Raw genomic sequence first — 71,387 nt, 5'->3', positions numbered from 1 at the left:
GTGGCAGACCTCATGCTGGGCTTCCCCTGTGGACTGGGGCTCTTCCTCCTCTTACTCCCCTGCGTCGGGGGTGACCCATCCTCACCAGCCCGTGGGCAGAAAGGAAGTATCATAAGGTAAGGACCCTCAGCCCAGACCCAACAGAGAATGAGTCTCTCTTTCCTTTTTAATATTTCTACTTTTACAAATTGACTAGAGACTCCTGAGATGGGAAATGCCCTCATCCTCCCAGGCCCAGGTGGGGCAGGGAGGGGACAGTGCTGTGGGATCTCTATCCCAAGCTCTCAGACCACATGTGCAGGTGTGTAGGTGGCATCAGGGCAAATCAAACGGGAGGACTCAGGGGCCAGAATGAGGCAATGACAGAGCTGAGGTCTCCGTGGGAGGAAGGCCCTGGGCCCTGGTGCATCAGTCATCAGTCCCCTTCCCGTGGCTGGGGCCTCAGCCCGGCCTTTCCTCTGTGTCAGGTGACCTGAGGGCTGTGCTGAGCCCCCCAGAGCCTCCCATCCGAGGCTGCGGTGGCCTCTGGCCTCCTAGGGAAGCAGGCTCCTGCCTGACAGCTCAGCCCCTAGGCCCGAGTCACTGAGTTTCTCCAGCAGAGGAATGGGGACAGAAGACGCCCATGGTGGATCTCACATAGAAAATCCCTCCGTGCCTGTTTCCAAGAAGGATAAGAAAGAATACTTTTATCCACTATGAAACTGAGTAGAAGGAAAGAAGAGCAGACAGAGCCCCATCAGGTGGATGCAGAAGGTCACGTCCTCCAGACACTGACCGTCTGCAGCTCCTCTGGGGGCAGGTGGGGGAGGACCGGTCTCAGCCCCTCCATGTTTCTTGTGCCTCAGCGTCCAGTGTTGATGACGGGGAGGCCCCGGAGCGGGAAGCAGAGCTGTGGTCTGCAAGGTAAGGCTGTGGCCCGGAGTCCCCGGGGGACTGAGCCTCGCTGTTCCTGAGGGACGAGTCTCCCAGCAAGTCAGCTGCAGAGACCTGGGGGGCTCCTGGGAAGGAAACCAGACCCGGATTCTTCTCAGATCCCGTGCCGGGCATGACACCGGGCATGACACCGGGTGGGCCGGGCATGGCTGCGGCCACAGCGGGAGGGTGGGGGTGACCCATGACCACCTGCGTGTGCAGGTGGGGCCTCCAGGCCAACTGTGGACAGCGGCTCCGCCTGCCTGAGGCTGGTTTCTCTTGGAGGTGACCCCTGTCTTCTCCCACACAGGGGCGTGTGAGGACCCTGGGGGATGGATGTGGAGCACTGAGTACATGACACAGCGCTGCCTACTGCACTTCTTTCTGTCACTGCCAGGGTCATGTGGCCTGGACACTGACGCTTGGGCTGCAGGGTCTAACCCCCCATGGTCTGTCCTAGGGGGACACTCACCCTCCTGCAAGGTACCCAGTTCCCTATGTTTCCCCCTAAACTGGCTCTGATTTCCAGCTTGTAGAGATGCCCAGACGGACTTGGAGGGGTCTACGGACCTGACTTCACTTCTGCAGAGGTGAGGGACTGTCCCTTGTCTCCCTGGCCCCCTTTCTATAAGGGCCTGCGTTGGGACCCCGGGCCTGGGGCTGACCTGGGAGGGGGAGATCTCAGAGGGAAAAGGGATGTGACTGGAGCCCTGGGGCCTGGGAGGGGCAGAGCTCTGTGAAGTCAGCGTGGGGACAGTGGAGGGCGGTGCACCCTGCCTGCACCCCTGCCCCACCGTCCCCTGCTGCAGCCTGTGCCTCCTGTCCCCTGCAGCTGCCTGGGGACACTCCCTGACAAGCCCATCTTTCATCAGCTCTCATGTCCAGATGCCCCAGGGAGACGGGTGCAAGGCAGCACCTGCCAGAGCCCACCGGCTGTGTGGGGAGCGGGTGGAAGAGGCTTCTGCCACCACCTCATCCCCATGGGCTTCCCCGGCTTCCCTGGCCGGGCACCTTCCACCTCTGGGCTCCACCCTACAGCAGAACCTCACGGAGACCAGTCTGACTTGAAGAGAGTCCCCTGGGCACTGTGCGGTACGGCTCACTTCTAGGTCACTCATATTTGGGGCCTCCCTTCTCGACCCTCTCAGGCCTTGAACGCATCATTTTGTTCCTCTCCGGGTGGTGGGCGGTGGCCAAGGCCCTGTTATTCCCCACCTGGCACCACAGCCAGTCCCAGCCAGAGCCTCTTCGCCACCATCCCCCAGAGGCTTCATTCTGGGGAGACCCCACGCACAGACAGATAAAGGCTGGTGACCCCATTTTCATCAACCCTGATGTCCAGAAGCTCCTGGAGATGCTCCTGACCAAGAGAGCAGAACCGAAGCTGTGGAAGCAGGAAGAAGAGGAGGGGTCATTTCTGCAACACATGGGCCCAGACTGCCGCCGGGGTTCTCTGGGGAGTATGTTCAAGTCAGCGGGCTGGGAGCCGGACACCGCGACCCCACACCCCTTCTGGAACGTGAGAGACAAACCAGAGCAGCTCCCGGGTCCTCAGCCGCTCCGCCATCCCCCATGGCTCGGCTTCATTCAGTGAAGTCCCTGAGGCTTTTCCACTATAAACTGGGCTGAAGCATCTCCACAGCCTCCCCAGGCCCAGCCCTGGCCCCAGCACATGGCCCAGCCCCAGCCTTTGACTCAAACCTTGTTCCAGCCCAAGCAGGCTGAATTCCCACGAAGGGATCAGATTTTGGCAGAAGACAAGCAGGGGGCCTCCCCGCCCTCCCAGCCTCCTGGGTGTGCAGCTGAAAGCAGCAGGGACAGAACCACAGGTGGGGCCCAGGAGCTCAGAGCCCACGGTTGTGCCCAGACTGGGGCCCCCTCACATCCCTCTGGACGTCCTCTCCCGCAGGTGAGGGGGCAGAGAGAAAACCAGTCAGGGTGAGGACTGACTTCTCTGTTGTCACCTTCTCTCCTGGACCTCTCCAAGGACATTCTCCCAGGAAATTGTCAACGTCACCTATAGATTCATCTCCAAACTCAGTGATGGCCCAGGAGGGAAAAGCAGAGTGTGGAAGGGGCTGGGGCTGAGCCTTGAGGTCTACGGGCTCCAAGACTGGAGGTTCTGGCTCCACCAGTGGCACACCCAAAACTTACAGTGTGAGTTTTGAGCATCTGCTGAGTGCATGGATCAAGGAACAAAAGCTCCTGGGAGGTGTTCACACAGCATTTGCGACACCTCTAGATGGTAGATTTGTGGATTTTGTGCGGGTGTCAGACTTGGGAACAGCAGGGCTGGAGGAAGCCAGGACCCGCAGACAGGCACAGGGACCACGGCCTTGGCAATGGTGCTCTGTGCAAAGGAGGTTTCAGGGTTCTTTTCACATGCTGCTTCTCTGGGCCCCTGGGTAAGCAATTTCCTCATTTATAACTCTGGGACCTAATCCACTCACTGTCTGCCTCCTCCTCCTCATCCTCTAGAACCTTCAGTGAGGTATTTCTTGATCCTGTGCATGGATGTTATAGGCCCCTCTCCAGATCTTGCCTTAGGGCCCTGTTTCGGTCCTTATTTCCTTTCCCCCTGATGGAGATCTTCCCAGAGATTGTTCCCCACACAAAACCCACAAATCTGCCACCCTGGAGGGGTTGGAAATGCTGCGCGAACACCTCCCAGGAGCTTTTCTTCCTTGATCCCTGCACTCAGCAGATGCTCCAAGCTCACACTGTAAGTTTCTGGGTGAGGCACTGGTGGGGTTCAAACCTCTAGTCCATGGAGCCCACAGATCTCAAGCCTCAGCCCTGGCCCATTCCAGACTCTGCTTTTACCTCCTGGGCCATCAGTAAGTTTGGAGATCACTCTATAGGTGACGTTGACAATTTCCTGGGAGAACGTCCTTGGAGAGGTCCAGGAGAGAAGGTGACAATAGAGAAGTCAGTCCTTATCCTGACTGGTTTTCTGTCTGTCCCCTCACCTGCGGAAGATGACATTCAGAGAGGGACACAGTGTGGGGACAACTGTGGGCACTCAGAGGGCCCTCCCACTGGACAGGAGGGCAGGTGACCTTCTCAGCCCCTCACATGCAGCCTCAGGCACAGAACCTGGCAGAGTAGGACTGTCCTGGGGACCAGGAGAGGCAGTGCAGAGCCAAGTCCAACTCCAGCAATGGGCAGGAATGTGCTAGGGGAGGAGAAGGAGACTGTGGCCTCAGGAGACCCCTTCAGTAGCGGAGCAGTGCTGGAGCTCAGCGGTGGGGCTGAATCCAAAGGGCCCAGGAGACAATAGAGGCTCAGGAAGAGAAGATTCCTGCTTGGGAAGTCACCTTGGGAGCAAGTATGAGCACAAAGTACCAAGCCGTCAATGTGAATCTGAGCTCAGGCTCTCTGGGGACCAGTCAGAGCTCCCCACTCTCTAGAATTTCTCCCAGCCAGGATCCAGCAGAGCTACGCCTCAAAGCAAAGGTTGTGAGTAAGTTTGAGTTCAAAGTGGAGGCAGAGTCAGAGAACCAGCTGCAAGGTCCTGCCACTTGTGTCCTCCAAGACGGTGCCACTGGCCTGCACTCTCGAAGCCGTCACGCTGACGCGCTCCCCCGCAGACATGTTGCCTTCTCAGGCCTCTCCGTCCTACTCTGTGAGTGCGTCCACTAGGGAAATGTCATCTTCCCAGGGGCTCCGTGACCCCGCATGGAAGGGAGGGAGCAGCCGGGGGCAGCAGCAGCCCAGCAGCCCAAAATCCAAGGTGCCCTGGAAGAGTCAGAGCGAGAAGTTTGGCCCTACCGAGAGGACAGAGCCCTGGGGGAGGCCCAGACTAGCAGAGCAGGAACAAAGGTCTGCAGGACCAAGGACCTCCCAAGACAGGGGATGTGCCATGCTCTCCGCATCAGGGAATACTATCATTTTCTGGCAGAAAACTTACAGAAGAGAGCCGCTTCAGTAAAGGGAACACTTTCTGCAGTGCCTGAAGCCCAATAAAAAAGGCAAAAGGCAGGAAGATCCCCTGCAGAAGGGCACGCCTGGGTCAGCCCCAGCCCAGAGCCCAGGGCCAGCCCCAAGAAGAGTGTCTGTGCACAGCAGGGCTGCTCAGGTCCAGGCACTCGTTCCACCAGTTGGACAGATCCTAGTGGAGAAACTGGGGTTTGGCAAGGACTTAGTCCCTTGGAGTTCAATATTCACAAGGAGGAACACCAGGCCTCAGTGTATGGGTGTTTCTGCTACCCCAGGGATCCCTCCCACCAAGAGCAAAGGAGAGTGATAAAGGATGTGACCCGCAGTCACTACACCAGCCCCGTGGGCCACAGCCGTCCTAGGAAACACAGGCAGGTCCAAAGCAGGAACAGCAGTTGGGGCCTCCCCACTCAGGGATCCTGGTTCCCCAGCCAGTCCCTGCCAGCATGAGCTGAGGGTGCCAAGAGCCTCGGGCCACCTTCACTATCACCCAACATGGTTGTCTGGTCAACCAGACCATGCTGCTTGTGCCTTTTCTGGTGGGAAGGTTTCTCCAAGAGAAGGGACGTTGGGTTCATTCAGAGAAAACCTGTTTTGTCTCATGGTATCGCATCCCCCCATATGCTAATGGCTTCCTCCTACCAAGACGTGTATTGCTTCCTAATATTCCTAATACATGTGTTTTTCTCATTAGTGCTGGTGGCTTTTGTCTATGGGGTGCCAGGGTGCAGGTAAGGGGCCAGTGTCGCTCTCCCCAAGTGTGACTCCTAGCAGGGACAGGCATGCAGGAGCCTGACAGGGGCTTGCAGACCCACTCTCACCCCAGGGTCCCTCCCTGCACCTTGTTTGTATAACCCGGTCATTACAGAGAGTCTTCAGGACTGTCTGACCTGGTGGAGAGGACTGGCTCCCCTCTCTGTCCTGGGCTTTCCCTCTGCCATGAATTTGTGCAGTGTGGGGGATGGGTTTACAGAGGCTTCTTAGGGCTGAGATTGCCCTGGGGCTCCAGGAATGTGGGAGCCAAACAGCCTTACACACTCACTTGGGTCCGGAAGTTCTGGGGGTGGGGCACTGGCCCTCGGTTCAGAGAGGAGAGATCTGCCCTCCTGGATCACGTGGTGGGGAACAGACAACCCTGCCCACTGAAGGCTGGGGTAGAGCCCGGCCCTGCTGACCCCTCTGGGCTCAGCCTCGATGCGGGGAGCGCCCTCCCTCCCCCATCGATGTCCACCTGCCTTCCCCTCTGCCGTGACCTCGTGCCCAGGAGCCCTGGTATAAACACTCACATGGGATTCTCTCCTGGAGTTGCCACAGTTACATGCACACGTTCCACTAGAAGTAGGAGAAATGTGACAGTGATAGTTTAGAGAGAGTCGTACTTGAAGCATAACCTACTTAAAATAAGACAAAGTCCTCACATGTCTGTGCAGCTGTCACCGAGAATAACATCCTCCCTCCAGAGTCAAGACACTGAGAGTGGGAACTGCTCTTTCAGGGTTATATTCTGCCGCTTGGCCTCTAGAGATCTAATTGTCAAAAATTGTGGATTTTTAAATAATTTGTGTTTTTGTTTCATTTTGGTTTACCCAACAAAGTTTAAGAGTAAGTCACATGTGTCACAATCTAGCCCTGGAAATTCTATTATGACAATCTGAGCCTAAAGTCTGGTCACTGCCCCCACCAAGGGAGGAAGGCACAGGAAGGGTCTAAGTTGCGATACAACACGCAGGAGGACTCTCCCTCTCCATTTCATGTTTCCAAAAGCAGCAAGAAGGCCAGTCTGTGGCTTCCTTCCTGTAATGTCACAGGGTCCTCAGCAGCCGGCGATGCCCAGGGAGGAGGCCGCAGGTGCACACAGTCTGATAAAGACTCCCTGACGTCCTCAGTGTGGCAAATCCTCTGCATCCTTCCCCATCAAAAGACTTTTATCAAATCAATTTAAAACTTTTTTATTTTAAAAAGGCTTTGAAGTCTATAAACATTAGTTGCAAAATTCCAGATGTTGAACTACAAGCACATCACGTTTCTAAAGTGCAGGGGACGTCCCAAGGAAATCTGCGGGCAGGAGCACCCCTAAAGCACGTCCCTGCACCGCTGCCCTGTCCTTGGGACGGGACTGTATTTGTAACCCTTAGAGGGGAAGTGACATTGCACAGATGCCCCGTTGCTCTGCTGTTGCCATCTCTGGCAGCCCCTGTCGATGGAGGAACTTAGTGATCATGCAACGAAGTGACATGAAGCCCCGGGGAGAACAAGTCACAGACGTGCCCTTTTTTCAGTATCGCACATTTTCTACACAGGGGACCTGGGGGGATTGGCTGCTGCCCAAGGAGCCCAATTATGTTTTTAGCCACGATCTTTCCTTCCTTCTCAAGAAGCACCATCATTCTCCCTTGTTATCAGAGCTGGAGCTCAACCATCCTCAGCGCCCTCACCTGTCTCACCTCAGGGCCAACCCCCTCCCCAGCATAGCTGTCCCTTCCAGAATGAGGAGGGGTCTGCAGATGGCAGAGCTGGGGCACAAACCCAGCCGGGCTCCAGCACCCAGGACTAAGGTGATGGGGCAGACCCCCACCATCTGCCCCATATCCTCCCTGAGAGCCCAGGACTTAATGTAGACGCCGTGCGAGTCCTGGCCGGTGGGAGGAGGTAGGCAGGGTGGGTGGCACAGACCCACAGAGTGACCCACTGTGCACTGACCGTGACCACCCAGCCCAGGACCACCAGTGGGTCCCAGCTGGGCAGGGCTCCTTAGCCTCTTCTGACCCGCAGGGAGGCCTCCACGAGGACTAGTGCAGCCCCCAGCCTGAGCCCCCTACTCCAGGCACGACAGTCCTGCAGCCAGGCCAGGTGCACAGAGAGCAGCCCAGGCCTGCCGGCATCTGCCCTCCTCAGAAGGGAGGCGCACGCAGAGCCTGGGCCCGGCCAGCAGCAGCCCCCTCAATTCCACACCTTTCCTGAGTCCCTGCCGTGCACCAGGCCCACACGTCAGAGGCGTGGAAAGAACCTGGACCTTACTGCCCACGCCCCTTCCCACGGTCCAGGTCATCTCTGGTGCCAACAATCCCCAGGAAGAAAACTCTGCAGCCAGACAAAGCTGGCTGGCCCCATAACATGTCTGCCTGGCACTACTGCCCAGCCCGGGGCCTGCTGTCCACCCCCTGCCTGCAGTGAGGCCCTCGCCTGGGTCCCTCCAGCTGGTGTCTCTCAGCTTCTGCACAAGGAGGCCCAGGGGCCATCGGCCTGTACTAGTGGTCCGGAGGGACAACTTCCCTGCACCATGACAGGGCCACACCCCAGCCCCCGCCTCCACTCAGATGAGGGCTGAACCGCTCACACTCCCACAGCTGGTTCCTACTAGGGCGCTAGACAGAAGGTCACAGGGACGGTGTATCCCAGGCCTGTGGGAGCTGGAGGGCCACGTGCAGGTGCAGCTGCCAGGGGGACAACCTCTCCTCCACGCCCCTCAGCCACCGTGCCTCGCCCCAAGGCACACACACCTTTTCAGATGGCCTTCGCCCCTCTGGTCTCTCTTCCCTCCTGCCATCAAAATCTGCTATGAAGGAATCATGGTTATGTTAATTTAAAGAAAATGAGGCTTATACTTGGGAAAAAGGAGAGCTCTATTTCTCATAAAGGGTAGCGGCCTGTTGGGTGGGCATTCCAACAGCCCCCTGGCCAGAAGCCAGCGACAAGTACCTCAAAGTACAGAAAAAAGGAGTGAGATTTGATACTGAGCGGGGTGGCCAAACACACACATGAACAAGCTACAGGAGTCATGAATATCGATGAAAAGAGAACTCATGTGCATTTGTAACTGTGCTTTCCCTCTTCCATCACATCATGGTTAGGAACTTCGTTTTAAGGTATTTCTGGGGTCCCCTTGCCCGAGAAATGTCGTGCAGTTAGCAGATGAGGTAGGTGGGAAGAGGTGGGCGGGAGGAGGCTTAGGATTTTATTTTGAGTTCACAGTTACAGCATTCCTTATAGGGTGGGCATTTTGTGCTCAAACACTTTTGGTCTACAGAAAAGTCAATGCTACCACCAGTGCATGTATCGTGGCGGATCCTTCCTTGGAGAGGACTGATCTGTCTTCTCTCTCCTGCCCTGTCTGTCCAAGGGGAGGGTGGAGGGACCTGCCCTGCTCCCTCCCTGGCAGAGCAGCCAGCCTGTCCAAGGCCTTCAGACCCTTTTCTGGCCTCTAGAACCTTGACCTTGGTGGCATCTCATCCTTTTCTTCACCCTGGGCAATTTCCAAAAGGCCCCCGTGGCTTCCCAGGTGGAGGACTGCCAGCTATACTGCCCCGGGGCCTGCTGTGGCAGAGCCAGCCCGGCTGAGCGTCGGGGGCTCCACTGCCCAGGCATGACTGTGGGCCTGGCTCCAACATGCTGTCCCTGGTCCCTGGTGAGCACAGGCCCCGCCAGGCCTCCCAGAGGCCCAAGGTCAGGGACGCACTATAGTGAATGCCCTGTACCTGCCCTCTGGGGCCCACTGAATACTCTGTGAGAGACAGAGTAGCCCGGGGAGGATGGGATGAAACTACTGCAGAGACAGAGCAGGTAGAACTTTAGCCATTAAATACAGCCCATGAAAACGTACTGTAACAAGTAAAGGGTGGGCCCAGTGCCCAGTATCCAGCATCCACCAGAAGAGGGACTAAATACAAATATGTCATCAGCTAGGAAAAGGCACCAGGGCTGACTTTGAGGGCACGTGAAGCAACGCCATTTATGCACCAGATGCGTCTACTCACCATCGAAAGTGAACGCCAGGGCTGGAGCCCTCGGAAGGCTTCGATGGGGGTCGAGTCCACCCTCTCTGCTGCAGCCTGCGCCCAGGTGCTGGACAGGGGTCTCTCGAGATGCAGCAGAGCCTCAGGCAGCTCATACCCTTCGATCCAGGAATTCAGTGTGGAAAAGATCCTGAAAGGGGAAAAAAAGTCATTTATGAAAAAAATACCCAAAACAGCACAAATTTTAATATCAAAAACAAAACAACAAAACACCACAAAGGCCCAGAAATAAGAAAATATCCAGGCAGATAAATGGTTTATCAACCCAGTAGGATACCAGGTAAGTATTAATAACGACACTGTCGTTAGACAACTGACAGATGATAGGTAATAGACTGATTGATTAAAGGCTAGGTGACTCGTAGATGACAGATACATTGATTAATGGACAGACGGATGACACACAGGTGTGCCTCACCACAATTAAAGCTGGTGCTATTAGTAAATAGAGACTTGGGGCTGTTTAGATTATTTAACAATTTAAACTGGCTTCATTTTTCTGCAAAGTTCAATTCCCTGTGGGGTTCCCAGAGACGTGCTAGGGGAGCAGGAGAGCAGGTGTGGCTGGGCTGGGCCAGCAGGGCCGGGCAGGGAGGAAGAGGAGGGAAGCCAGTGGAAAGAAGCCCCTTGCCCTCAGCTCTTCTGCCTTGACGGGCCCCCCTTCCTCTAGGAGGGACTCTAGAGGACCTCCTGGTGACCTCTGCCCTCAGGGCCTTTTCTACACTGCTGGCACCAAGGACCCCAGGTAGTAGCCCTGCCGGGCTGGTACCTGGAATGCACAGAGAAGGGCACGGGATGTGAGCTGGGGCCTGCCCTGCCCACCTGGGCTTTGCTGTGCCCTCCAGGCCAGGCTGCCCCAGGGGCCCATGTGCACCAGGTAGGGGTGCCCACATGCCCTGGGCACCGAGCACAGTGGGGCTGGGCCTGCCACCTGCGCACTGGCCCTGGGAGCCTCGGTGCCTAAGGGAGAGGCCCGCTGGAAAGAGCCCAGGGCGGTGTGCCCGGTCGGTGTGGACAGGCTTGGGTGACTGAGGGAGGGGGGCTGGAGGGTGACTGGAGTGGGGCTCCTAACCGTGGTGGGGATGGGGTCTCAGACAGCAGCCCAGGCCCTGAGGCCTGGGTGGAGGGGGAGGAGAAGGGGAGGTGGGGGCAGGAGTGTCCTGGAGGATGAAGAAGAAGGTCCTGCCTGCTCCAAACAGCACTGCCCATCTGTGACTGGGACAACACATGGGCCAGCCTTTGGGGAAGAGCCTGAGGGTCCCCCAAGAGCCTCCAAGAGGGGGGTTCCATGCACAGCAGGCTGTCCATGGCCTCGGTGGGGGTGAAGTTTGGGGCCACACAGATGAGAAATGGGCACTGTCCTCCACCGTCCTGTCACCCACACCCATACTTCCCCTAGACCACACAGGGGACACAGATTGGAAGATGTAGATTTAAAGGGCCCTAAATTATGAGCTCATCGGAGACACCTCCAGAGCCTGATCCTACCACAGCCATCATTGGCCCCGCAGGAACCTGGTGTCTTGGGTCCATGCCCCTCCTGGGCAGTGAAATCCTGGAGTCAGAGGAAGCAGCCAGGCTGGCTGGACGTTTGAGGGGCCAGAGCCCGTCTCCCGCCTTGCCATGCACAAGGGTCCTGGGGCCTGAGGAATAGCAGCTCCCTAGAACCCTCTTCTGCCAACCCAGGGCCTGGAGGCCTGTGCACCTTGGTGGAGGACGAGGCCTTTGGACAGCGGCCTGGTTGCCCCTGGAGTCTCATCAGCCCTCAGCGGTCTGAGCCCCGGTGATGCTTCCCCAGCGCCAGGTGAAGGGCCTGTGGAGGGGCCAGGGAGCCAGGCCGGCACAGGGACTGGGCAGCCGCGAGTCCTCCAGGTCTGTGGCCCAGCCCAGCCGCACCCGCTCTCCTGCTCCCCCAGCACATCTCTGGGAACCGCACAGGGAATTGAACTTTTCAGAAAAATGAAGTTTAAATTGTTAAATTGTTAAATTAATCTAAACAACCCCAGCTCTCTATTTACTAATAGCGCTGACACCCAGCTTTAATTGTGGTAACGTACACCTGTCTATCATCTATCTATTGATCAATCAATCGATACACCTCTCATCTACCAATCACCTATCCTGTAATCAATCAGTTTACCATCACAGGCCATCCAACTCTGGGAGTCTGGGTCTGCTCCTGCTGCCCACAAGCACACAGGCCCACCCTGGCCCACCAGCACCTTCTCCAGCCTCCGGGAGCAGGCAGTGCCCTCCAAGTGCCAGCCCTGCCTGCCCGGCTTCTACTGTCAGGGGGCTGGTCTGCCAGCCACAGTGGGCACTGGCCAGCAGGTGAGAGGGAGGGAGGACCCGGGCTGTGGGAAGGCGGGCAAGGCTGGGATGAGAGCCGGGCGGCAGGGGCACTTCTCTGGGCACTGGGCTCCCGCTGCAAAGACCAAGCTTCTCAGGAGGGGGAAGCCCGTGTTCCTCAGCATCCCTCACTCCTGGCCCAGCTAGCACTGTGACTCCAGTGCGGGGCCGGCCAGGACTTCAGCCTGCACCCTGTCCTTGAGGGCACCACTGCACTGCCAAGGCCACACGCTGCAGCTGTCTAGTGGGTACGTACGGCCCTCGGAAGGGGCTGACGGGCATCACTGAATGCCAGCTGTGCCCTGCTGGGAAATTCTGTGCACTGGCCGGACTCACAGCACCAAGTACAGACACACCTGGGTGTCCTCCGGGGCAGAAAGGCCTCAGGCAGTGGTGAGCCCGAGGGCAAGGAGACCAGGCGTGGAGGAGACGCTTCAGGGAGAAGCTCCGCAGCCCTGGATCCCTGACCAGCATGGGTCAGAGCAGCACGGACCTGCGGGCTAGGAGGAGGTGTACATTTTCACTGCACTCCAAAGACCCCTTCCATCATTCACTCAGAGTGACCGCTGAAAGCCCAATGTCCCCAGCTCCCAGCCCAGGAGGTCAGGAGGTGTGGGGTCAGCCTTGGTGCCTGGTTCTAGAAAGCTCTCCAGGTGCTTCTGACATCACCCAGCTCTGGGTGCCCCACCACCGCACCCCAGCCTAGAAGCAAAACTACACCCAGCCACCCACTTTGACAGATGCCCTTTAGGACCCCACTCTTCCCAGGGTCCTATGCCAGCTGGCTTTGGGTTAGGGACTCCTGCAGCCTGTGGCTGTGGTGCGGGGAAGGCACGAGCTCCCCCATAACTGCTGCTGCAGCCTCCAGCGAGGAGTGCAGGGGACACTGACCAGATGTCCCTCCCCCAGGAGACTGCGCTGCAGGCCACTGGTGCGAGGGGGGAGCTTCCAGCAAGGACCTGGCTGACGGGACTCGGGGCTATCTCTGCCCACCGTGACACTCCTGCCTCGAGGGTACCCACTGGCCTGTGGGCCGCTTGTCTCCCTCCCCGCCCTCTGCTGGCCCCAGGGTTCTGACCCCTTCCTCGGCACAGGCCACAGTGGCCCTGCCTGGGAACCGGGCCAGGGATGTGCTGCACAGCCAAGCAGGAACCCTTGTCCCCAGGGCCTCCCCACTCTGCCCCATCCTGCCCATCCCCGAAAACCCTCCCCACATCTGCCCTTGGGAAACCTTTACTTGAATGACTGGCCTCCCAGTGCCGCCTGTCCCTCCTTTGCTGCTCTCGCCTCGTCCACTTCCCACCCAGGAGGCCTTTGCAGGCCCGTCACTCCTCCCCCTCCTGGCTTCTCCTTGCTTAGGACAAGTGACACTTGGCCTTGTATTTCCCTGGCAACCCACCCCAATGCAATCAGGACCCCGTTTTCTGCCCATTCGCCCATCCAGTGAGCAACGTTGACCCAGGGGCTCCAGAGCTGGACGAGTCCCTCCCTCTGGATGCTGAGAGGGCTTCCCACCCTGGTCTGCTGGGAGGGAGGGACCTGGAGGGAGGAGGCTGGGCTGCTTGGCCCACCCCCAACGCCTCTGCCACCTGGTTTGTGGAAGGTCGCAGAGCCCCAGAGGGTGGAAGATGGCTCTGGGGGACTGCTCTGCTCTGTGGCCGCCCGTCAATCTGGCCAGCACCCCGCCTCCCCAGGTGGGCAGTGTGTCCCCTCCATGTTCCCTCAGCAGGATGGCGATGGCATCCAGTTAGCTCCATTCCAGGACCAAGTCCAGCCAGACAGCAAGGGGAGGAAATCCCTGCTGGTCAGGAGGAGCGACCCCCACTGCCCCTGCGGGGGCCCCACAGGCAGATGCAGACGTGCAGAGGTCAGGCCACACCAGGGACCCGACTGCTTTGCAGCCGAGATCACTGAAAAGACACCTTTGTCCAGTCTCTGCCACCTCCCTTCCCACCCATCTGACAGAGCAGACCACGAGTGAGACGTTCACGGGAGAGCAGGCGAGAAAGGGTCCTGGCCCTTGGGCGTGATCTGGGGGTCCCCGGGGCCAGCTCTAGGCCGTCTGTTGTCCACGACTCCCTGTTCCTCAAGGATTCTCCTTTGTTAAGGCCCTTCTACTTGTCCCATGTTTTTCCAGCATTTCCTGTGCTGGGGGAACTATCCCTGCCACCGCCATGGAGGGACCCTCTGGGAGATTCTGCCCCTACTCGGCACTTCTATCCTTTGGCAATGGTGGACCCCATTCCATGTCCTCCTGGCTCCTACCTCTCCAGCACTCACACAACAAAGTGTTGCATCTGTCCTGGTGGTCACTACTATGTCCAGGGCTCAGGCCAGAATACAATGAAATGACATCTTTTTTTTTTTTTTTTTTTGAGACAGAGTCTCGCTCTGTTGCCCAGGCTAGAGTGCCATGGCATCAGCCTAGCTCACAGCAACCTCAAACTCCAGGGTCAAGCGATCCTTCTGTCTCAGCCTCCCAAGTAGCTGGGCCTACAGGCATGTGCCACCATGTCTGGCTAATTTTTCTATATATTTTTTTTTAGCTGTCCATATAATTCTTTCTATTTTCAGTAGAGACGGGGTCTCGCTCTTGCTCAGGCTGGTCTTGAACTCCCGACCTTGAGCAATCCTCCCGCCTCGGCCTCCCAGAGTGCTAGGATGAAATGACATCTTTTAAAGTGCTTAAAAAGACTATCAATTTAGAATTCTATATTGACTGAAAATAGTCTTCAAAAATAAAGTTGAAATAAAAACTTTTCCAGGCAAACAAAAGTGGAGAGAATTCATTGCCAAGAGTCCTGTACTAAGAGAAATAAAGTTCTTCAGGTGAAAATACAAGGATATCAGAAAGAAACTTGAACATATTTAAAGGAACGAAGGATGTAAGAAATGGTAAATATATAGGCAATTATAGAAGAAAGAAAATAATAAAGAGAAGAAATCAGTGAAATACAAAAAAAAGTGAAAATCATTGAAACCAAAGCTAATTCTTCAAAGAAAAGAATCTACTATATTGATAAACCTCTAGGTAGATTGATTAAAAAGGAATAAAACACTTATTATCTACATGAGGAACAACCTCACAACACATCTCAAAGACATGAAAATGATAATAGAATACTGTGACAATTTACATCAATAAATATGATATCTTACACAATACAACTGACCCAAACTGACTCAAGAAAAAATAGAGAATCCAAATATAAATATTAAAGAAACTCAAGGGCGTGTGCTATGGTTCATGCCTGTAACCCCAGCACTTTGGGAGGCCAAGGTGAGAGGATTGCTTGAGGCCAGGAGTTTTAGAACAGCGTGGACAACATGGTGAGACCCCATCTCTACAAAAAATAAAAAAATTAGTAGCCACTTATGGTGGCATGTGCCTATAGTCCCAGCTACTCAGGAGGCTGAGGATCACTTGAGCCCAGGAGTTCAAGGTTACAGAGAGCTATGATGATGCCGCTGCACTCCATCCGGGGTGACAAAGAAAGATATTATATCAAAAAAAAATTGAGTTGATATTTTAAATTCTTTCCACAAAAAAGAATTCTAGGCCCAAAGGCATCACTGCTAAATTCTATCAAGGATCTCAGGAAGAAAAAATACCAATCTTACACAAACTCTTAAAGAAAATATAGGAGGAAGAAATATTTCCCAAACATCATTCTTAATGGCAAAAGACTGAACCTCAACCCTTAGCTCACACCACATACAAAATTTAATTCAAATGGATCATAGACCTAAATATAAAACCTAAAATTATAAAACTCAGAGAAGAAAATGTAGCTGAAAATCTTAGTGACCTTGAATTTAGCAAAAACTTCTTAGTAATCACACAAAAAGTATAAAATATAAAATACAAAAATAATAAATTGAACTTGATAAAAAGTAAACACACATGCTCTCCAAAGGACACTGTTACAAAAATAAGGCAATACATCTTTCAATAATCTATATGTAACAAACATATAAACATATGTCCTTGGAATAATTTTATTTGTAATAACCAAAACTGGAATAGATGACTGCATAAACAAATTGTGGTATATCCATACCCTGCAATAAAAAGGAATGAACTACTGAGACATGCTAGGCATAGGTACATCTCAGAAATATGGGAAGCAAAAGAGGCCACAGATGAAAGAGTTCATATGAAACTCAATCAAATACAATCTATTATGACAAAGTACATCAGTAGTTTCCTGGGAGCTGAGGTTAGTGGGAAGTGGGGGAAGAAGACTGACCTGGATGGGGTACCATGAACTTCCTGGGGTGACATTAACTGTTCTTTATCTTCATTTTTGTGATGGTTTTATGGGTGCATAACTTCGTCAAAATTCATTACAGCATACACATACAATGAATGCATTTTATTATATATATAAACTAAACTACAAAATTGATTTTTGAAAAAAGAATCAGCAACAATGGTCTAGAAAATTCGTAATCAGATGAATAGTATTGGTGTAGGGAGGACCCATAAGCAAAATTCAACACTCAATCATAATAAAAATTCTCAAAGTAGGAACAAAAAGCAACTTATTCAACCAAAAAAGGGAATCAACAAAAATGTGGGGCTAACATTACACTTACTGGTGAAAGAGAAAATGTTGCCCTACATAAGAACAAGGTAAGGCTGTCCATTCTTACTCTGTAACCACTACCACACTTCAAGGGAGTCATCAGTGGCATCCAGTAGTACTCAACTGTATTTTGCTGAGAAATCTGTTTGCTTATTTTCTGAAATGACCATTTTTCATTCCTTCCTTTCCTATTTTCTTATTTTTTTTTCCTTTCTTTCTTTCTTTTCTTTTCTTTTTTTTTTTTGAGACAGAGCCTCACTCTGTTGCCCGGGCTAGAGTGCCGTGGCATCAGCCTAGTTCAGAGCAACCTCAAACTCCTGGGCTCAAGCAATCCTTCTGCCTCAGCCTCCCAAGTAGCTGGGACTACAGGCATGTGCCACCATGCCCGGCTAATTTTTTCTATATATATTTTTAGTTGCCCATATAATTTCTATTGTTTTTAGTAAAGATGGGGTCTCACTCTTGCTCAGCCTGGTCTTGAACTCCTGAGCTTCAGCAATCCTCCCGCCTCGGCCTTCCAGAGTGCTAGGATTACAGGTGTGAGCCACCACGCCCGGCCTTTCCTATTTTCTTAAAACCTCTTATACACCTACGCCTGATCCACTCTGAGCTGACCATTTCACCTCATATTTTATTTTTCACAAGGTAAATCAATCATACAACTCTTCCTGCCATGCAAATCTTCCTACCTGCAAATCTCAAGATGGTAGAAGCTTTTATTCTGGCCACCACTCAAGAGAAACCAAGTTATCTGGCCAGCTTAAAACTCAACCAGAAGTTGGAGTATAAACATAGGTCTTAACCTAGAAATTCTAGGCAACTGAACTCTTCCATTTATAAACAACTCCTACAATCAAAAGCAAAGACACATTCAATCACCTAGCATAAAGCCATAGTAAGAAAACAGGGATAATTAATTCCCAACCTTTGTTTAGTTCCCTATCTTTGCAAATGGTTCTTGTCATTTAAAAAAATTGTATTTGGTTTCTCATCAAATGTATTAAATAGGAAAAGTAAAGAAAAACACAAAATACATGCATAATTGCATAGCATTTGTTCCTTACCTGCTGGTGCTGGGTGTTGGGAAAGCTATACTGGACAGAGTGGGAAGGATAACGACTTTGTTCTGTGCTGAAGGGAGGATAACCCGAACTTGACAATATCAGTGAAGAAATCCCCGCCAGGCTGTGAGATCAAGTCCAATAGACAATCATGTTTTCTAGAAAACCACCTAAACGGACAAGAAAACATAGAACTCATAAGAACTAAACCACCAAGTACACTTCTAATAAATTAGAACTGTAGCTATATAAATAAAGCCACAACTACCAATAACAGCTTTTTCTCATGTATTTACTTAATATTAATATAATGGAAGTTACTGAGGTTTGAAAACCATGAAGGAGTCATTTCCTTTATGCTTAAAAAAGGTTCTTCAATATACGATAAATAATATAGTTAGCTACATAACATAAAAACATGTATATAAAATCCCAGCATAGGACCTGGCACATAGCAACTATTCAGTAAATGTTCTTCTGTAAATATCTAACAAACAAATATGGTTTTAAATTTTAGGGTTGTGAAAAAGTCAATTGTAGGCCAGGTGCAGTGGCTCACGCCTATAATCCCAGCACTTCGGGAGACCTAGGCAGGAGGATCACTTGAGCCCAGGAGATCAAGACCAGCCTGGGCAACAAGGGTAGCAGGGAGCGAGACCCCCCTCCCTGCTACCCACGCAAGACCCTGTCACTACAAAAAAAAAATCAATTGTAAAAAGAATTCAGGAGTATTTATAAGGTAAGCATTTGTGCAGAGGAAATATTATGTTCATCCCTTAACAACTCTAAGATCAATATGCATACTAAAATCAATGGCATTTATGGTTTAATTAGCAGTGCTTTATCTTAGAGGTAAATAACGTATTTTGTTGAAATACAGTATCAGAGAGTTACTGCATCAGTAGGTCTTTTGTTTCTGTCCTAAATCTCCCCCTGGAAAGCTCTCCGGAACTGCAGAAATTACCATTTGCTTTTATTTGCTTTTTTCCCCTTTAATTTGCTCCTTGATTCTTATGATAAAGCAAGGAAATTAAGGACACTGATATTCTCAAAGTGATTTAAAGTCCTTTAAAAGATCAGGTAACATTTGCAAGTACTTTAAAAAAACCTGACATACATATGCAAATTCAGAATAAAGACATCATAAACACAACCTCAAAAACACAAATAAGATTCATATCTTTAATTTATAAAATATACTTTTTATTTTTCTTTATAGCAAAGACACCTTAAAAAGGTAAACCAATGTCCATCAACAGATGAACAGATAAAGAAATTGTGGTACGTGTACACAATGGAATATTTTATAGCCATAAAAAAGAATGAAATCCTGCCATTTGCAACAACAGGGATGGAACCGGAGAACATTGAATGAAATAAGCCAAGTACAGAAAGACAAATCTCACATGTTCTCAGACATGTGTGGGAGATAAATACTAAAACAATTGATCTCATGGAGACAGTAAAATGATGGTTACTACAGGTTGGAAAGGGTTGCAGGGAGGAGTGATAAAGTGGGGAGGGTTGACGGGTGCCAAAATACAGTTGGATAGCTAGATAGAATGAACAGTATTTGATAGCACAACAAAGTGACTACATAGAAATGATAAATGCTTGCAGTGATGGATACTCCAATATTATCCTGATTTGATTAATACACATTTTATGCCTGTATCAAAACATCACATGTACCCTATATACTATTATGTACCCTTAATAATTTAAAATTTAAAATTAAAAAAAGGCAAGCCACAAACTAGAAAAAAATGCAATGGCAAAATTTTGATATATCCTATATCTATTTCTTACAAATTTTGATATACTCAATATAAATATATATCTTACTAACCAATAAGAAAAAAATGATTCCAACAGAAAAGGTGAGACAAGAACGTGGGATTAACAAAGGAAATAAAAGAAATGAAGTAAGCCAATTTTATCAATAATTAGAAAAAAGCAAAACAAAATTTTTTTGTAAACAGCAAAGTATTGAAAAATAATAATGCCTAATGTTGATGAGGGTTTGGAGAGACAGACATTCTACACACTACCAGTTTGTACATAAACTGGTACAAATTGTTTTCTGAGGAATGGCAATATACACCTAAGCCTTAAAACCATGCACACCCTCTACCACTGCAATTCCACCACTAAGAATTGATCTCTTTACTCAATACACATATACCTAGAGATAAAAGATGGAGAAGGTTTCTCAAGGAATTGTCCTAAATATCCAATACATGAGCTTAAGAAAATTGTTTTTTAAAAATAGCTTAGCTAATGGAAAAGTCCATATAAATGAGAAAATTTTGTTTTAAAAAAGTATAATTTGTGTACACCATTCCTATTTAATTTTTCATGTGTGTCTGTCATATATTCGCAGTAGGGTTTTAAGACCAAAGGTAGAAATGTTACACAGTCAACAAATACTTGCTGAGCAGTACACTACGTACCAACACTGTTCTAAACACGGGCACACAAGGGAGACCAAGATATGCTTACCGTAAACGGATGTAGACAGCAAAAATTGTGAAATAATAGGATAAAGTGCTATAAATTAAATAAGGTAATAGGTCAACAGGACTGGCGAAGAGGGGACAGGAATGAGGGGGTCAGGTGATTAGTGACATCACAGCTAGGATGACCATAAGTTGTGATTTCCTGAAGAGTCCCAATTTATACCTCTTGTCCCAGTGTAATTATTAATTATGCTCCACTTCATTCTAAAAATTGTCCCAGTTTGGGTAATAAATTATATTCTAAGGTGACTTTTGTGCTGTAGCTTGAGAGATGAGAAGGAAGAAATACATGTTTCAAAACAGATACACCTCTTCTCTCCTAGAAGAGACAAGACAAGAGCATTCCAGGAGGAGGGACTACAGAAGCTGGAGGCAAAAGCAAACTGGCAAAGTCAAGGAGGCTGAAGGAGGGAGGGAGAGAGGGGCAGAGGAGGTGAGGCCTAGGAACAGGTAGGGGAGAGCACATGGGGCTTTGCAAGCTGCCTTTCTGGAAATTGAGATATCGCTCTCATCTCTCTCTCTCTCTCTCTGTATATTCTGAATATTAATCCCTGTCCTGCCTTTGTTATTAATAGTTGTCTCAGAATCCATAACTTCTTTCATCTTTTCAAAAACCTTCTCCTCTCCCAAATTATAAAAATATCCTTCTACATATTCCTTTTATACTTTTTAAAGTTTTAATTTTTTTAATATTTAGCTCCTTAATCACCTAATTTTTTTTAAAAAAGGCATCTAGATATATTTTCTTTCCCAATTGGTAGTTAATTATCCCAACAAAACACTTATGGAGCATGTCTGTCATTCTGCACAGATCTGAAATGCCATCCTATTACAATTCAGCAATTTCACTCATAGGTATATAGCCTAAAGAAACTCACAGGCTTACTTACAAAGGGTATTTACTGCAGCATTGCAATAGGAAAATTTGAGGAAAACCTAAGTTCCTGTCAATAAAATGGATAAGTTGTGATATATTCATATGATAAAATACTATACAATGAATTAACTAGAGCTACATGTTTCAAAACAGATAACCCTCAAAAAAGTAGACAATTTAGACAATGATACCCACATGTTAGCAATACAGAAAACACTACTACTGATTTATAATCCACATATCATAAAAGCATTAACACATGTAAGATACACATCTGCTTTGGGATAATAGTTACATCTAAGGAAGGAAGGAAGGAATGATGGAGGAAGAGGTACAATCTGCAACACTTTATTTCTTAAAATAAAAACTGCTGTAACCCTAGCACTCTGGGAGGCTGAGGCAGGAGGATGGCTTGAGGTCAGGAGCTGGAGACTAGCCTGACCAACATACCGAGACCCCATCTCCGCAAAAAAATTAAAAATTAGCAGTGCATGGTGGCTGTAATTTGCACCAAAACCTCACTGAAATGCAATGTCGCTCCTTAACCTAAAGTAACTCGCAAGAGGAGCCTGTGGCCCTTGCTACTATGAAGTGCACCCTCTGCCTTACTCTTTTATTGAAATGACTGGACGGTTCCTTGTAACCGCGTACTTTTAGAAAAAGTCACACTGCACATCCCAAAATTGAGAAGGAAAAAAAAGCACGGTACCTATTGTACTGTAAGGTAGGACTAGGAAAACTGGACATGGGGCTTGGATCAACTCTGAAACGAAGCCGGCACAACACTTCATAAATGTTTCAAATAGCGGCAAGAGCTCGGTAAAGAAGTGATGAGAGGGCCCGGGCGCAGCGGCTCATGCCTGTAATCCTGGCACTCTGGGAGAGCAAGAGCTCAGGAGTTCGAGACCAGCCTGGGCAAGAACGAGACCCCCGTCTCCACTAAAAATAGAAAGAAATTATATGGACAGCTAAAAATATATAGAAAGGGAAAATTAGCCGGGCATGGTGGCGCACCCCTGTAGGCCCAGCTACTCGGGAGGCTGAGGCAGGAGGATCACTTGAGCCCAGGAGTTTGAGGTTGCTGTGCGCTAGGCTGACGCCACGGCACTCTAGCCCTGGCAACAGAGCGAGACTCTGTCTCAAAAACAAACAAACAAAAAAAGTCATGAGAGGCTTCTGGGTTAAGCCACAAGAGAAACTAACTACTTTTAAAGCGTCAAGCCTCCTGAGCAGGTCGGCGGGACGGACTTAAGGGCGGAACCCAAAGTTAGCCGGTGCAGTTTTCTCGCCGGAATTAGGGTCAGAGGCGGCCTTCCCTAGTGCGCAGGCGCAATGCCACTTACCCAGCATGGAAGTGGTCGGTCTCGTGTGTGTGGTGGGGGCGCTCCTCGCTTGGGGCTTCTGGGTTTGGGACTCTTCAGAACGAACGAAGAGTCAGAAGCAGGCAGGCTTGCTGGGAGCTGGAAGGCGGACCCTCCTGGTGATCGCGCACCCCGATGATGAAGCCATGTTCTTTGCTCCCACCGTGCTAGGCTTGGCCCGCCTAAAGCACCAGGTGTCCCTGCTTTGCTTCTCTGCAGGTAGGAGGCCGGAGGCGGGGCGCTGGGAGCCGGGCCTGTGAAGGGGATTTAGGTGCTGAGCAATCTCAGTCAACTTCTGGAAGGGTTTTGTCTTGTAGAAAGCTAAACCGAATACGCCGAAAGCCTTTTTTCTGGACCCCTGACAGACCGGGGACCGAAGCGGCCGGCTTCTCTGGGGGGTTGCGGGACGTCTGCAGCTCGCGTGCAGCACTCTCCGCTAGCAGGATTGAGGAGCAGAAAAGCAGTTGCTCACAGCTGGTTCCCTTCAGTACCTGCATTTCCGTTGGGAACTGTACCTGTACTAGTTATTCTGTGGAACGTTTATTTGCAGAAGGATCGAGAATAATGATCTTACTATATAGCACACCAAACAGAAATCTGTGCTGTATCGTACCTGCTCTAGCCTTAAAGTTTCACTTCTAATGATAGCAGAGGGCCTCCCTGCTGCTTTTAAAATCCAGTTTGTGCTGGAGAGATGCAAGTATCAAATTGAAGAAGTAAACTCAGAAGATTAGAAAGTAATTTTGTAGGTATTTTAGAGTTCAACTGCAGTCAACTTTCAGTGTAACTTTCAAAGAATAGGTCTTTCTTTACAATACAGGAAAGTACAAATCAGAAAACGAATATTGACCATGACACTGGATTATTGGATAATTGCACAGTTGTATAAATAAATTGAATTGTATACATATAATGGGTGAGTTACGGTATGTCAGATTACACCTCAATAAAGCTTTTTTTAAAAATTGCCCATGACATCTTTTCCCATTTGGTTGTGTGTGGTTCCAATTCTTTTTCTATATAGATTTTTTCACAGAAATCACATTTTATAAAATTTTATAAGCTTTTCACTTAACATTATTTTTTCATATATTTAGCAAATATTTATTAAACATTTATGTACTAGGCCTTATTCTGTGCTCTAGGGATACAATGGTAAAAACAAGCTAGATAAGGTCTGTGTCTTCATGAAACTTGAAATTAAAACATTTACTCATGTTAATAAGAGCTAAATATACAGCCTTTTAAATGGTTTCATCAAGATAAGCCTTAATTTAGTCTTCTTTTATTGTATGTATACTGAGGGGTTTTTTTTTTAAGTACTTGATTTCTCTATTACAAATAACATCTTTATTTCATATTACTTCATTAGGATTAATTTTTAAGATTGGCTGTTTTAAGGCTTTGCATACAAATCACATTCCCAAAAACAAACCAGTTTATATTCTTACTGGCAGTAATGTGAGTATCTGTCTTAATATGTTACCCTCTCTAAAGTTTTGACTGGTTTTTTTTGGGGGGGGGTTTGTTGTTGTTGTTGTTGTTGAGACAAGGTCTCACTGTGTCAACCCACCTAGAGTGCAGTGACATCGTCATCGCTCACTCACTACAACCTCAAACTCCTGGACTGAGTTGATTCTTCTTCCTCAGCCTCCCGAGTAGCTATGACTACAGGCGCAGGCCAACACACCTGGCTAATTTTTTCTATTTTAGTAGAGATGGCGTCTTGCTTTTGCTTAGGCTGGTCTATAAATTTCTTGATTAATTTTCTTTTCCCAGGAAAATCTTTTGTCACCAATAGGAGTATACCATCTTTCATATTTAGTGAGAATTTGGGTCTAAGCACTTTTCATTTTGTGCTGTGTTAAGGATATAATTGCAAATAGTTGCAAGTAATAGCCCCATTTTTTCTTTGTTTTTAATGTTATTTATATTTTATACTACAACTATGGGAATCAAATTATAATCAAGTTTGTTTCAAGATCTGCAAGAGAAACCTGGATTTTATTTGTAAAATATTATAGGTGCATTCTGTTCTTTAATAAGTTTCTCATTTTCAGTAGGTTCATAAAAATTTGGGACCTGAAATCACAATTTTTAAAAAATATGTACTTGGCACTTAAGTTTTTCTTTTCTTTTTTTTTTTCCCTTTTCTTTTTTCTTTTCTTTTCTTTTTTTTTTTTTCTTTGAGATAGGGTCTCGCTCTATTGCATGGGCTAGAGTGCAGTGGCGGCATCATAGCTCACAGCAACCTCAAACTCCTGGGCTCAAGCTATCCTCTTGTCTCCTGAGTAGCTGGGACTACAGGTGTGTGCCACCACACCCAGCTAATTTTTCTATTTTTTGTAGAGACAAAGACTTGAATTGGCTTAAGTGATCCTCCCTTCTTGGCTTCCTAAAGTTCCACAACTACAGGTGTAAACCACAGTGCCCAGCAGGCACTTAATATTTTTATTGTTGTCTTTCGTTATTTCCTCTAAATCCAACTTGCCACTTTAAATTGTTCTCTCTTGTACCTTTTAAAATTACTTTTAAAATTCCCAACTCATTCAAAAATGTATGGATTAAACATTCCCCACACTTGTGACTTAACGTTCTAACATAAAAAACAGGAAGCTATTAATTTGTAGTACAATATAATGAAAGCTATAATGGTGCAATGGAGAAAATACCATGGACACAAAATGGAGGAAAACATTAATTCCCTTTTCAGGGCTTTAGATTAAGGAAAGCTCCAAATAGGTTTTCTTTTGATCTGGGCTTTAAAAATAGGAGTAGATACAGAGGAAGTAGGGCAAGTCATTCTAGGCAGTAGTAAAGGAGTAAAGGCATCAGTAAGTCTTGGATTTGTGTGAATAATTCATTCTAACTAGATCACCAGTTTAAGGGGAAGACAGAAGCAAAAAATTTTTGTCCAGCATTTTTCCAATTTATATAACCACTGAAATACCTATTAATAATATATGCATATTGTAGATGGTAGGTTGTCATTGAATACATTTGGTGGAAAGGTAATCAGTTCTGTGTTTTAGAAAGCTCATTCTGGTGGCAATATGGAGAATGTTGTGGAAGGAAAAATTGAAGTCGAGAAAACCAATTCAGCCCATCCTATCCCCTCTGTATTTCTGGTCTATATACTTGTTCCTTTAGTTAGTTTGACATCTCTGTATGAATTACTATTGCTTTTATGCCACTATTATCTGATATGAACAGCCGTCTGATCTTCAGGGTATGTTTGCTGTTTTTGACCTTTTTCTTCCAAATATATTTTAGAACTAGTTTGGTCATGTTCAAGGAAAAAGCTTGCTGGCATTTTTATTGGAATTTCACTGACTCTATTGATTAATATAAGGAGAATTGACATATTTACAATATAAAGTCTTTCCATCTATGATTTTATGGTATGCCTCATTTATATTGTCCTTCTTTAATGTGTGTTAATAGTTTTATAATTAAGGTCTTACATATATATTGAGATAATGATTATGTAATATTGTCCTTTAATATGTTTCTCATGTGTAGAGGTTCCTTTTGCAAATATAGTCTCTGTTACTTTCTCATACTTTGATATCCTTTTATTTCTTTAAATATATTAAACGTATCTCCTTCTAGTAATTCCAATTTCTGCAGTCTGTATATCTGATTCTGCTCTTTGCTTTCATAACTCATTCTGGGTGACTTGTTTCCATGTGTATTTTGTGATTTTTTTGATCATATCTGTGGTAGCATTTTGATGATTTGCTTTAGCCAGGTAGCTCAGGGCGCTGCCTACCTCAGATCACTCTAAAATTTTAGATTGAGATTTTTCAGGCCACAGAGGTAGTGTAAATTCAGGTTTCACACCCAAGTGTATTAGTTATCTAATGCTATGTAATATATTATCTCAAATTTTAGTGGCTTAAAACATAATACTTCTCTCTCATGATTTCAGAGTATGGTTGTCTCTGCCCCAGAATGTTTAGTACCTTAATTAGAGGACCCAAAGACTGGGGACTGAATCACCTGAAGACTCTTTCACTTACATGTCTGGCTGTCACCTGGGGATTTAGCTAGAGATGTCAGTCAGAACATCGGCACGAGGTGTATCCATGTGGCTTGAACTTCCTCACAGCCTGGTGGCTGGGTTCCTGTGTGTTAGGTTGTGAAGTCCATATGTAGATGAGAAAGAATTCTCAGACAGTGATTAGGGTATATACAGAAGTAAGAGTTTATTTATTTTCCCAGGAAAGAAAGAGATGGAGAGAGAAAGAGAGAGGGCACAACACCAGAAATAAGAGAAGTGCTGACACTGAGACGAAAGGACTCTGACTCTTTATTAGGGCAGGCCAAGGAGGGGTGGGAGGGTTATGACTGCAGGCCACTTAGCAGAAGACAGCCGAGAAACTACTGTGTTGGCTTTTTCTCTTTCTCACGTAGCAGATTGATAACAGAAATAAGTTTCTTCTTTCTTCTTGATATCGGGAGGCATCTGGTACCCTCTCTTTTTGAGGAAGCAGGGGAAGTTCACACTTCTACTGTCCATGCAGGAAGTTTTCAAGGCTGTTTAAACAATACTCAAAAAAACCTTTTTACAGACAGTAAATTTCTGATGACAGACCGTTCTTTTATTTCCCCTCTTTCTTTGGTAAGAAAAATTTCTGTTTACTGAACTCAAAATCTGGGGAATATGGGCGGAGGTCTCATCTTCTGTAGTTGCTTCCTGCTGGACATGGAGGTCTAGATTCCCCTGCCCGAGCTGAGAGTTCGTCTGGGTTATGAAGGGAAAGGAGGTTGAAAACAGCTGGTTTTAGAAGCAGGACCAGGAAGGGTCCACAGTTTCGAGAAGTTTTAGGGCCTCCTGGACTGTAGGCAAATAGGGATTTTGTGTAACGCCTGTGGTGGGGGGTGTGAAAAACACGATTATTAAGGTTCCCAGCATGAGCAGAAATAGGATTGGCCTGGTATGTGAGCTGTGTTGTGGTGACATTTGTAGAGCCATACTAAAAGTACAAAGAAGAGGAGAAGGGCAATAAAAAGCCATATATATATGCATATATAGGTATACTATACCATATTATTAAAGCTCACGGTTCTCAAGTTTTATGTCAGGTGAGTCGAAGTCTGGTATCTGATGGGCTGGCAGGTGTAGGTCGGCAGACTCTCAGGGAGTTTGCAGCAGGTGGAAGAAGGCTCCTCTGGAGGATCTGTAGACTTGAGCCTGGAGAGATGAATCCAGGATGGAATTTTCAGACATTTAGCTGCATTGGGAGTGATAAGAATTACTTGAAAAGGGCCATTCTACAAGGGTTGTAAGGGGCCCGTGTGTCCTAGGAGATCTTTGAGTAAGACCCAGTCTCCAGGCTGTAAGTGTTGCCGTCTCTTTAAATCCAAAGGTTGAGGTTCAGAAAGGTGTGTGTCTGTATCTTCCCTAAGAAGCTACCAGGTCAGTTCAACTGCTGGCAAGGAAGTGTGGAGAGGAGGTGAGGAAGCTGAGATGACAAAAGGACAAAAGGACTGATTGCCCATAGACGGAGGATGTTTGTAGTTTCGGTAGCAGTGAATGTGGGCCAGGCAGGATTTAACAGTTTTAAATCCTAGAGACATCAGATAAACTTTGTTATTTTATTTAATACTTGTCATGACTCTGGAGAACAAAGCAAGAGAATCAGCAGTACTTTAAACAAGAAGTTATATATATATATATAATTTTAGTTCTTTCTATAATATTTTTTTTAAACAAACCTTAGACTGCAGCTGACCACAAACTGTTGTTTAAGAAGAATCAAAGCAAAATAATAATTGTCTGTGGATGATAAAAGTCCTACAATAGCCATGGTCAAAGATGCAAAGGAGGTCTGGCCATCTCTGTGCTACACAACAATCTAGCATAGATAATTACCATTAATATTAATAATATATATATTAAGGCATACTAGAACTTTAGAAATCTCACACAGCCTTGGAACAGATATTTATAATGTATTTATACAAATACAACCCAAACAAAGTTAAACACCATTTCATATTTGACAATGCATTCCTGTACAGTTTAACATACCAATAAGCCTAATAAATTTCTCTTGGACTTTTAGTGGCTCTATTATTAAAAGCTAGTTTGAGGTTAAAAGGATTGAATTTAGAATTTTGTTCTTGGAAGGCCTGTCAAACATTATGGGTCTAAAACATGTGTTTAAACAGAATCACAAGTCATTGTAAAACAATTGAGAGAGAGAGAGAGAGAGAGAGAGAGAGAGAGAGAGGCCTGGACACACAGAGGGAGGAAGGAAATGTAACGCCCACGAGGAAAGTTGCTTGGTGCTTTTAAAGGGTGAAAATGGATTTTTTCTTTTTCTTCGGTGCTTCAGCAGACTGATAACAAAAGCAGCTGCAAGATGTTGGGGAGTTCTTTATTTGTTTTTCTGTGAGGCTGGCTTATCTAAGTCCTTGAAATCTATTTTTTTGGCAGGAACTGAGGCAGATAGCAGAAGCAGGCAGCTCACGCCCCTGCTGTCAGCCCAGGGCTCTTCAAGACTGAGAAGGAACTCGGAGATAACAAGTTAGGCCACATATGTCTTAATTAAACAAAGGGTAGTTGTACTGTGAGTTTATTTCTCTTACTTTTGGTTTAATAGTTTATATTCCTCTGTTAGATATGGTATTAGTAAGCCCACCTTTCACTTTCACTGGGCAAGTGTCGTGAGAGGGAGCCTGTGCTAGGAGTAGCCATGTTTCCTTGTAGGACCTAGCCTTGGGGATCATACAGGATCACTTCCATGGTATTTTCCTTGTCAGGGCAGTCACAAGTCACATCCAGTTTCAAGGAGAGAAATAGACTCTGTCTCCTGATGGGGAGTGTCAAAGTTCTAGAAGTCATGTGGGACTAGAAATATTGCTGTAGCTACTTTTGGAAAACACAGTCTATCACACCAAGTAAAGAGAGTCTGTGGTTAACAGTTCTTAGGAAAGTGACATTTTTCTCATTTTCCCTTCTGTTAGAACCAAGTCTGAGAGAGGGATGTATCCCCACCGTCTCTGTCTAGGACAGGTTTTTTCCTAATTTATCCACTGAGAGTATTGCCTTTTGACAGTCCTGTCTCTTTATGGAAGTCTCCTTATTTGTGCCCAAGCTTTATCTCCTGTTCTTCTAAAGTCCCTAAAGTTAGGACTGTAAGCCACCAAGGATATGCAGATGTTTTCGAGGTACCCTGTGGTCAGCCCCATGATACTTCTCAGGATTTGTGCTTATCTGCTGGATTCATTACTTACCTATCCTTCAAAGATAGCCCCTACTTTCCTGCTAGTTCAGCCATACATTCTAAAACATATTTGCCTTTTATCTCACATATTCAGGTATTCTGTGCTAAGAGGGTTTCTCTAGCTATCTGATTCACCATATTTCCTAAAACAGAACTTACCATGTTATTTTTAATACTGGCTTTTTAATCATTAATAATTCTTCAAAGCTTTCCTTGTTGAGATATATTTAGATCCAGCCTCAAAAGTGTTAGTATCATCTAAATCTATTCTTTCCAACCCAACACATTTGGGATTTCTGAAAAAAAATTCTTAAGTATTGACTGTATCCTATTAAGAATGGAATAAATTAATAATATTTAAAAATATGAGCTGGGTGCAGTGGCTAACACCTATAATCTCAGTATTTTGGGAGGCTGAGAGGGGAGGATCTCTTGAGGCCAAGAGTTTGAGACTAGCCTGGGCAATATAGCGAGATCCCATCCCTACAAAAAACTAAAAATTAGTTGGGCATGGTGGCATGTACCTATAGTCCTAGCTACGCAGGAGACTATGAGGGAGGATTGCTTGAGCCCAGGAGTTCAGGGTTACAGTGAGCTATCATCAGGCCACTGTACTCAAGCTTGGGTGACAGAGTGAGACCCTGTCTCAAAAAATAAAATAAAATAAAATATGAATTATATTTCTTTAAGGGAGTTAGAGAAACTTTAGAATATGACTTAAAGGTTATATCTCTCTGGTTCTATTCAGTAACATGTCTAAATAGGTGGGTACTTTTCTCTAATGTTCAGGTTGATGTGGTTACCATATGATCACACCAACCAAAGAATTCATAGGCATCCAGTGACTGACTAAAAATAATGCCTATTCATAAACACTGATGCTGATGGGTTAACTGGTAGGTTAATTGTCTATTAGAATTTATGCATTTCTAAATGTATGTTTACTTATCCTTTTTATAATTAAGGTTAGAATTTGTATGCCAGATAACCTTATACCCACTCCCTATTTTGAACCTAACATAGTATATAAGTGCTTATAAAAATATTTATGTCTTGCTGATTATTTAATTGGAGAACGTTACACTTTACAGAGCTTTTATTTACTTAATGAGTTAGGATTTTAAGTATAAAAATAGAGGACTTGATTATACTATGAGAAACCATAAAAGAAATACAATAAAACATTAAGAGATAATGTCAGAGACCAAAGAGAAATTACAGTGACAAAGACTGCCTGTGAACAGTGAAAAAAAAAAAAAAGATATAGGTGTGAAAAAGAAAGTTTAGTAGTACTAATCTGATAGAAGTATAGAATGGGAATAATCAACAAAATGTAATGCATTTTGAAGACCTTAGTATTGGAAATACTTGTTATAATTTCACTGTAATGGGCTGGACACTGTTCTCATTCATACATAGTTCTCATTCCAGATGATACAGATGTGCCTGCCATATTCAGAAAAAGATTCCTGTTACGTTTGCCCTTGTTAATGACTACCTGTAAGTCACAGATCAGTGAAACTAATGAAAAGTAGCAATTCCATTAGTAAAAGTCAATATGAATACAGTCATTTTGAGAATAACGAAAAACTACAGTACTCACAAGTATAGCCATGTTGGTTGACACTAGCATATGACAGTGTTTCTTGATCTTGGCTGCGTAGATATGTGCTCAGTATTTTTTAAAATTTTTTAATTTTAATCTTTAAAAAATTGTGTAACGGCCGGGTGCCTTGGCTCACGCCTGTAATCCTAGCACTCTGGGAGGCCAAGGCGGGTGGATCGTTTGAGCTCGGGAGTTCAAGACCATCCTGAGCAAGAGCGAGACCCGATCTCTGCTAAAAATAGAAAGAAATTATATGGACAACTAAAAATATATACAGAAAAAATTAGCCGGGCATGGTGTCACATGCCTGTAGTCCCAGCTACTCGAGAGGCTGAGGCAGGAGGATTGCTTAAGCCCAGGAGTTTGAAGTTGCTGTGAGTTAGGCTGACACCATGGCACTCTAGCCGGGGCAACAGAGTGAGACTCTGTCTCAAAAAAAAAAAAAAAAAAAAATTGTGTAACAATTTTAAAGACAATTTCTGTTTTATAGTGAACTCATAATTGAAAGATTTTTATTCAGCCAAACTCTAGTTTTTTTATGTTTTTGTAAAATGTGGTAAAATAAACATAACATAAAATTTACCATTTTAAACATTTTTAAGTGTTCAATTCAGTGGCAGTAAGTACATTCCCAACATCGTGTAACCATCAGCACTATTTCATCATCCCAAAGAGAAACTCGATACCCATTAAACAATAACTCCCTATTCCCTCCTCTCCCCAGCCTCTGGCAACCACCATTCTACTTTCTGGCTCTATGAATTTGACTGTTCTAGATAACTCAGACAAGTGGAATCATAGAATAATTGCCATTTTATGTGTGGCTTATGTTAATCAACAGTGTTTTCAGAGTTCATGGTGTAACATGTATCAGAACCTAATTTTTTATGAGTAATTAATATTCCATAGAATATATATAGCACATTTTTTTTTCATTCATCTATTCATAGACACTTGGGTTGTTTCCAGTTTCCATTTTAGAACTATTGTGTATAATGCTTCTATCTACACTGGTGAATGAACAAGTATGTGTTTAAGTACCAGTTTTCAATTATTTTTAATATATACCCATAATTTCTGAGTTACATGGTAACTCTTTGTTTAAATTTTTGAAGAATTGCCAGACTTTTCCACAGCAGCTGTTCCATTTTACATTCCCACTGGCAATGCACTGAATGAACCAGGGGTTCCTATTGCTCCACATCCTCATCAACACTTTTGTTTTTTTTTGGTTTGTTTGTTTGTTTGTTTGTTTGTTTTTGAGACAGGTTTTCACTCTGTCACCCAGGCTAGAGTGCAGTGGCTACAATGGCATCATCATAGCTCACTGCAGCCTTGAACTCCTGGGCTCAAGCAATCTTCCTGCCTCAGCCTCCTGAATAGCTAGGACTACAAGCATGCACCACCACACCAAACTCATTTTTTTATTTTTTGTAGACAAAAGGTTTCTCTATGTTGTACAGGCAAGCACTTGTAATTTTCCGGGTTTTTTTTTTTTTTTAACTATAGCCATCCTAGTGGATGTGAAGTGGTATCTCATTGTGGTTTTGATAGGCATTTCCCTGATGACTAATGACGGGCATCCTTTCAAGTACTTATTGGCCATCTATCCATCTGTGTATCTTCTTTAGAGAATGTCTATTCAAATCCTTTGTTCATTTTTAACTCTAGTTTCATTTTTAAATCATGATTGTTTTTTTTGTAAGACACCTGGCCTCACTCTGTTGCCCAGGCTGGAGTGCAGTGTCATGATCACAACTGACTGCAATCTTGAACTCCTAGACTCAAGGGATCCTCCTGCCTCAGCCTCCCGAGTAGCTGGGACTATAGGAGCATGTCACCACGCCCAGCTAAATTTTTTTTTTATTTTTTGTAGCAACTAGGTCTTGCTGTGTTGCCCAGGCTGGTCTCAAACTCCTGGCAGCCTCAAGTGATCCTCCCGCTTCAGCCTCCCAAAGTGCTAGGATTATAGGCATGAGCTGCTGCACCTGCCCTCTAAATCATGATTTCTTAAACTGGGTTCTGTGGACACATTCTAATAAAAGGGGTCCAGTTCTCTTGGTTTCAGCTTCCTTTGGGGACCCAGGCCTCTGGGCTCCAGTAACACTGCCTCCTTCCTTTATCTCTCCATGCGAGGGTTGGTTGTCACTTCTTGCTGTCTCTAAACTCTGCATCACTTCACTATTCCCTGTGAAGATCTTCCATCTGTTATGTATCAAAATATTTGCATTAAATTCTTGCTGTTGTAAATATTTGATATGACTTCTATTATCCTGGTTAGACCATGACATAGAACCTAAACTCACCCAATTTTTAGTGTAGGAAACTTAGACCTTTTTTTCTACCAAATACATTTCAGAATTACTTGGCCATATTCAAGGAAAAACCTTGCTGGCACTCCTGAAACCTAGGAACTTAAGGAATTTCTCCAAATTCATGAAGTTAGTAAAAGGCCAGGTAGTGTTGGGACCGAGATGCCTTGATTCCTCAATCCACTTCTCATTCTACCAAATTAAAACTTGCCAGGTACAGGCAGGGTACAGGAGGGGGAGAAGAGCCTTTGTCACTTTATGTAATTTTGTTTCTCTTGATTTCTTTACCTATGTGAATCTATTATGTATTTAGAAAAAATAAAGGAGTTTTAAAATTTTTAAGTAAAATAAAATTTTACCTTCATACATTGTGATGTATAAATAAATTTGAGTCTTTATAGAGTGACTTTAATTTCTATTAAATGTGATTATGATTGCTAGCAATGGCTGAGAAGTATGTTATGGGAAGACTTTACTAAGGATACAATTATGCATGAGCTTATACACATGTAATGATGTTCTTTTTATTTTTTTTATTTATTTATTGTTTTTTGAGACAGAGTCTCACTCTGTTGCCCACGCTAGAGTGCCATGGCGTCAGCCTAGCTCACAGCAACGTCAAACTCCTGGGCTCAAGCAATCCTTCTGCCTCAGCCTCCCGAGTAGCTGCGACTACAGGCACGCGCCACCATGCCTGGCTAATTTTTCTATATATATATTTTTTAGCTGTCCATATAATTTCTTTCTATTTTTAGTAGAGATGGGGTCTCGCTCTTGCTCAGGCTGGTCTTGAACTCCTGAGCTCAAACAATCCACCTGCCTCGGCCTCCCAGAGTGCTAGGATTACCAGCATGAGCCACTGTGCCTGGCCCATAATGTTGTTCTATGTAAAGAAATACACATTAACCCCATTATTTTCTGTTTTCTGGAATAATGATCTCCACATTTTTTTGGTCACATTTTCCTATTAGCAAAGAATTTTGAGTATATACTCCCATTATATGTATATTTATTCATAATTTATAAGTACTTAGACCACTGAACTAATGTATATGTTATAAAACATTAAAAAAACTTACATTTATAAAAGATAAGGTAAACAAATTAAGAGAAGACATTCTAATGCTTTTCTTGTACCCCAAAAAGTTATCTTGTGCATCCCAGGGTGTACCTAACAGGTAATTTATCTTGTGGACATTGTTCTGGAATATGTCAGTTAAAAGCTGCTGGATCTCACATGTATTCTGTTGAAGGGCCTACATGTTCACCAAACTTAGTGAAAATAGTTAAAATGGTCCCTGACTTCAACTCCCTAACATATAAGTTCCTTAATTCAAACATGAAGCAATAAAACTAGCCCCATAAACACATTAGTCTCAATTCCAAGCAGTTTCTCATAACCCTAATCACAGACCGATGTGACAGCCTCTGAACTTGGCAATTTCATCACCAGTGTACATTAGATTCTGCATTTATCAACAAAGATCAAGTAATATACGGGAAAAATGGGGGAGAGTATGTGGATTTGCATGTCTTTCACAAAATTGATTATAGCTTCTGATTTTTTTTTTAAAGAAAGAAAACTCAAAAGGTGTGATGAAGACAATATAAAATTAAAGCTGATATCTGTAGTCTTTTTAACGTTATTCTCTTGGTTGGATACAACATAATGACTGTCTCCTATCTGGGTTCAGACAGTTCAAAACTGGCACTAGAGAGTTTTTCTGAGTTACCTGCAACAGTCAGCACAACCTTCTTTTGTTCAGTCTTTCATGAGTGCCTGCAGTGTGCTGGAAATCGGGGATGATACAAAGCTGAATGAGACCATGACTTTCAGGGTGAAAGACGCTTAAAAATTAATCTGATCATGGAGAAAAGTCCATGCTTATGAGCAGAATACAGGAAATTATTATTCACTGGGGAAAATAGTAATAGGAGAGGTCTCCTAAAGGAAATGACATTTGATCTGGATGATGAAGATAAATTGTAATTCAAGCAGAAAGGAAGAAGAGGAGGGAGAAGGTAGACATAAAGAGGTAAAAGAAAGAGAAAACTAACACAGTACCTAACTGGGTGCTTTGATATGTATTATATAATCCTGAAAGCCTGATGAAATAACTGTTATCCCCACTTTACAGGTGAAGAAACTGTGGCTCAGAAAAGTTAAGTAACTTGTACAAATCACACATGCAATTATTTGCTGGAGAGTTGAATTAAGGAGTGCGTTAGCTAGACGGTTGCTCACAATGAGTGCAATGTAAGTGATAGCAAAATGCCACTGTATTATTTGTAAGGATCCAGAGGAGTTCTATTTGCCAGAACTATTCTTAGGGAGTATAGTATATGTGCTGGGAAAATAAAGAATACGTAAGCTTTTTGTTGTGCCAATGGGGTCAAGATCCCCTAGGGGCATGCTGGGAGAGCTGGTTGCTAAACTCTTCAAAAGAGGATGTTTTCTTGAATGGTATCTGCATATTTTCCTATAATACTCAGGAGTAGCAGCTCTTCTTTAAATCAGTATTAAACAGATATTTGAGGACTGTCAATTTAAAGGGGTCTAACTAATACTGTGACCAAGTACCCCAGTGGTTATACAAGGGTCAATCCTAAAGCTGCTTAACCGCAAAGCCAGTATTCCTGGCTGTGTACCATGTTGCTTCTAGCATGTGATTGAAACTCAGACAGACAGGTAGATGTATGCAGAGATGGGAAAGAGTTGTGACGGGTGACTCTAAAGACTGTGCTGCTGGTGGTCTTACAGGATCTTATAGTTAACTGTAGTGTTGTATTTTCTTCAACTTTTTATTGTAATCACACATTTTCAGGCAGCTTAAATCCTTTAGGGAGCAAAATGGGATAAGAATGAATGATTAGATAGGTCTCCACTATTGAAATCTACCGCTATATATTTGTTATCCTCAGGAAATTACTACAATCAAGGAGAGATTCGTAAGAAAGAACTTTTGCAGAGCTGTGATGTTTTGGGGATTCCACCCTCCAGTGTAATGATTATTGACAACAGGTAATTTATCTTTAACAATATAGAAATTCGCTGGCAATAAATATGCAGCGGTATACTCAAAAGACACAAAAAACTAATGTGAGTGGATTAGAACATCTAATTTGAAAAGTCTACTTAAAATAGCTTCACATTTGTTTTTAAATGACAGCATAATGAAAATAAATTTTTCAACTTTTGTTCAGGTTTTTTGTCTAGACATAGCTACTTCTCTTACATGTATATCTTTTAAAAATTTTTATTATAAATTTCAAAAATACACAGAAGTATTTAGAACAGTATCACAAACCCCCACATGCCTATTTCCTAAACCCAACTATTGTCAAGACTTTGCTACACGGCACTTGCTTCATCTTTCCCCACCTAACATCTTTCGTGTGTGTGAAATATTTTACAGAAAACCCCAGCCATTAGGTTATTTCCTGCCTACATACCTAGGTATACAGCTCTAAAGAAGATGGACATTTTTCATACAGCTACAATGCCTTTATCATCCCATCTAACAAAATTAACAATAACAGTAATACTTTGGTGTCGTCCAACACCCAGTCCATATTGAAATTTCTTTAAGTAACTCAATGTCTTTTTATAGTTGATTTATTCAAATCAGGACCTAAACAAAGTCCATGCATTATAATTGGTTGATATTCTGCATTTAATTTCCCTTTCTTCCATTCATGAATGGATTTGTTGAAGAAATGGAGTGAGTTGTCATATAGAATGTCCCACATTCTGGATTTCTCTGCTTCCTCAGGGTATTGTCTAAGTTGTTCTTCTATCCTCCACATTTCTTGCACACTGGAAATGTAGATTTAGGTCTAACTTTTGGAGGCAAGAATGCTTCATGGGCTATGCTATGTACCTTGCATCAAATCAGGAGACACGTGCTGTCTGATTGTCTGACCTGTGGTGATTCTACCATTGATGGGTACATTCAGATGGCAATGGCTGCTCCCTTAATTAAAAAAACCCCATCAACCTGTCATGTAATGTTTTTGTAATTATTGCCTGAATCATTAGTTAACTAGAAATTGCAAAATGGTGAGTTTCTGATTGTCTCGTGCATTCTATGTGTACCAGCTGTGTAATTCTTTCATAAAGCAGAACTTTCCCGACTAATTGGAGCTAGTTAGTTACCCTGTTATATAATTTGAACAGAAAGACAGGAGAGATGCTTAATTCTTCCCCTTTAATTGACATCTTCAGAATAAAGAGTTGGTGACCTACATAACTCTAGTTGTGATCCATTGTTTATTTGTTTCTTGGATGGCAGAAGGCACTTTTTACTTTCATTAAGAACTTATGTATTTTTATATATTAGGTGTTTCAGGTTCAGTCATTATGTTTTTTGATACTCAAATTGTCTCATCTTTGGCCAGTGAGGCTCTTCTTGTTGGCTTATATGTGCTTTTGATATGACCACTGTAGTCATGGTGATTGCCTCGCTTTCAAGGACAAGGAGACTTTCCAGTACCATCTTGTAAACTTTGCTGCACCAGTTCTAGAATCAGCCATTTCTCCAATGAGCCTCGGCTTGTCTTAGTAAGAAATGGTATTTAGAGACTGTAATCAGTGTACTAGTACTGTTCACCCTACAGTGTTATTTCTAATTGCCACTTGACCTTTATAGTGGACAGAGCTAAGATGAATCTGGTTGGTTTGTTTGTTTTTGAAATAGCGTCTCGCTCTGTCACCCAGGATAGAGCACAGTGATGTCATGATAGCTTACTGCAATCTCAACCTCCTGGGCTTGAGTGAGGTTTATTCTCGGTCTTACTCAGTTCAGGGTAAACTACTGGAATGAGAATTTCTCCCGTGTCTATGCCAGTGGAGTGTGTAATGCTCTAGGGAGCACAGGTCTAGACAGAGCCAGACTGAAACCCCAGCTTTATCAGGTTCTTAACTGGGTAACCTAGGCAAGTTCCTTAATTTCTCTTCCTAAATGTCCTCCTCCTCTGTAAACCTTGAAAGATACATGGGTTTCAGTCAATTTGTGAAAGAAATCATTGTTAAGTTGTGATTTGTTTTCTCACTGTTACTAATATTAACAGGGTTTTGCTCAGGCACCCTATTTGCACACAGACTCCTGCCTGTGTGTGTCTGCTTTGGCCCAGCAACGCAGGTGGTTTTTTTCAGGGCCAGGTCTGATTTGTGAGAACCAGTGGTCAAGCCCAAAGACCTCGGTTATCAAGTCTTCACTCTGATCAAAAGTGACAAGCATTCAGTACACTCCTCAACTTACAATGGGTCTATTGGGACGTGACCCCATAGGAAGTCAAGGAGCATCTGTATCACATTTTTTATATATCCTGTGAAAATCATGCAGCTGCAGCATCCGTCCCCTACTTGTGCAATGCTGCAGTGGACAGGTAGTAAATTTGTTAAAAATAAGTACTTCTAGAAGCCAGTTTGAAGATTCAAGGAAAATGCATCTTAGTCTGTCGGGCTACTGTAACAAAACACTGTGGACTGGGTGGCTTAAACAACAGGAATTCAATTTCTCACAGTTCTGCACGCTAGAAGTCCCAGATCAAGAAGATCTGGCAGGGTCAATTTCTGATGAGCACTCTCTTCCTGGCTTGCAGATGGCCCCCTTCTCCCTGTGTTCTCACACGGCAGAGCGAAAGATCTCTTTGTCCCTCTGCCTTTTCTTGTAAGGCCACCAGTTCTATTGGGTTAGAGCCCAGCCTAATGGCCTCGTATCACCTTAATTATAGTAGCATCCCCGCCATCCACGGTTTTACTTTCTGTGGTTTCAGTTACCCGTGGTCAACTGCGGACTCAAAATATTACATGGAAAATTCCAGAAACAAAGAATTTATAAGTTTTAAGTTGCATGCCATTCTGAGTAGCATGGTAAAATCTCACGCTGTCCAACCCTGGCCCACCCAGGACATGCATCATCCCTCTGTCCAGCATGTCCATGTTGTATATACAACCCACCTATTAGTCACTTAGTCGCCATCTGGGTTAGCAGATCGACTGTCACAGTATTGCAGTGCTTGTGTTCAAGTAACCCTTATTTTGCTTAATAAGGGCCCCAAAGAGCAAGAGTAGTGATGCTAGCAATTCAGATGTGCCAAAGAGACCCTTCCTGGAATACTTGGGAATTGTATGTGATTGGAAAATACAGCCTACAGATTTAGGATTTATTTGTTGCTTTTGTGCTTCTTAACATATTAGGAAGAATCTATAGAATTTTTATATTTCAAAACAATACAAAAACACACATATCTGTATGCATAGATAATTTCTAAAAGGACACGTACCAGACTCTTCAACTGTAGCTGCTGCCTAATTGGGACCAGGAAAGAGGGACAATCACTGTAATTCCACAGAATTGTGTACAAATTTGTTTAGCAAGCCTATGTCACTTTTTAAATTATACATATATATTTTGTTTTGTTTTAAAAGACTATCCCACTTAGTTAATAAAACTTTCCCCTGTCTATTTGCCTTCTATCCATTCAAGTGAATGCTAGATTAGAAATAATTCTGTGTACATTTGATAATATTTGATTTGATAAGTTCAAAACGTACAACAGAGTTCCTGGAGAAGATACCAAAGCCCTTAAGCCTTTTTATAAACACTGTGGTCTTCTCAGGGGCCTCATTCTGGAGGATGAGTGGGAAGTGGGCCAGGGACACGGCTCCTATGTGCTTAGTCTCAAAGGTGGAGGGTTCAGGAGAGGACTGATCATGATGAAATAGAACAAAGGAGATCTGCCAGTCATAGCCCATGCCCGTGCTTTGGGCCCCAATGACTGATTGTTTGGCAAAACTTGCAGGGTCTCAAAGCTGTTTGTGGTCAAAGAAACAATAAATATTTGAGGTGATAAATATGTCAGTTAGCCTGATTTGATCATTCTACAATGAATAGTCTCTCAAGAACTAAAATGATGCCTATGCTGTCCAACCCCCTTTCCTTTTCTTCATTTACTGAGAAATGGAGATTAGCAAACCAATTTCTGAGACTTAAGTGAAATCATTTCACTTTCTTTAATTGAAGTCTGAACTTGCATAGTTTTAACCTTCTGGAAAGTTCTAAATGAGGACTTTGGTTTGAAAGCATTTTGCTACATTTATTTATTTTACCATTCTATAGATTTTGGCTCCATTGTCTTAAGGTTTCAGCACAACAGAAGTCTCATTTCTCCCAGTGCTTATCTTGCCATCAGTGTGGCATTAAAAGGCTCAAGACTTTTACAGACTAATTTTAGCTGAACAAGGAAATAGAATCCAATAGCTACTAGGAAACACAAATGAGCCTGGAGCCCGGAACTGCTGGCCTCTTTCTGCTGTCATTCCAGTGAAAGTGATGTCTCTGCCTGAGCTAACAGTGGCCTTTAGGCCTCTCTAATTATTTCCTTAGGATAAGTTTCTAGAAATATAGGGTCAAAGGGCATGAATAGTTGCATATAGCCACGCTGCCTTCTTATTGAGATGTAGCAGTTCAAACCCACACCCGCAGTAGGCGACGTGCCCTTTCCCCATGCCTTTCTCCAAACACACGTCTTGCTTTAATCTTGCATTTCTTTGATTCTTTCTGAGAAGTGGAAAGAATATACATTGGCAGTTCATATTTGTGCCTTTGTAAATGGCCTGTTTTCTTTAAACAATCTTCAAAATGCCTTTTTAATGTTCTATTAATAAATAGTCCTCAGACTTCCTTTATGAACAACCTTGGAAGTTCTGCCTTTTATTCTCAGTTCTCCTTTGCTGGTTTCTTATCAGGACACACCACCTGATTGCTTTGAGATGTAAAGTCATGGAGTACAAAGACCACAGGTCTCTGAATTTGAAGTCTAGGTGCAAGATGCAACCTTGCCAGGTATTTCAGAGCTTGCCTGCCATCCTTTCTGAGCTGAGAGGGCCAAGCAAGATGAAGCTGTGGACTGGAGTTCTGAAAGGACAGCGGCATGTCTAGTAAGGAGGACTTACCAGTCGCCTGGTGCAGTCCTCATTATCCTCGTATCCTTGTCCTGCCCCGGCAGCATCTGACGCTCCCTTGTCCAGCTCCATTCTTCAGATTTGTCGTCTCTGCTTCACTTGGGCAAAACCTGGCCAGAACTTGGCTTGCTCCTGCATATACCCCTGTTTCAGTTAGAGTTACTCGGCTTTACATCTCTGCACACTTACCCGGGCACATCAGTGCCTGAGAAATTTCCATACTCTTTCATTAAAATTGCAGTAAAAGCCATGAAGGACCTTGCTAATAATTAATGGAAGTCTCTAGGAACGCTAAGCTCAGTAACTTTATTACCATTCCCTGTAGGCCTGCAGAGGTCTAGATTTGGACAGCAGCAAGCGGCCAGGGAATGCTGTAGAATACCTGTCTGCTGCTGGAGCAAGTCCATCGTGGGTTCATGCCTGTGTCACACAGGGAGGGCAATGCCACGCGTTCTGTCAGTGCAAAGCTTGACTGCTCTTTGGGGCGTGGCCTCCACTTCTGTATTGGCTTTGAATTACACAATGTGATTTCCAAGGAGGAGTATCAGTTAACAAGATCAAACTGTGTTCTTTACCCATGTATATTCTGTTATGTTCCCGGGCAGCCCCCTCAGTGCCTGTATAACTCCTAACTCCGTGTGTACTGAGCAATTCTCTTTTTTTCTTCTTATTTTTTCCTCATTGCCTGGACTTTTGAACTGAGTAATTCTCTTCTAACTAGGTCTTTCCAACTGTGAAAGGAAGTAAATGAGTTGAACTTTTCTAGGAGCTTATAAGGATAAGAAAGTACATAGATTTTTAGAAGGAACAGAGCACTTAATATGTTATGCTTATTAGTTTTTCCTTTCAGCCTATTCAGTGCACAAATATCTCTCTCTCCTCTTCTCTCTCTGTCTCTCTCTCTCTCCTTTTTAAAAATACTACCTTGTCCCAGCAGTTTTGGAGGCTGGGGCAGGAGGATCACTTGAGGCCAGGAGTTCAAGACCAGCCTGGGCAATATAGCAAGACCCCATCTCTAAAAAGAATAAGAAAAATTAGCAGGCATGATGGTGCACACCTGTAGTCCCAGCTACTCAGAAGGCTGAAGTGGGAGGATCACTTGAGCTTAGGAGCTGGAGGCTGCAGTGAGCTATGAGCATACCACTGCACTCCAGCCTGGGCAACAGAGTGAGACCCTGTCTCAAAAAAAAAAGCTGCTCCCTTGCAGCTTCACTCCTTGTGAGTTAACACAGTTCCATCTGTGCTTCCTAACGGTTCTTCCAAGAGAGATCCACACCTGTGCTCTTCACTTCGCTGTGGACTCACCAGTTACATTTCTATGATTTTATCACAAAGAAATGTTGAGAGATACATACAAAGAGTTACGTAGAAGGATGCTTGTTACAACCTTGTGACAAAAGTGAAAATGAGAAACAACCTGAGTAATCACAGGGAGGCTTTGAGAACTTGCGGCATCTGTAAATCAGGATTTGGTTCTGCTGCAAATAGTGGAAAACCCACACTGGCCGTGGCAGGAGGAGGAGCACTGTCTGGACCTCCAGAGCCTCGGGGCCTGGCTTCCTCCTCCTTGGTTACTCTGTTGTGTGTGGCTTTCATGCCTAAGATTACTTCATGGACCCAGGTGGTCACTCCAGTTCTGGACACCATGTGCGGTTCCCACCAGCGAGAGGAGGGACCGGGCAAAGGTCACTCATCAACGGTCTCTTAAGGAAGGGTCCAAAGGCTGACTCGCAACACTTCTGTCTACGTGCTGCCGAGGGTTTGTCTAGGGCAGATTGTAACTTTACCGGAGAAGACACAAACCACATAAATGTTATTACTTGCATCCGGGCCTTGAACTGACCAGGGCTGAACTTCAGGCAAAGGACAGCTCAGGTTGTTTATTGGTCTTAAAGGAGTTTTTTCTACATTTGTCTGTTTGACATTTCCCAGTATCAAATTTTATGTTTTCCTACATTGAGGAGAAGGGGTCACATTGGGATACCTTGCTCCCCACCCAATCCATACCCTTTCCCCCCGATCTGTTTTATAAAGTTGCTGTCCTCCAAACCTCTTGCTTGCATGCATTGACCCCCAGAGGCTGGTACAACTGCCTTTGGCTCAGCCAAGTAGAGGCTACTTCTGTCAACCAGCTAGTGCTTATGAAACTACCCAACATACTGCCTTGCCCATGGGAGAAGCACAATTGCTTATTGTTTATTTAAATAAATTGTTCTGTGACTTGAATTATACTAAGAACTGCATGAGAAATAGAAGAGTGAGACACAGACCTATTCTCATATTTTGACTTTAGATAAGGAGACATACAAAACAAAACAAAAAAATAATAGAATACTATATCTAATTGGGTGTTGAGTAGGGTGGTCAGGGTCACGGTTGATAGTGGAGTTCAGCGAAGGTTCCTAAATACAAGGAAGGTATGTGGTAAAGAATCTGGCCTTGCCCAAAGAGAAGTCTGGCCTTTGTCCTTGGCTTCTGGGAGGTGATCTCTGTTGTATCTGACACCAGTGTCTTTGTTTAGGGTGGGGGCTTGGGCTCTGCAGCATCAGTCCGCCTGGGGGCTGAGATCAACCACGGGCAGTCAGTCAGTCAGTCGGTCCTGCCTACATGATGGGCCCCATCAGACACTCTGACACCAAAGCCCAGGCAAACTTCCCTGGTCGGCAGTAGTCCTCGTGACTGTCACACACTGATGCACGAGTACTGCGCCCTGACTCCACAGGGAGGACGATGGATCCTCTGCATGCGGAGCCCTCCTGGACTCTGCACTGTGTGTCTCTTCCTTTGGCTGATTGTATTCTTTATCCTTTCACTGATATAAACTGCAACCATGCTTATAACAAACAGCTTTCAGTGTGAAGGTGGTTTGGGGAACCTCTGAACTTGTGGTTGATGCCAGAAGCGAAGCAAGTGTAGGGGATTGTGCCTTCTGACTCCCACAGTTGGCCCCAAACTCCTTGCAGAAGGCTTCATGGAGGAGGCAGCCCTGAAGCTAGGCCCTAGAAGATGTGTTAGATTTGGCCGTGTAGAAAGAAGAGCAGGAGGATCCCCAAGTTGTCGGAGGACAGAGACAGGCATGCCACAAGAAGGGAGGAGCCCAGGGGCATTGGAGCAGAAGGCTCTGTTTTCTGACTTCAATGTCTTCATCTTTCTGGGAATGCTGGTCGTATTAGAGTTTTACCACAGACAGAGCTAGGTGACACAGGAAATTTTGGAGAGAATATCTATATATGCTCAGCCCTTTTTAGGGTCACAAATCAGCTGCTGCTGAATGGCAGTAGCCTAAAATCAATAATCTGTATTATTCCTAACAATGATGAACAGTCCCTCCCACTCTTGGCTACCAGAGGGAAATAGTAAAGAAAACACTACAAAATGATAAGGGAAAACAATGTTTAATAAGTGCCTCTTATGTGTGAGGTACTATTCTAAGTGCAAGGTACACAGTAATGGAAAAATTTGAAAATATAAACAGATCTCCATAAATACTGGGAGCTTGACTGAGCTCTGGTAAAATAAAGGAGACAGGATTTCAGTTGCCTGGTTTTGACCACCTAACACTATTTACTGTCTAAGAGCTCTGCTCCTGCCTTAAAATTATGATCTATGATCAGCCTTTTAAATTTACTTAGAAATTGCTTGTGACCTCAAAATGGATTAAAGACTTAAACGTAAGACCTAAACCATAAAAACCCTAGAAGGAAACATAGGGGAAAAGCTCCTTGACACTTGTCTTAGCAATGATTTTATGATTACGACTCTAAAAGCACAGGCAACAAAAGCAAAAAGGAACAAGTAGGACTACATCAAACTAAAAAGCTTCTGCACGGCAAAAGACGAGATCAATAAAATGAAAAGGCAGCCTAAGGAATGGGAGAAAATATTTGCAAATTTTGTATCCAATAGGGGAATAATATATAAGGAACTCATACAACTTAATGGCCAAAAACCAAATAGCTGATTCCAAATCAATTTCTCATGGTCAAAATAAAAATAAAGGACCTGGATAGACATTTTCCCAAAGAAGACATACACATGGCCAACAGGGGCATGAAAAAGAGCTCCCCATCCCTGCTCATCAGGGAAATGCATATTGAAACCACGGTGAGAAGTCACCTCATGCCTGTCAGGATGGCTGTTGTCCAAAAGTTAAATGATAAGCACTGGCGAGGTTGGAGAGAAAAGGAAACTCTTGAACACTGTTGGTGGGATTGCAAATTGGTACAGCCGTTATGGAAAACAGTATGGGGTCCCTCAAAAACCTGAAAATAGAACCACTATATGATCCAGCAGTCCCACGTCTGGGTATATGCCCAAGTGAATTGAAATCAGGATCTCAAGGAGACACCTCCCTCCCGTGATCACTGAAGCTCTATTCATAATAGCTACAATATGGAAACAACCCAAGTGTCTGTTGATGCTTGAATGGATAAAGGAAATGTAGTATATCTATATCTATATGTCTGTATTTATATACACACATGATGGAATATTATTCAGCTCTAAAAGATAAGGAAATCTGAAGCCAGTCACAGTGGCTCACACCTATAATCCTAGCACTTTGAGAGGCTGAGGAGGGAGAATTGCTTAAGGCCAGGAGTTTGAGACCAGCCTGAGCAAGAGTGAGACCCCGTCTCTACCAAAAATAGAAAAATTAGCCAGACGTCATGGCACGCGCCTGTAGTCCCAGCTACTCAGGAGGCTGATGGAGGGAGGATCGCTTGAGCCCAGGAGTTTGAGGTTGCTGTGAGCTACGATGATGCCACTGCACTCTAGCCTTGGCAACAGAGCGAGACCCTGTCTCAAAAAAGGGGGGGGGTGATTAAATTAGGCTAATGCAGCAGTAACAGCCACTGTTTTGGCATTTGCACTCCTCTTACAGTTGATAAATGCTTTCTCACCCAGCTTATTTCATTTGCTTTCTCAAATAAATAGAAATGAAGTGGAGTAAAGCAGACAATAGGTTGGGGAAAACTTGGATGCCTGACCAAGAAGTCTGGGCTTGGTCACAGAAGCAGTGCTGCCTTATCAGATGTGTCACACACAGAGCAGATGTTTACAGTCCACAGTCCCCCAAATGACTGGCCTCACGTGTGTCGGGGCAGGGCAGCCCCTGCTCCTGTGAGCCTGCTCCAAGGGGGCTCCCCTCCAAGAGCAGATCCCAGTCCTCTGGCAGCAAATGGAGCGCAGCCAGGAGCTTCCCACTCCTTGTGGTTCATCTTTCAGCACTTTAGAACCAAGCGTTGACAGGCTTAGCCAACCACTCTCCCCCTTTCTCTCACGTGCTGAAGTTCCATACCAATATCACTGGTGTGTTCCCTTCTAAACGATGCCTTGGAACATTTATGTGGACTGCCCAAGACTGGAGTATGTATGTAGCTATTGTCACTCCAAGGAATTTTCTGTGGTTCCTGTATCTGTTTCTCCTTCAGTCATCTGAGCCCAGCAGGTTGCGTTTTACACACCACATTCAGCTCCATTCCAGGAAACAAGCCTGGACTTTGTCCTGGTCCTACTTCATCCCTCTCTCCCTGTCCCTCCCCCCTTGCTGGGCTGTCTGTCCTGCTCCCTGCGGAGCATGATGAGAACCACATGGAGTGGCTGACAGTTCAGGGCTTGGAAAAGCACAAAGTTGCCCTCTGCAGAAGCAGCCTAAGGGGTTAGCAGAGGAGCCAATGGAGGGAGGGAAATAACAGCATTATTTAGTGCTGAGGCTGGTGTCATTTTCCTGCTGAAAAACCCTCAGTGACTCTCCTTTGCCCAAGTCCTAAGAGGGTCAGTTAATGGCCTTTGCCCATAGGGAGGTGACAGCAGCCTCCCTGGTAGGAGCCCATGTCCTCTCAGCAGCATTGTGGGTGCTGCCGCAGGACCTGAACCGAAGAGAGTTGGTTATCTGTTTATGAGACTATGAATAACATTTTCCAAAAAGGGGGTCAAATTGAGGCCTCTGTCTCATGTCAGCTGATACCATAGATCCAAGTGCCAAAAAGGGACAGGAAGGATTTCAGCAGGTGGGAGGAGATGGGCCTGTGGAATGGCCAGGTGGAGACACAGAAAACTTGCAGATTATTCTGGTAGAGACTCTGCTCCTGACGTGTGGCAGGCCCCATTCCTGATGGCGGGGAGGGACCTAGCTGGCTCCCCAATGCTACAGCATCTTGGCTTTGCAGTCAGAAAACCTAGGTTCAAATCCAACTCTAACAACCTTGCAAGCAAGCTACTTAACTTCATCTGTAAAGGCTCCTTCAGAACATGTTCATGTGGCTAAATTAAGTATCATACTTTTATAGGGTTTTTTTTTTTTTTTTTTTTAGAGATGGGATCTAGTCTGTTGCCCAGGCTGGAGTGCAATGGCGTGATCCTAGCTCACTGTAACCTCAAACTCCTGGGCTCAAAAGATCCTCTGGCCTCAGCCCCCTAAGTATCTGGGACTGTAGGTACATGCCCCCATGCCTGGCTAAGTTTTATTTTAGTTTAGTTTTTGTAGATAGGGAGTTTTGCTATGTTGCCCAGGCTTGTACTTTTTATTAAAGCACTATTACTATTATTCTTATAAACTGCATATCATCCTGCCTTGTGTTTAAGTTGATTGTTAACACATCTGTCTCCCCAACTTGTGGACAGAGCCTTGTCTCACTGATGCTATTGCTTCCCCTCAGCAACAAACACAAAGCTCCAAAAGTATGTTGTGTAGGATTGTGCATTGATTTCTACTTGTTTTGTGTTCACAAATCTTATCTCTTTAACTGAAATCTGAGTACCTTGAGGGTAGGGACCCCCACTCCCAATATAATTATTGTCACAAAACTGGGCACCAACCTACTGAAGCTTAGGGAGAAGGTTGTGCCTGATGAGAAAACATGTTCAAGTCATGCTTCTCCCTTGCAGGGATTTCCCAGATGACCCAGGAGTGCAGTGGGACACAGAGCTCGTGGCCAGCATGCTCCTCCAGCACGTAGAAGCAAATGACATCAACCTGGTAAGGGGACACCTCCCTGAATGGGAAGCCCAAGGTCCTGGTCCCCATCACACCACACAGTTTGTGCAACTTTTCCTGTGGCCCCTCCCACACCCAGTGCTTCTCCAGGCGGGCTCCATAAAGAGGCCCAAACTCCCAGTGCTCTCCCTCAACCTACTGAGGAACAGACACACCTTTCAATATCTTTTAGCTCTTTTGTGAGACTAACTGAATTACCACTGCTCAGGTAGAGGCAGAGGTTTTTTCCAAACTGTGTCCTCTGTAATCACCCCCTGGACTCCCACCTCTGTCCTGCCACCTGGAAACCCAGGTCCCCAGGAGCCTGCACTGTGACTCCCATTTGTGCAGAACTTCGCCTTTTACCAAGCATTTTCGCATTTGGAGGATCATTTTAACTTTAGAAGTAAATGGTAGCGGGGCATGGTGGTGCACACCTGTGGTTGCAGCTACTTGGGAGGCTCATGCAGGAGGATCGCTTGAGCCCAGGTGTTTGAGGCTGCAGTGAGCTATGATCGCACCACTGCACTCCAGCCTGGGTGACAGAGCAAAACCTTGTCTCTAAAAAAAGAAGAAGAAAAGAAAAGAAGAAGAAAGAAGAAGGAGGAGGAGGAGGAGAAGGAGAAAGAAGAAGAAAAAGAAGAAGAAGAGGAGGAAGATGAAGAGGAAGAAGAAGAAGAAGGAAGAAGGAGAAGAAGAGGAAGAAGAAGTAAATGTTATAATTCTCATTTTACATTGAGGAAATCGAGGTTTCCCAGAGAGCAAGTGGCTTGCCCAAGGTAGGCAATGTAAGGTTTTTGGATGGTGGGCACCAGAGTAAGAAAGACGAGCAGAGTTGAAAGGGTTAATTAAAGAGGCTTTATAGGAGTGTTTTAGGGTGAGGGTAATGGATCCCAAGGGAGGTACCCGGGCAAGGTTTCCGGGCCCCGAGAGAAAGCGGAGTGCTCCAGGGACTCGGGAAGTCACAGTCATCTGGGACTGAGGCAAGGGTATTTATATGCGGTAAGGGTCATAAGTGGAGGGGGCTTTTTCTGGGAACAGTGGCAGGTGCTGCTTTTGGCCGAGTGTCTAGGTCACAGAAAGCACGATGTGGTTGAGCCTGGGCTGGGGTGTCCAGCTAGCAATGACAGGATGTAACTCTGAGGCAGGCTTTTGCCTACCACTGCAGAGAGTAATCTGCCTTTAGCAGAGTTTTTCCTTTTTTATTGGGGAGGAGGTTCCCACCACCAGCCTTACAGGCAAGTGGTTAAGCTAGGATTTTAAGCCTCGGTTTCTTTACTCCAGAAAAACACAAAGATAAATTCATACCCATTACAGGAAGAAAATTTTAGTTGCAATTAGAGCAACAGCAGAGATGCCACTTGCAAAAGTGGACAAGCCTAGTGACACCCATCCCAGCTCTTCTGGGATCAGCAAGACTGGACTAAGCCCATGGTCATCTTTAAAGCTGCCAAAGAGGCTTACTGTCTACCTCTAACAAAAACAATAATAATCCTTCTTGCCTTAATACCTACAATTCCACCATTTGAGTCCCCACTCATTTGGTTTAAGTTTTGATTAATCCTCATGAAAAGATGTATCCTGCTGGCAGAGAAACATATCAGGCTTTTATCAGTGACAAATTCACTGAGTGAATTGATTTGTTAGGTCTTTTTAAGAGCAGATTTTCACTGATACATTAATGAGACTGTTTTTGTTTTCTGATGACAGACTACAAGAGAAACTCAGTACACACAGGCAAAAAGAGGCCCCTAACTGGCTCGCCCTGAATCACACACAGGCTGAGACACAGGTGGTCAGGGCCCTGACCCCGCCAGGACTCTTCTCCATCTTGCTCTACGTGTTGGCTTCGTTCCTTTTCCTAGCCAGAAAAATGGTCACCGGCAGTTTTCAGGCCCACACTCCCTCACTTCCCCTTCCCGAGGGTCTGGACATGACGGCAGTGGGTTAGATCCGCGGGGTTAGGAGGCAGACGCCCAGCCTGCTGACTGGGGCTTGCCCTGGCTCTTACCCTCCCCCCAGCCCACACTGTCAGAGCGCCTCGGGGCTCATCAGCGCAGACATGTGGACAGAGCGGCCATCAGGGCCAGCCCGGAGTGCCCCCGGCACCGCAGTTTCCCACGGTAGTGGTTTCCTAGGACCAGTCCCCAAACGATCTCTTTCCTCCCCTACTTCAGTGCATAAGAACTGTTGGTCTCCCCAGTTACCCCTGCTTGTAGGATAAGCTCATCTTTTTAAACTTGGAATTCAAGGCCCTCTTTGACCTGACCCTTCCTTAAGTCCTGGACGCTGGTGTGTTGGTCCTTCATGAGGGGCTGCGTCCCTTTCTCAGACCACCATGCAGCTGCCTCGGCCCTGAGCATCCATGGGAGGAACCTCAGGGCACAGACGGATCTGCCTGCCAGTCCTGGTCTCAGAAGAGCCTCCCACATTTGGGTTTCAGGGAAGCGATTTGTGGTCCAGGCCCGCCTCAAGACCTTCTTCTCCAAAAAGCCTTCCCTCTGGGGTTCCCACAGCAGGTGCTGAGAGTATCATGCACAAGGCATATGTTGCTGTTTATCCTTTAAAGTGCAGACCACGTGGTACGACCTAGACTGTGAGGTCGGCAAGGCCAGGACTGTGCCTGGCGCCTGTAGGTCTCCAAGAACTAGAGCGGCCCCCGGTGCCGCCCGTCCCTGCCTGGGCCTTTCCTGCCGCGCCGAGCCGCTCAGGTTCACCCGAGTGACCCAGGGACCTTTGTTGTCAGGAGACTCTTGAGTCGATGTAATTGCTGTAAGGAAGGAAATCGTTTAAAACAGCTCTTTGCTGAACAAATTACTTGCGGCACACTTGCTGATGATAAGGAAACTCAAGTTATCGCTGGCGCGGTTGGGAAGGATTTCCCTGGCCTGCACCTAGTGCCACAGTAGAAGTATGGGACTGTGCGACACCGTGGCCGGTCGGGCCACCACGGAGCTAATGCGGGTTTGCATTCTGCCCGGAGGTCCCGCCAGCGCAAGGAGAGGTGGCGACGCGGCAGCGCAGCGGTGCGCAGAACCAGGCCTGGGGAGAGAGCCTCTCGCCTGGGCAGGGCCCGGGAGACCGAAAGCAAAGCCGCTCTGCAGCCGTCGGCGCCGTGCGACGACGCAGGAAACCGGGCTCTGTCTGGTCCCTGCCCCGCGGCGCTCGCTGAGCCTTCGCCCCGCTCGCTGCAGGGGCGTCATGAGGGACACGGAACGGCAGACAGGACAGGGCTTAGAGAAGTTCAGAGCCGCCCTCCACGGAGGGCCTTGGTAGTGTCTTCTCTGGGTGTCAAGCCGGCTAGAGCCTGGGCCCTAACCCCCACCTCAACCGTTCGTTAAGTAAATATTTGTCGGCACCTACTCCGGGACATTCCGCCTCGGCGGTGAACTGGGGGTGCAGCGGCGGCCGCACGCGCTAGTCCCCGCTCCCCTCGAGCAGGACGCCCGGGCCGCGCTGCTCCCGGTGGGACGGGGTGCTGCGTGGGGTGGCCTGTGCGCTGTAGGGCGTTTGGCTGCATCCCTGGCTTCCGCCCACTAGATGTCAGTAGCAACCCCCTCCTCCGTCGCGACGGTAAAAATGTCTCCAGACGCCACCAGGGGTCCCTGCGGCCAAACCGCCCCCAGGTGAGAACCAATGTCCTAAAAGCCGGAGCAGCCCTCCCGTTGGCTCTTTGATTTATTGGGGTCTGGGTCAGATTTCATTTGAACAAAGACGTCTGCAGGTTAGGACAAAGGAGAAGCGGATGCGGTTCTGCGAAGCCGCGGTCCCCAGCCAACCGCCGGGCCGCAGCGCCTCCCCCGGTCCCGGCCGCGGCCCCTGGAAACCCGGCCGCGCAGCACCGCCGAGCGCCGCCCCCGCGCCCTGGAAAACTGCCTTCCATGAAACCGGCCCCTGGTGCCAAAAAGGCTGGGGCCGTGAAGAACTACAGCTGCCGTTATTGTCATGTACAAACCTGCAGAAGTCCGAAGAGCTGGCTACAATTCAGCGCCACCTGCTGGCAACCGAAAGAAAGGGGGAGAGCATAGGAGGAGGCAGGCCGAGGAAGAAACAAAGGCCTTGGAGAGTTTCAGAGGGACTGAGCTGAGCTCGCGTGTGGCTCTAAGTCTCCCAGCCAGGGTGCCCCCAGCACCCTTCTGATAATCGTCCGTGCCATGGCAATGGCCTTGGAGTGGAGACGCTCCAGCATGCACTGCGGCACGGCTTTTCAACACTTTCGGGTGGTTTCTTTTTATCTCCACCTCAACCCGGAGAGCAAAGTAGGGCGGGTGTTGCTTTCCTGAGCTCACACATGAGAAAACCAAGACATTCCGAGTGGAAACAACCTCTGGTGGTAAAGTTCTGCGACTTGCCCAGGTGCCGCGGTTGACTAGTGTTAGAGATAAGAGTGGACTTTGGTCCCCCCACCCCGCCCTCATCGTGTTGCACGCGAAAGTAGGATCAGAGCCAGGGATTTGAGTTATGCGATTAACTTCTTGTTAATAGACTGTATTTTTTAGAGCAGTTTCAGGTTCAAAGCAAAACTGAACAAAAAGTAGTTCCCACATACGCCTCTCCAGACCCCCAGCCCCTCCCACCATCAGCGTCGACAGCAGAGTGGGACATTGGCACAGTCTAAACCTGCCTTGACACATCATCACCCAGAGCCCATAGTTTACACCGCGGCTCACTCTTGGTGTTTCTGTTCTATGGGTTTTGACGAATGTGCCCACTGTTACATCATTAGCTTTCTGTAAGTCTTTAACTCTTTTTTTTTCCAATTTCTCATTATGGGGAATTCCAAGCATATAAAAGTAAAGAAATATAGTTTAATGAACCTCCTTGTTCCAATCACTCAGCCTTAATAATTATCAAATCATAGTCAATATTATTTTCATTTAAACACATGTTCACCTCCCCCACCTCCTGCATTATTTTGAAGCAAATCCCTGGCATCATATTTCACATTTAAATAGTTGAGTGTGCATTTCTAAAAGACATGGACTCTTTTTAACATACCTGTGGTACCATTATCACACCTAAAATATTAATAATTTATTAATATCAGTATTTTACATTTCTAATTATCTCATGCCATAAATGTGTTTTATTTTTATGGTTTGAATCAAGATCAGTTAATAGGACTTTAGATTTTCTTTTAATCTATAGCCAACCCCACCTCCGTACACACATCTTTTTTATTTCCTTGCAATTTATTTGTTGAAGAAACCAGGTTGTTCTGGGAAGAGTCCCAGGGTCTGGATTTTGCTGAATGCATCTTCTGTGATGTAGTTTAACATGCTCCCTTCTCCTCTGTATTTCCTATAAATTGGTAGTTGGATCTACTTTAGAACTTGATCAGATTTTTTTTGACAAGACTCTGTGTTAGGTGGTGCCTTCTCCCACCAGGAGGTGCATAATACTGGTTGTCTGTCTTTGGGAGATGTCAGCAGCCATTGACGATCCGTCCCTAAGTCCGTCAGTTCATTAGGGCTGTAACACTTCTATCACTTCTTCTTTTATTAGCCGGAATATTTCCATAAAGAGAAACTTACCCTCAACTGCCCTTTAGTTATCCACTGATACAGTTTGCATAGGGAAGGTAAATTAAAAGCCTGATTCCTTATGTACCTCTTGGTGGGAGAGCACAATACCAACTACAATATAGTCTTGACAAAAAATATTGATTCTTTTAAAATAATGAGTTGGTTGCCTAGTATCGCCATAGTGATCAATTAGTAATATTTTGAGGCTGGGTGCTGTGGCTCAAGCCTGTAATCCCAGTATGTGGGAGGCTGAGGCAGGAGGATGGCTTGAGGCCAGGAGTTTGAAACCAGCCTGAACAACATATCAAGACCCCACCTCTACAAAAAAATTTTTTTAAATATAGCCAAGCATGGTGGTGCCTACCTGTAGTCCCAGCTACTCGGGAGACTGAGGCAGGAGGATTGCTTGAGCCCATGAGTTCCAGGCTGCAGTGAGCTATGATTATGCCACTGCACTCCAGCCTGGGTGACAGAGCAAGATCCTGTCTCTAAAAAAGAAAAATTCTTTTAAACACAATGATAATATTTTGATCTTTTTTCGTTACTGATGTTTAGTAGAATTCAAGCATATTTGAGGGGTTGCAGTCTCCTTCACTGACTACCTTCACTGATGCTCACATTGTCCCATATTTTGCCAGTGGGCACCTCCGCTCCCGCGTCCTTCTGATGCTGCTCAGGTAGCTTTTGGTAGTTTCCTTGCTGTCCTCATGTGTGACAAGATGTTCAGGTTCATCTGACACATTTCCTGCCCCAATCTGGAGTCAGCCATCACTCCAAGGAGCCCTGGTTCCTTTCGGTGAGAAATTGTATTTTTAAAACCGTGATGTGGGCACTCGGGACGCTCGTCACTCTTAGACTAAACATCGTTTCTAGGCCTTTTCAGTGGGCAGAGCTAGGAATCATCGCTATAGGTAGTTACCTTCTCAAAAGAAATGTTTTTATTTCATCCTATGTTGAAATTCTCTTGCTAAAACATTTAATTTCCTTTTATCAAGAAAGTGAGTTCAATATTGTCATGACGGGTTTGCTGAGCTCAGTGCTTGCATTAGGAATGTCCTCGATCTCTTTCTTGAAAGCGCAGCTTATAAGGATGGTACAGGAACAAGTAGGGACTCTCACCTGGCTTTTCGGCAGAACTTGGAAGTTTTTTAAAAAGGTGAAGCTACTTTATAAATAATTGTTATGCAGTCTCTAGGAATTTGATTTGATTTTGCCATTTCCCTGTTTCTGGAGACTTGAGTAGGAAAATAAAACCTCTCTGTTTAGTTGCATTTTGGCTCCATGAGAATTGCGATGTTGTGCCCGGAAACCTGAAAGATCGTCTCAGAGCCTGAAGCCACAGAAAGGAAGAGCTTTTCTCGCATGGACTGGCCCTATCAGGCTACCTAGAGGAGTGGAGAGTGGATGAAGTGCAACTGTCCTTCTCACCAAGAAACCCTCTTGGACACAGGGTAGCAGCTAAAAATGTTTTTATGTATCCAGGGTGGCCCATTTGTGTGAACTTCTGGCAAGGGCTCAGTTTCTGGACCTCAGTTTCTTACACTGTCATTTTGGGTTAGTCTCCTAGGATCCTTGTAAGAACCAAATGGGGTAAGAATGGGAGAGGGTTCTGCCAAGGACAACACACTATAAATACGCTGGGTGTCATCATTCCTACTGGTGGAGCCTTCAAAAGGCCAGGAGTTGACTATAGGTGGGCCAGCCTGCAGTCGCGAGGAAGAAGGGTGACAGGATTAAACCCAGGTGGGACTAGGGGACTGCAGCATGGAGGTGCAATGATTCTTTGTATCCATGTGTATGAATTTAGAAATCTATCCAGTGATGGAGTATTTGGAGCCACGGATGTTGTTGAAGAGGAAGGTTGTTACTTAGAAGTAAACAAAAATGGGTTTTGAATAGTTCGGTGTGTGGAGGGCCTCTGTGAGCAGGAAGTTGACAAATACCAGATGGATTTGTAAGGTTGGTGACATTGCCGTATCCCAAACCTCATCCCCAAGGTAGTTTTTCTCCTTATATTAGCTTCCTGTGGCTGTTGTAACAAAACGCCACAAACCTAGTGGCTCAAAACAACACAAAGTTATGCTTTTACAGTTCCAGAGGGCAGACGTCCAAAATCAGCTTCACTGAGCTGAGATCGGGCGTGGGCAGCCGGCTCCTTCTAGAGGCTCCGCGGGGAGAACCAGTTTCCTTGCCAGCTCCAGCATCTCTCGGCTGCCTGTGTGCCTTGAGTTGTGGCCTCTTCCTCAGTCTTCAAAACGTGTCGCTCCACTTTCTGCTTCTGTTGTCACGTTGCATTCTCCTCTGACTCCGACCCTCCTATGTCCCTCCTATAAGGACCTTTGGGGTCATGTCAGGCTCACCAACTGATCCAGGGTAATCTCCCCACGTCACACCCTTAACTGACTCACATTTGCAAAGTCCCTTTTGCCACACGAGGTAACGTTCACAGGTTTCAGGGATTAGGACACATTTGGGGGAGGATTATTCATCCTACCAAGAAATCTTTCTCTGGAGCCTCATCCACACCGAGGCAATGGCCCTTCCAAGGATAAGTTACTTTTTAACTGGGACCTGAGCTTTGCACGGAAGGGCTGAGACTCTGAGAGGGACGGTGCAGGGACCGGCAGGTGGCCAGGGGAGAGGGAAACACATGCTAATAGTGAAGCTCAGCCCGGCTGCCCGGCCCTGGGGAGGCTGCCTCTGCCGAGCACGTGGTCCCGTGGACTCCGCAGCAGTGGCTGAGACAAAAGGAAGGGGCAGGAGCTCTGTCAGAGGCTGCTCGGTTTAACCAAGGGGGCCGTGCCATGGCAGAAACCTTCTCTCCGTCCTCAGGAGACCACCTTGAGATCACCCGGAGTTCCCCTGAGCTGGCGCTGGCTCTTCATGATGTTCCCAAAGTTCCCAAGTCTCGTGGTGGCCAGATTCTCACCGGTCTCCCGGTGGCCAAGGCGCACTGGCGCTCAGTGAATGTTTGGTGACCAGACGTTGTGTTTTGTGGTGGTTTCCACTGCTCTGCCTCTCACATTTGATCCTGCCAGGCCAGCGGTGTCGGCCTGGCCCGTGCAGTGGGGGCCAGGGTGCCTTGGACCAGCCCCGACCCCGCAAAGTCTCTGCCTGTGTCCACGGCTGCGTGGTTCCGGCCAGCACTGCGCGTGGTGGGCGGCCTGTGAAGGCAACAGCCACGCTTAGCTCAGCTGGCAAGGTACTTGTTTACTACTTTGGAGAAAACTACGTTAAAAATGTGTCCACTCACGCATCCTCTGGGCACCACGTGTCCTTCTGTCATCACAGTGAGAGCGGTTTTGACCTCCGCGCCTGGCTCAGTAACGTCAGGTAACTCACCTTACGTCTGTTACCGAAGTGCTCAGGAAGACACGCAGCCGTCTCCCGGGTTCCTGGCTCAGTCTTCCGGGAACCCAAAGGGCAACTCGACAAATGAACCTGAAAGAGTTTGGAAAGTGAGAAGTGGTAGAAGCATGAAAATTGTCATTTTTTATTCCTATGTGAACTCCATTGATGAGCTCGTAAGAGTGATCTGGTTTGGATAGAAATATAATGACACTGACCATTGGAAGAAGACTTGAGTGAATTCTGGCATCCTGTCGTTAGAATTCGCCCATTACCCCCACTTCTGCTAACTTTGCCAGCGTGGTGAACACTGAGGGTCTGAGGCGCGATGACAGGAGCCTGAGATGTCTTCTGAATTATTAAAAATGTGCGTGCGTGTTTGGTGCCACGAACAACGAAGTTAACTGTGTTATTGTCCTTTCAACTAGGGACCCATCAGTGGCTGCCGTGGTAACCCCGTTAGCCAGTGTGTGCTGCCCACAGGCCACACTGCCGCACAGATGAGACCACCCAGACCCCAGGAGAAGCAACCTTGTCTAAACTCACGTGGCCGCTGGCCGCTGTCGGAGTGAGCATGCAGGCGCCCCGAGTCGCACGCGGCGCTTTCTCCCGCAGCCCCGCCAGGCACTGGCAAGGCGACGCGGCCGCGGCCTCTGTGTCCTCAGCCTGCCGGGGGTACGGTGGGGTTGGTCCCCTGCTCAACCAGTGTTACTGCCCTTATTATTACACAGGGTTTTCTGTGCATGAAGTTGACACGTTTTACAGTTTAAAAACAGACCGAGTGAATCCCTTCCCAGCCCATTCCAACCCCAGTTCCAGGTTCCTTTGTCCTTGCTGTGTGGTTACCTTCTTTCCTTGGGGACAGTTTGCCTCTTCCCATATCCCTAACCAACCACCCTATTTCTTTCATGAGTCCTTGCTTTCTTAGATTTCTTTTATTATTCTAGTTATCCTTATTATTGTTGTTATTATTATTATTTAAACTATCCTTTGATTCTTTTAATCCATCTGTGCAGAAATGAAATGTTGGAACCTAGACTGAGCTTGTGGTTAATAAAATATGTTGATAAATTTGTGAAAATGGAAACAGAAGCAGTCTCTGAATAAATACGCTTTTTCTAGGAACTCGACCGCAGGGCATGGTGGACGTTGTCCCTCAGCTTTTGTGCCCTCAGTGTGGCATGAGGGAAAGAGACCAAATAAATCAGGCCACGTGTGCATGAACAGAGTTCACACAGAGCCAGCCAGGAGCACTGAACGTGCTGAGAAATGGCCAAGCAGATAAGCAACAAAGATACCTGAGCCCACATTTCTGCCGCACCTGAATTCCACGTGCTCGGCTGGTCAGAACAGGAGTAAACAGTCAGACCCACAGGAACGGTCCCCGCACAGTCAGCCAAAGCAATGGTGACACGCCACCGAGCTGCAGCTGCTCAGGAGTCGGCTCAGGTGTGCCCCAGTGTGACCAGTCTCAGGGTTCTACTCGCTCCTTTCCTTCCTCAGGGAATGGAGACGGCTGCTCGGGAGCGGGCAGTGGACAAAGCACTAGACAGTCACCAGTGGGACCCTGTGTTTCTCCACAGGTGGTGACCTTTGATGCAGGGGGAGTCAGCGGCCACAGCAACCACGTGGCCCTGTACGCGGCTGTGAGGTACGACTCTCTGGTGATGGGGGTGGCTCATTTTGCTCGGGGTTCCCGGTTTCTAAAGCACTTTCCCTCGTGTTCTCTGGGCCCCATGAAAGTCACTGCTGGATTATCCATGTTGCTCGCTACCTCTCCCCGTGTCTGCGAGAAGTCTCTCTCCAGTGCTAGCAGGCATGCCCGTCTCCTGAACAGCCGAATGGTTTTTACCCTCTGGATACTGAAAACGGGGGTAACGTATTTCTCTCTTTGCTGTGGCCACAGAAAGCTTCAGGGCCACGTTTGCAGCCCCTGCAGCCCATGAACGAGACTTTGAGGAATGAGTTCTGCGACTCAGTGTGCCTCCTGGCTTCTTTCCACTTCCTGTAAGATGACTTATTGTGTCATCTTCCATTATGGGTTTCATTCACTAGCTCAAATCTTTCTTTGGAGAAGGAATATATATATATAGATAACATGAAATCTCATTTGTTCTTCACAGTCACCCTATTCTACTGATATTTATCACCCTATTCTACCAACATTTTACTGATAAAAACAAAATGGAACCCCAAAATACTGAGTGACGACATAGGGTCACACAGACATGGACCTGGTCTCCTGTCCCCCAGTGAAGTGCTTCTCTTGGGCCCCTGGCCAGCGGTGGGGGCCCGTCCTAGCTACTGAAGGGAAGGACTTACCTGATAACCTTCTAAACATGCCCGGCATTCTCAGGCTGGAGCAGTGTGACATGTGAAGTTGGACATGACCTCGCCAACCATGAGTTCCAACCACCTCCTTTTACTGAGCCGTGAAGTGTTTGCCCGGCACGACAGGGCTGAGTGATGGCAGAGGCAGCGGTGGGACCCAGGAGTCCTGGTTCCCTGCTCGTTATTCTGTCAGAGGTGTGTGGCCAGTCCAGCCCGAGGACCCTGCAGTCTTGTCCCTAAACTGTACATCGCCGAGTGGGAGATGCTATTAATGGAAATGATTACCATATAGTCTCTCCAGACGGCCCTCTCTGTGTCCCTGACCATGGGATGAGGGGAGGCCAGACTGCTCTCCCCTCTTGTGACGACTGTTCGCTTCCGGCCCAGCCACAGGCCACAGCTGTGGAGGAGACATGTTGCTCATGGCATTAGGTCCCTTCAGGTTCAGGAAAGACACATCCTGCAGTCACAGTCCCAGATGCAATTTTTTGTGAAGATATGTGGAAAAATGGGGCCGCCCAAGGGTGGTCTTTCCAACCGTGTGGTCACCAGGGCTCCCTCCCTGACCCTTCTCAGGACAGAGTCCTCCGTGGCATTAAGGGCTGTGAGTGTGAATCGGGGCGTGCCCCTGCAGCGCTGCCTCTCCCCTCGGGTACCCTGGCCACCTCACACGCAGAATGGCCGCAGGGCTCTGCCCCAAGTGTGGGACCATCAACTCATTCTCAGGATCCCGGGAACCTGTCTCAGGTTTTTCTACTGCTCAGGGCCCTGCCAGGCAGTCGGTTCCACACGTCTGTCGGTTCTCTCTCAGCGTCTCTAACCCTGCTCCTGAGAGTCCCCGCCCTGTGCCTGTGTGTCTGTGGGGAAGGGCTGCCTACCTGTCCTCCTCCGCCCCGGCTTTGTAAACAGCAACGCAGGGCAGAGGTTTGCAGCTCCCTGCCGCTGGGCCCGCCTCGTCCCCCCCCTGCAGGCAGCCAGCGCAGAATGGCCTTCCCTGTCGGAGGGGCGAGTGGGGAGGTCGGAAAGGAGAAAGGAAGTATCAGGGAAGAAATAGCATTAACACTTTAAAATATTCCCCTAGTGGCCAGGCGCAGGGCCTCACGCCTGTAATCCTAGCTCTCTGGGAGCCCGAGGCAGGAGGATTGCTTGAGCTCAGGAGTTCGAGACCAGCCTGAGCAAGAGCGAGACCCCGTCTCTACCAAAAATAGAAAAAACTAGCCGGGCCTCATGGCAAGCGCCTATAATCCCAGCTACTCGGGAGGCTGAGGCAGGAGGATCACTTGAGCCCAGGAGTTTGAGGTTGCTATGAGCTAGGCTGACGCCAAGGCACTCTAGCCCAAGTGACAAAGTGAGACTCCTTCTCAAAAAAAATATTCCCCTACCATACTCATATTATAATTTCAAGAGGAAAACGTTGAAGAGTCCAAAGTGGCCACCTTCATCCTCTAAGGGCAAAGCTTGGACCAGGGCACCGTGAGCCACAGACCAGCCTCCGATTGGCTGTCCTTGGGCAAGGTGCCCACCTGGCCCCCCTCAGCTATAGCCAGAGGTAGGGAATCCTGGAAGTCTATGAGGTGATTTACACGAAAGAAACCGCCTGGAAGCCCCTGTGGAGGGGACCACGGGCAGGGCAGGCCTCCTCCACGGCCCCTCCTGTTCCCTAAGGAACAGACGATTCTCACTCTCTCATTCTCGCCCTTTCCCTCCTCCAGGGCCCTGCGCTCAGAAAAGAAGTTACCTGAAGGTAAGGCCTGTCCCTCTTGCAAAAGGCTGCTACTTTCTCCCTCTAAAAACTTGCCAGAGAGAAATTTGCCAACATGCAGAGGGCTGCCCCAGGCCGAGCAGAGCCAGGGAGGCGGAGGCTGGTCGCACCCTTCCTGACCCAGCTCGGGTGCCCGGCAGGCTGCATCCCGGGCACGTGCCTGCAGCAGGGCTGCCTCCGACGACCAGGGAGGCCGGGCTTGCCCCTCCTGTCAGGCTCTCTCCGGGGGTAGGTCTTTTCCACCCCTAGAATTCCTCCTGTCTGTCCACCCGAACTCACATCCCATCCTCCAGTTAATTAGCCAGGTTGTAAATGACCAACGGGTGCTTGATGGACCGATGTGCTTGCGTGAGGACTCTTCCCAGCCCTCGGGAAGGTGTCTGACCCCACCTGCCGGTCACTGCACGACACCAGGCTTGGCCTCTCTGAGCCAGTTTCTGGTCTGCCATACCCTCAGGAGTGATGTGATGATTCGGGGGAAAACATAAGATGTGCCCTTTCTGCTTGGGCTGACTGAGCCCACCAAACTGTAAGGTCCCTAAAACATGACTAGTCCATTTCATTCTTTTATCAACCCTGTGACACGGGCAGGTCTCACCCTGTCAACACCATTTTACAGATTAGAAAACTTGAGCCTCAGAGTGGTTAAGGGACTTTGCCAAGTCTGTCAGTCCTTGAGTGACAGAACTGCAGCCAGGTCTCTGGCGTCCCAGTGCAGAAATTCCTGTCCCCATCACCTACCCTTGGCCTTGAGGTATCCAGATCCCAACCCCTAGCAACCAGCCTCTTCTCGTGAGGGCATGTGGCAGGTAGAAGCCAGGTCCTCGGTGGCCCTTTCGTTCTTCCTGGCTCCGGGAATGCTGGGCAAAGAGCAGCTTTGGTGCCATGGAGATACCTGGCAACCCTGTGCCCACGGCCTGCCCTGCTCTGAGCCACAGGGGAGAGGGAGGGTGCTCGGTGCGAAATCTGGCTGGGGCCGCCGGGCGCCTCACTGCTCCCGCCCCTCCCAGCAGGGTGCCCGGTGCTCACGCTGCGGTCTGTGAATGTGCTGCGCAAGTACCTCTCCCTCCTGGACCTGCCCTGGTCTCTGCTACACTCCCACGACGTCCTCTTCGTGCTCACCAGCGCAGAAGTGGCCCGGGCCAAGGTGAGGATGGCAAATTCCTGGTCACCTCGACTCAGATCTATGCCCCAGACCCCCGGCTCCTCAAAGCCCTGCCCCTGCAGAGGCCCGGACCAAAGGCCTTCCATGGCGGCTCAGCGTCTGTCCCCAGGTGTGAGGAGCAGGCTGGCTAAACCTTGGGAGGCACAGATTTTCTTTCTTTTTTTTTTTTTTTGAGACAGAGTCTCGCTCTGTTGCCCGGGCTAGAGTGAGTGCCATGGCGTCAGCCTAGCTCACAGCAACCTCAAACTCCTGGGCTCAAGCGATCCTCCTGCCTCAGCCTCCCGAGTAGCTGGGACTACAGGCATGCGCCACATGCCCGGCTAATTTTTTTCTCTATATATTTTTAGTTGGCCAGATAATTTCTATTTTTTAGTAGAGACGGGGTCTCACTATTGCTCAGGCTGGTCTCGAACTCCTGACCTCGAGCGATCCACCCGCCTCAGCCTCCTAGAGTGCTAGGATTACAGGTGTGAGCCACCGCACCTGGCTGGAGGCACAGATTTTCAATGACTTTGGCCTTCTTTTCTGATTATAGAAGTAAAGATGGGCATGGTGGCTCATGCCTGTTGTCCCAGCTACTGAAGAGGCTGAGGCAGGAGGATTGCTTGAGCCCAGGAGTTCAACGCCAGCCTGGGCAACATAGCAAGATCTGCCTCAATTAAAAATAATAATAACAATAATATGCTTTTTTAAAAAGTAAATAACACATGCTCATTGTAGAAAATCTAGAAATACATAAAAGCATCAGGAAGAAAATGAAAATAAGAAAAATTACCTGTAATCCCAGCACTCAGAGGTAATCATTGTTAACATAATGGGCTACATCCTTCTACTCCTTATATATATATATATTTTTTTTTAATGAGATCACACAGTGCTTACTGTTTAAAACCTGCTTTAACAATATCTCATGAGCATTTTCTCCTGTGTGATTAAGTAGTCAAGCTATAAAGGCTGCCTATCATGCCAGTGTATGGATGTGCCATCAAACATATCATGAATCTGGCCGGGCGCATGGCTCACGCCTGTGATCCTAGCACTCTGGGAGGCCAGGGCGAGAGGATCGCTTGAGCTCAGGAGTTCGAGACCAGCCTGAGCAAGAGTGAGACCCCGTCTCTACTAAAAACAGAAAAATTAGCCGGGCATGGTGATGTGCGCCTATAGTCCCAACTACTCGGGAGGCTAAGGCAGGAGGATCGCTTGAGCCAAAGAGTTTGAGGTTGCTGTGAGCTAGGCTGCTTACCACGGCACTCTAGCCAAGGTGACAGAGCAAGACTCTGTCTCAAAAAAAATAAATAAATAATGAATCCCTTATTGCTGGACGTTTGATTTGCCAGTTTTCACTGTTCCACACGGAGCAGTGCCCCAGCTTGAGCTTAGGAGGATTCAGACCTGCCGGGGGCTCTGTGAAGAGCCAGTGGGGCAGCCCGCAGAAGCCGCTTTGCCAGGGAGGCCCTGACAGGGAAACTCTCAGCTGTCAGCGGGGCAGGTGGCTCTCAGTGCCACCAGCCTTAGGGAGAGGGCGAGTTGAGGGGACTCGTTCCCCAGTGTGTCTCCAGGTGCAACCCCCAGTGGACGTAAGTCCCTTATGGAGGGAAGGGAACAGTGAGGGAAAACAGAGCCGAGCCGGGCGTGGTGGTGCGAGCGTAGTCTCGGCTACTCAGGAGGCTGAGGCAGGAGGGTCTCTTGTACTCAGGAGTTCAAGGCTGGCTTGGGCAACAAAGTGAGACCCCCCCCCCCATCTCTAAAAAAAAGAAAAAGAAAAAATTGAGAAAACCATTTTGTTTGAAACTCAAGATAATGATTTGTTTGTTTATTTAGCTTTGTTTTCTAAATTTACTACTATAAACCTTTATACCCACTAAGAGGCACTTTGCTAGAGGCTGACAATGCAGGACGGAGCAGAAATATTCTCGTTCCGTCTATAGTGCCTTGATTTTGTACTATATTATTTCTGTCTTCATTTATGTTTTATTCTATTCTTTTTTAAATCTCTTGAACTTGAAAGGTTAGCTTCATTTCCATTTTCGATCTTTAAGAAAAATACACTTTAATACTATTAATTTCCCTGGAAGTATTCCTTTAGCAACACTTGACAAGTTTCATAGTTCTTCCACTGCCATTTAGTTATAAGTAATTTGTAGTTTCCATTGTGAGTTCCTATTTAATCTATGAGGTTTTTAGGGGTGTAGTTTATAGATTACAAATGTGTGTGTCAATCCTCCTTATTCATAGTTCCATATTTGTGAGTGCGCCTGTACTTGCTAAAATTCATTTATAACTCCAAAATCAATACTCTTGGGTGCTTTTGTGGTCATTCACAGACACTCACAGAGCAGTGAAAAATCTGTCACTGATGCACACGTGCATGTTCCCACGTGAGGTTGAATAGGCAACACTTGCCTTCTTGTTTCAGCTCTCATACTGTAAACAAGTGTCATTTTCATGGTATATTTAATGCCCCATTTTTCTCATTTTTGTGGATTTTTTAATTTTGTTGTTTAAAGTGGCCTCTAAGAATGGTGCTACAGTGTTGTCTTGTGTTCCTAAGCACAAGAGGCTATACTGTGCCTTACATGTGTTTGATAAGCTTCATTCAGGCATGCATTATGGTGCTGTTGGCCATGAGTTCAATGCTAATGAATCAACAATATATATTACATAAGAAGTCTTTAAATAGAAACACACATAAAACAAAGTTAGGTATTGATCAGTATTGATCTATTGATGACAGTGTGGCCCAAGGTTTGCAAGAACCCAACCCTGTATTTTCCCTAGGAAAAATGGATCAGTAGTGACTAATTCAGTGTTCTCAGTGACTTTATAGAACATTAACTACTGCAAATCATGAGAATCGACTGGATAGATGTTTGTGTGCATGTGGTCTTTTGGCTGTTGATTTATAATTTAATAGCTATGTGGTTTGTATAATATTGATTTTTAAAAATTTATTGAGATTTCCTTATTGCCTTAATTTATGGTCAATATGATCAATTTTTGTAAATCTTAATATGTGTTCCTAAAAAGAACATGTGTTCTCTACTTGTTGCATTCTGGGTTCTAGATATAACTAGTAGGTCAAGCTTAGTGTTGGTCCAAATTTTTTTTTTTTTTTTGGAGACAGAATTTCACTCTGTTGCCCAGGCTAGAGTGCAGTGGCATCATCACAGCTCACTGCAGCCTCAATCTCCTGGGCTCAAGTGATCCTCCCACCTGAGCCTGCTGAGTGGCTGGGACAACAGGTGCACATCACCATGCCTGGCTAATTGTTGTATTTTTCTGTAGAGATGGCATCTCACTATGTTGCTCAGCCTGGTATCAACCTCCTGGCCTCAAGCAATGCTCCCACCTTGGCCTTACAGGTCAAAATTTTTGTATCTTGTTTTTTACCTTTTGATTTATTACTTTCTGGTACAAGTATGTAAAGATCTCCCATCTTGAATCAGGATTTGACCATTTGTCTTTGTCAATTTTTGCTTACTGTGTTTTTAGGTGCAGAAAAAAAATCAAAGCTGTTATTCCTTGTTAGCAGATTATTTCCTTTATTATCCTATAATGTCTCTCTTTAGTAATGGTTTCTGACTTACATACTATTTTAATAATATTGCTATACTAGCTTTCTTTAGATAGTATCTGCATGGTTTATCTTTTTGTTTCTTTAATCCTTTAATATTAGGAACTAATATTCAGCAGCTGAATGATACAGTACAATATAACCGGTAAAATCATAATTTTGAAGCCTTTTGTTGTGACTTTTAGTTGTGTTTTCTGAAAGTAGCATATAGTTGGATTTTTTAAATACTGCTCTGAAATATCTTATAGGGAGTGTATTTAGTATTTGGACTTACATCTATCTACTATCTAATTTTGTGTTTTCCAAATCATTTCCCACCCCCCACTTCCTGCCTTCAGTTGGGTTGGTCAGGTTTTGCACAGCCCCTCTTCCTCCTCTTCCCCTGCTATTTGTGTGACTGCTAAAATTTTAGTATCATCCCTAACTATAAAATTCAAAGCATAGAGTTAGTATTTGTCCTCCTTAGCACAAGAAATCATGCATGTTTTAACTGCACGTGATCACCTGCCCTTGACGTTGTGGCTTACAGTATTGTTACTGTTGTACGCCGTACTCCCGCCCCCCATGGTTCCTGTTTCCCACACAATCCCTCTGGGTGCACGTTTTGCTCATGCATTTCCTTTAGTAATTTTTATAATGAGGGGGAAGATATTTTTGGTTGTTGAATTTGGGGCATTTATACCTCTCTTCCTCTGTGCTGAGAGTTTGCAGTTGCTGGAAGGCCAGAGTCAGATCCTCTGACAGCAGTTCGGGGCCGTCTCTGACCCTGTAGGTGGCTCAGCTCAGTGCTGGTCTCAGGCATCAAACTTGCCGTGCACTGCAGCGGGCCACCCCAATGGACAGCATTTTCTCACCAGCCTCCTCTCAGAGGCTAGGGAGCCCCTGGTTCTAGTAGAACCCAAGCTTCAAGTTTGGGGACCCTCTCTGGCAGAACCCCCACCCCCGCGCCCTCCATCTCGGCATGAATTTTATCCTAAGGAAATGAACAAAGATATGTCCAGAAATATATGTGCAAGGATGACCATTAGAATAATTTATAATAGCTGAAATAGGAACCAATATTCAGCAGATGAAGGATACAGTACTATATAACCAGTAAAATCACAGTTGTGAAGGATATGTAGTGAAAACGCTTCAAAAGAGGGGAAAAAGCAGGAATACAAAATTGCACATAAAATTTTGATATGTTTTATTAGTTCCTTGGAAAATATGAACAAAAAGCAGTAGAAAAGCATAGTTTGGAAACATCCACCTTGGCAACCGCTACTTTCTCTGGGTGTGCATCTCACTGCACGAGTGTGGACAGAGGACGGGCCACACAGGCAGCGCGGTGTGGGACACCCCTGCAACATGGTGACTGTCACAAGTAGAAAAATCAGGTGTGATCTGGACTACAGAGTTCATCCCTTCTCTCAGTGTTTTCCTAAACATTTAATTTTTATTACGGTCTTCAAAATTTTAACACCGTTCTGTCAGTTGACACGCCCATTTTGTTTGACAATGCATTTCATTTGAAATTTTTAGTTGTATTTCCTGTGGAAACAATGCTGTGTAATATTTTGCCTGAATATATCCTGTGGTGACAGTTCTGCCCGAATTCCCTTTACCAGTTAAAGCTTGGTTATTACAGGTGTTTATATCTCTAAAGTCATGTATGTTCTAACAGTGAATATAAAATGTGTTCTTTACATAAAGGTACACAATGATATTAGCTTAGAGAGGCTGTTTAATTATGGTATTAATACTTAGAGAAAAACGGGCATGAACCTTTTATTTTATCCATTTATTTATTTTTAGGCCATCCGTGGTAGAACTTTTTTGTTTGTGTTAGGCCATCAGCAACTTTAGTTAAATCAGTTGCTATAATCTATTCTGCTTAAAAAAAGAACTACACCAGGTCTGAATAACAATATATATCTCCCCCACGAGGTGGGAAGTGCAGCCCATACCTGCGCAGCATCCCTGTTCTTCTTCTCCTGGTGGTGACAGTATCTTCCCGATCGCCTAGTGCAGAGGGGTGGGGCAGAGTGCTCAGCCCGCTTCCCGTGAAGCGCCGCTGCCTGGCCGTGTGTCGGGTGTGTGAGGTGGTAGCAAAGTGACTCACACTGCAGGCTCTGAGTTCCAGTCTCAGCCCTACTACCTCCTAGCTATTTGAGATTGATGAGTTCCCTCGTCTATTTATTTTTTAAAAAGCAATAATAATCGTACTTAACTCACTGGGTTGTTAGTGTTGAGACGATGCGCGAAGACTGTTCTGCCAGTTTCCTGGCGTCTCATGGTGGGTGCTCTGGCTTCTGCTAGCATCGTCTGCTGCAATCGCAGGGAAGTACGTGCGGGGTGGGACAGGGAGGCCGCGATTGGAGGCCAATCCAGAGGGCTCCTGGGTTACAGGAAGAAGCCATGTAAGGATAAGGCATGAGGTATTTCAGTGGGAGGAAGGATTTAAGGTGAGGAGGCCAGAACTGAAAGTAACGGGAACAGCTCCCGGGTGCAAGGGTTCCATAACTGGTTCTCTTTGATTCTTCTAGAGAGCCATGTCCTGCCACCGCAGCCAGCTCCTCTGGTTCCGCCGCCTCTATGTTCTGTTCTCCCGGTACATGAGAATCAACTCACTGCACTTCCTCTGAAGCCTTGAAGAGTTTTCAGATTCAAGGAACAAAGGTGGAAGAGAGACCACGAAGCACAGGGGACCTGGCCTGGCACTGGCGTATTTGCCTGTGCCAGAGGAGATGCATCTAGAGCAGCCTCTGCAAAAGGGAGCCGCTGTCGCCAGGTGGTGTCCAAACTTCAGCTTCCTCCTCTGGGAGAAAGCCCAACGAACCAAAAACAAACCAACCCAAGGATAATAATAGGTACCTTGCTAGCTTCTCAAGCTCTTGTGAAAAACAATTTGCATAATAACACAGTGTATGTTGAAAACCTAGCACAGAGCCTGGGCAGGTCACTGTTATCATAAATGAATGTAAAAGTGCTCTAAAAACACTTCACAGATGTGATTTTTACATAGTTTCCAAAGTGGGCTCACCAAACACACACACACAATGCAACAGTCTACATAGAATTAGTTCAACCATAATTCCTTTGATTTTTCTTTGTGGCCTATTTATCAGCACTTTCATCCAAGGAAAACTTGCTCTGTTCGACGCGACAGTCACTGACTCGTCCACGTGCAGAGCACTGGGGTGGGCCCTGTTTTACACAGAGGTGACTGCGTGGGCCTGCCTCAAAGAGCTTACAGTTGAATTTCTCAGCTCTCAGTCTTTTGGGTGAAGTAAGAAATAAGAAGAGAAATTTGGAGCTTTTTCATTCTTTAATGTTCAAGAACCTGATGTCTTAAAATTGTCTACATGCTGGGCATGGTGGCTTACACCTGTATTCCCAGAAACTTGGGAGGCTGAGGTGGGAGAATTGCTTGAGGCCACGAATTTGTGAACAGCCTCAGCAACTTAGCAAGACCCCATCTCTTAAAAAATGAAAAAAATTAGCTGGGCATGGTGGCGCATGCCTGTAGTCCCAGCTACTCAGGAGGCTGAGGTGGGAGGATCACTTGAGCCCAGGAATTCAAGGCTACAGTGAGCGATGATTGTGCCACTGCACTCCAGCCTGGGTGACAGAGTGAGACCCTGTCTTTAAAAAATAAAAAAATTGTCCTGTGAACAAAAGCTCTTTGAAAGGTCTAGCTTGCAAATTACTCTTAGAGTCCAGTTAATGGTCCCAGAAGTGGCCTGTGGCAGGGACCCGTAGTGATGAAGAGCACAGGTTGGTGACCCTGGGTTAGAAGCCAAAATGACCAGCAGTGTAACCATAGGCAAGGTGCCGAACCTTTCTCGGCCTCAATTCTCTCATCTGCAAAATGGGAGATAATAACAGTCTCAACATCAGAGAACTGAACTAGATGAGTCACGAAGGTGCGTAACAAAAGGTGTTGCTGTGCGCTGCCCATGAGCATTCCCTCTGTCGGAGGAAGCCCTGAATTGCTTTCTCCACGGCAGCAGGTTAGAGACCTTGTTCAGCCTCTGTCTCCACCCAAACCTGCTCTGCTTTGCTCAGCGTCACCATTATCCTGAACGCTCCTACGGACCACATGAGACTGACAGAGCTATTAGGCCCTGAAGCTGGAATCAAAAATGCACATTTGATTATTGATTTGTCTACTTAAAATTTGTCAACAGTTCCTAATAGCCTTCATAAAGTGTGACTAGAAGCAAGTCACAAACACTGGCTAGAGTGTCGCAGGACAGGCTGACTTCTGTCCTGCTACTGGGAAGGCAGACACTGACGACCCTGCATTTCTGGACAGCAATTCTCAATGTGTACTAAGAGCTTTTCAAATGTGCATACTCTATGACTATGGAATATTTAGTAAGTCAAAATGATACACACAGTATGAGATCACCAGAATATTACTTACAATAGCAAAACTGGAAAAATCCAGGGACGCAGTTGTATTTTGAAATGAGGAAAAATGTAAATGTTTGCACTATCTTAAATTTTTAAAACAGGTTAGAAATAGTACAAATCCCATTTTTGCTAAATGAATATACATATGTGTACAAATATAACACACACACATACATATATCTCAAAGGATATATATCCAAAAGGTAAATACTAACTAAAGATCATCCTTCAACAATGAACATTTATAGTTTTAAAGGATTTTTTTATTGTTGTTTATTAATTATTAATACTTTTGATTTGAGAAAGACTTTTGATATAATGTGAAGTTTAAAAAACATATATAACCGGCCGGGCGCGGTGGCTCATGCCTGTAATCCTAGCACTCTGGGAGGCCGAGGTGGGTGGATCGCTCAAGGTCAGGAGTTTGAGACCAGCCTGAGCAAGAGTGAGACCCTGTCTCTACCAAAAATAGAAAGAAATGATTTGGACAGCTAAAAATCTATATAGAAAAAATTAGCTGGGCATGGTGGCGCATGCCTGTAGTCCCAGATACTCGGGAGGCTGAGGCAGTAGGATCGCTTAAGCCCAGGAGTTTGAGGTTGCTGTGAGCTAGGCTGATGCCACGGCACTCACTCTAGCCCGGGCGACAAAGTGAGACTCTGTCTCAAAAAAAAAAAAAAAAAAAAACATATATAACCAGTGTGATTTCAATTATATAAAGAAACAATTCACTAAAGAAAAGCTAGCCCTTTGGGTACTGCTGGCAGCCGTGTGAATAGCACA

At 46.2% G+C, this 71,387-nt stretch overlaps 1 protein-coding gene and 1 long non-coding RNA gene across 4 annotated transcripts; one reads left to right on the top strand and one right to left on the bottom strand.

Annotated features, from left to right (window-relative positions):
• Positions 1 to 22,357: 22,357 nt before the first annotated feature.
• On the top strand, positions 22,358 to 69,187 carry PIGL (phosphatidylinositol glycan anchor biosynthesis class L). 3 transcript variants are annotated; one of them, XM_045526844.1, is made up of 7 exons: positions 22,358 to 22,619; positions 36,476 to 36,575; positions 48,411 to 48,501; positions 58,955 to 59,022; positions 61,415 to 61,446; positions 62,478 to 62,611; positions 68,732 to 69,187. In XM_045526844.1, the coding sequence occupies exons 1-7, from the start codon at positions 22,388 to 22,390 to the stop codon at positions 68,828 to 68,830; spliced, it is 756 nt and encodes a 251-aa protein (XP_045382800.1). In that variant the 5' UTR covers positions 22,358 to 22,387; the 3' UTR covers positions 68,831 to 69,187. The 3 variants fall into 3 exon arrangements, with proteins under 3 accessions (XP_045382800.1, XP_045382799.1, XP_045382801.1); XM_045526843.1 differs by having other exon boundaries at positions 62,475 to 62,611; XM_045526845.1 differs by lacking the exon at positions 62,478 to 62,611 and having other exon boundaries at positions 22,379 to 22,619.
• LOC123621079 lies at positions 27,048 to 41,945 on the bottom strand. The gene is made up of 3 exons (XR_006729002.1): positions 41,905 to 41,945; positions 41,514 to 41,666; positions 27,048 to 27,597 (listed from the first exon to the last, which is right to left on the bottom strand). It is a non-coding gene; the product is annotated as an uncharacterized LOC123621079 (long non-coding RNA).
• Positions 69,188 to 71,387: the final 2,200 nt, after the last annotated feature.

The sequence above is a fragment of the Lemur catta genome, chromosome 15 (assembly GCF_020740605.2).
Source record: "Lemur catta isolate mLemCat1 chromosome 15, mLemCat1.pri, whole genome shotgun sequence".
NCBI classification, from domain to species: domain Eukaryota; kingdom Metazoa; phylum Chordata; class Mammalia; order Primates; family Lemuridae; genus Lemur; species Lemur catta.
Note: the sequence above shows the minus strand (reverse complement) of the source record. Positions and strands in the feature narration are given on the sequence as shown.

What these genes read in the sequence shown, in the direction of transcription:
- PIGL (XM_045526843.1), top strand. Translation starts at nt 22,388, where the DNA reads ATGGAAGTGGTCGGTCTCGTGTGTGTGGTGGGGGCGCTCCTCGCTTGG. An exon ending in GTAATGATTATTGACAACAG is followed by an intron (nt 36,576 to 48,410) that starts GTAATTTATCTT and finishes TCTCCCTTGCAG; the next exon opens with GGATTTCCCAGATGACCCAG. An exon ending in CAGAAGTGGCCCGGGCCAAG is followed by an intron (nt 62,612 to 68,731) that starts GTGAGGATGGCA and finishes TGATTCTTCTAG; the next exon opens with AGAGCCATGTCCTGCCACCG.